Below are 71,560 nucleotides of genomic sequence, written 5' to 3'. Positions count from 1 at the left end.
GGTGCCCGCACACCCACTGCCCCCCTCGGCCCCGTGCGTCTATGGGCCCGGTGGCAGCACGGCCTCCAAGCGTGCGAGTGACACGGAGGGGGCTGTGGCCTGCCCCCACCCCTGGGGAGGCCGTCCCGGGATCCCTGCGCACCCAGTGGCCCCGTAGGACGTCCTGCGGTCCGGGTGGCTGTCCCGCTTTCCACGCGGAGGCTGGCCCGCAGGCACGACCCAACCACATCACTCAGCCTTCGGTGGGCGGCACGGGGACGGACGGGTCCTCGGGGAATCCTGGGCCACTCCACAGAGGCTGCGGAGGCAGACTGTGGTGGGGGAGGGGTTCTGACGGTGGCCCGAGGGCTGTCCCACCTCGACAAGCCAGGTGCATTGGTGGTGCCAGGTGCGGCCTGGGCAGTCGATGCGTGCCGCCAGAGCTCCTGCGAGGGTCCTGGAGTGCTTTGGGCGGGGTCAGAGCTCTGGGGTCCGAGTCCATTGTCTGCCTGGCCCCGGCCCCGGGCCCGGGCCCGGCCCGGCCCGGCCGTGTCTGCGGCTCAGTCCGCGGCTGTCTCCAGCAACCCCTGCAGAGCTGAGAGCTGGCCTGTGGCGGGGGACGAGGACCGCCTCTGGGGCCCACGTGCCCATAGCCACGCACGCACTGGCTTCCCTGGGCCGGCAGGCAGGGCCCGGGGCTCGACCACCTGCCGCGTTGGTGACCCTGCTGTGGTTTTCCTTCCCACCCCAGCGGGCCCGAACTCGAGCTGCCCCGGCTGGGGCAGTTCCCTGTCCCATGTGCAGCCATCGCGGGACCCCGTTGGCCGTGTCCTGCGGCCGGGCACGTGGCCGTGGCTTACCTCCAGGTCTGTGACAGCGCCTGGGGCCTCCGGCGGGAGGAATGCCACATCTTCCAGACCATAGACATGTTCGGTGAGTCCTCCCGGGGCACGGTGTCCCCGCTGAGCCACTGGGGCTCGTCCCTGGACAGCGCCAGTCTTCCTTCGCGGAGCCAGCCGCGAGGCTGAGTCCCGGGGCACAGGGCCGCCTGAAGCGGGGGGGCGGGTGGAGGGGGGGGCTGGCACACAGGGCCCAGGTCTTGTGAGACCCCATGGGTGGTGGGTGTGAAGCATATCCACGTTCACTGCGGTGTCCGGGTCGGGCCTGCCTCTGGGGTGTGGGTCACACTGGCCCTGCCTGACACGCAGCCTGCCAGGTCCCGCGGGGCACGTGGTTGCGGCCCCAGAGGCTATTCCAGGGCAGGGCCAGCGCCCACAAGCCTGCGCGCTTCACAGGCTGCCTAGGAAGAGGGGGCCACGCCAGCAGCCTTCAGCCTGCTTCCTTGCCAACCCGCAGACAGCCCCTGAAAGCCACAGCTCCCAGCTGTGGCAAGCAGACAAGTGGTCCCTGGCTTTCGCATCAGCTGGCGGAGCGCCGAGCGCCAGAGCGCTCTGGAACCACAGCTCTGCGTGCCCTGGGTGTTCCGTGTGCCGGGGGGAGGCCTGAGTCGCCGGCCTCGACGCCTCTCCCAGCGACCACGGCATTCTGGGAAGCCCGGCAGTTGAGAGACCCAGGGGTCCTGTGGGTGTTGGGTGTCCCCCGCCCAGCGACTGGCAGGGCGGGCAGGGAGAGTCCGCTGTCCCGCCTACGCTGCCCTTGGAATTGTGTGGGTCGGGGTTAGATTTCTGCTGTCGGCAGCCCAGGGCGGAGATGGGCGCCCCGGGACACTGAGCTGGGGTCCGGTGCGTGTGAAGGCTTCCTTAGGGCCCTGCCCCGTGAGGTGGGGCGGTTGAAGGGTGGTCCAGAGCCCCCATGGCAGGCGGGCGCCAGTCCAGGCCAGTGCCTGGAGACTCAGCGCCCTGCCTCCAGGCAAGCCTCGAGCCACCAAGACGACGGGCCGTCCTTTAGGGGGTGTGGACGTCCTGGCCTGTGCGTGGGTAAGCCTAGTCCTCAGTGGGGCCTTCCCTGTCTCATTCGATTCGCAGTCGGCCCGACGGCTCTGGATCGGGAGCGGCCTTCCCTAGGTCCTGCCCTGCCCAGGTAGGTCTCCCGACCCCGTGAAGGCCCCGCCCCGGGGCTGGGATCCCGGGCAGACTTCCCCGCTATCCCGGGAGGCCCAGGGCTGGGCCGCGTGGTGCCCGCACACCCACTGCCCCCCTCGGCCCCGTGTGTCTATGGGCCCGGTGGCAGCACGGCCTCCAAGCGTGCGAGTGACACGGAGGGGGCTGTGGCCTGCCCCCACCCCTGGGGAGGCCGTCCCGGGATCCGTGCGCACCCAGTGGCCCCGTAGGACGTCCTGCGGTCCGGGTGGCTGTCCCGCTTTCCACGCGGAGGCTGGCCCGCAGGCACGACCCAACCACATCACTCAGCCTTCGGTGGGCGGCACGGGGACGGACGGGTCCTCGGGGAATCCTGGGCCACTCCACAGAGGCTGCGGAGGCAGACTGTGGTGGGGGAGGGGTTCTGACGGTGGCCCGAGGGCTGTCCCACCTCGACAAGCCAGGTGCATTGGTGGTGCCAGGTGCGGCCTGGGCAGTCGATGCGTGCCGCCAGAGCTCCTGCGAGGGTCCTGGAGTGCTTTGGGCGGGGTCAGAGCTCTGGGGTCCGAGTCCATTGTCTGCCTGGCCCCGGCCCCGGGCCCGGGCCCGGCCCGGCCCGGCCGTGTCTGCGGCTCAGTCCGCGGCTGTCTCCAGCAACCCCTGCAGAGCTGAGAGCTGGCCTGTGGCGGGGGACGAGGACCGCCTCTGGGGCCCACGTGCCCATAGCCACGCACGCACTGGCTTCCCTGGGCCGGCAGGCAGGGCCCGGGGCTCGACCACCTGCCGCGTTGGTGACCCTGCTGTGGTTTTCCTTCCCACCCCAGCGGGCCCGAACTCGAGCTGCCCCGGCTGGGGCAGTTCCCTGTCCCATGTGCAGCCATCGCGGGACCCCGTTGGCCGTGTCCTGCGGCCGGGCACGTGGCCGTGGCTTACCTCCAGGTCTGTGACAGCGCCTGGGGCCTCCGGCGGGAGGAATGCCACATCTTCCAGACCATAGACATGTTCGGTGAGTCCTCCCGGGGCACGGTGTCCCCGCTGAGCCACTGGGGCTCGTCCCTGGACAGCGCCAGTCTTCCTTCGCGGAGCCAGCCGCGAGGCTGAGTCCCGGGGCACAGGGCCGCCTGAAGCGGGGGGCGGGTGGAGGGGGGGGCCGGCACACAGGGCCCGGGTCTTGTGAGACCCCATGGGTGGTGGGTGTGAAGCATATCCACGTTCACTGCGGTGTCCGGGTCGGGCCTGCCTCTGGGGTGTGGGTCACACTGTTTGGCCCTGCCTGACACGCAGCCTGCCAGGTCCCGCGGGGCACGTGGTTGCGGCCCCAGAGGCTATTCCAGGGCAGGGCCAGCGCCCGCAAGCCTGCGCGCTTCACAGGCTGCCTAGGAAGAGGGGGCCACGCCAGCAGCCTTCAGCCTGCTTCCTTGCCAACCCGCAGACAGCCCCTGAAAGCCGCAGCTCCCAGCTGTGGCAAGCAGACAAGTGGTCCCTGGCTTTCGCATCAGCTGGCGGAGCGCCGAGCGCCAGAGCGCTCTGGAACCACAGCTCTGCGTGCCCTGGGTGTTCCGTGTGCCGGGGGGAGGCCTGAGTCGCCGGCCTCGACGCCTCTCCCAGCGACCACGGCATTCTGGGAAGCCCGGCAGTTGAGAGACCCAGGGGTCCTGTGGGTGTTGGGTGTCCCCCGCCCAGCGACTGGCAGGGCGGGCAGGGAGAGTCCGCTGTCCCGCCTACGCTGCCCTTGGAATTGTGTGGGTCGGGGTTAGATTTCTGCTGTCGGCAGCCCAGGGTGGAGATGGGCGCCCCGGGACACTGAGCTGGGGTCCGGTGCGTGTGAAGGCTTCCTTAGGGCCCTGCCCCGTGAGGTGGGGCGGTTGAAAGGCGGTCCAGAGCCCCCATGGCAGGCGGGCGCCAGTCCAGGCCAGTGCCTGGAGACTCAGCGCCCTGCCTCCAGGCAAGCCTCGAGCCACCAAGACGACGGGCCGTCCTTTAGGGGGTGTGGACGTCCTGGCCTGTGCGTGGGTAAGCCTAGTCCTCAGTGGGGCCTTCCCTGTCTCATTCGATTCGCAGTCGGCCCGACGGCTCTGGATCGGGAGCGGCCTTCCCTAGGTCCTGCCCTGCCCAGGTAGGTCTCCCGACCCCGTGAAGGCCCCGCCCCGGGGCTGGGATCCCGGGCAGACTTCCCCGCTATCCCGGGAGGCCCAGGGCTGGGCCGCGTGGTGCCCGCACACCCACTGCCCCCCTCGGCCCCGTGCGTCTATGGGCCCGGTGGCAGCACGGCCTCCAAGCGTGCGAGTGACACGGAGGGGGCTGTGGCCTGCCCCCACCCCTGGGGAGGCCGTCCCGGGATCCCTGCGCACCCAGTGGCCCCGTAGGACGTCCTGCGGTCCGGGTGGCTGTCCCGCTTTCCACGCGGAGGCTGGCCCGCAGGCACGACCCAACCACATCACTCAGCCTTCGGTGGGCGGCACGGGGACGGACGGGTCCTCGGGGAATCCTGGGCCACTCCACAGAGGCTGCGGAGGCAGACTGTGGTGGGGGAGGGGTTCTGACGGTGGCCCGAGGGCTGTCCCACCTCGACAAGCCAGGTGCATTGGTGGTGCCAGGTGCGGCCTGGGCAGTCGATGCGTGCCGCCAGAGCTCCTGCGAGGGTCCTGGAGTGCTTTGGGCGGGGTCAGAGCTCTGGGGTCCGAGTCCATTGTCTGCCTGGCCCCGGCCCCGGGCCCGGGCCCGGCCCGGCCCGGCCGTGTCTGCGGCTCAGTCCGCGGCTGTCTCCAGCAACCCCTGCAGAGCTGAGAGCTGGCCTGTGGCGGGGGACGAGGACCGCCTCTGGGGCCCACGTGCCCATAGCCACGCACGCACTGGCTTCCCTGGGCCGGCAGGCAGGGCCCGGGGCTCGACCACCTGCCGCGTTGGTGACCCTGCTGTGGTTTTCCTTCCCACCCCAGCGGGCCCGAACTCGAGCTGCCCCGGCTGGGGCAGTTCCCTGTCCCATGTGCAGCCATCGCGGGACCCCGTTGGCCGTGTCTTGCGGCCGGGCACGTGGCCGTGGCTTACCTCCAGGTCTGTGACAGCGCCTGGGGCCTCCGGCGGGAGGAATGCCACATCGTCCAGACCATAGACATGTTCGGTGAGTCCTCCCGGGGCACGGTGTCCCCGCTGAGCCACTGGGGCTCGTCCCTGGACAGCGCCAGTCTTCCTTCGCGGAGCCAGCCGCGAGGCTGAGTCCCGGGGCACAGGGCCGCCTGAAGCGGGGGGCGGGTGGAGCGGGGGGGCCGGCACATAGGGCCCGGGTCTTGTGAGACCCCATGGGTGGTGGGTGTGAAGCATATCCACGTTCACTGCGGTGTCCGGGTCGGGCCTGCCTCTGGGGTGTGGGTCACACTGTTTGGCCCTGCCTGACACGCAGCCTGCCAGGTCCCGCGGGGCACGTGGTTGCGGCCCCAGAGGCTATTCCAGGGCAGGGCCAGCGCCCGCAAGCCTGCGCGCTTCACAGGCTGCCTAGGAAGAGGGGGCCACGCCAGCAGCCTTCAGCCTGCTTCCTTGCCAACCCGCAGACAGCCCCTGAAAGCCACAGCTCCCAGCTGTGGCAAGCAGACAAGTGGTCCCTGGCTTTCGCATCAGCTGGCGGAGCGCCGAGCGCCAGAGCGCTCTGGAACCACAGCTCTGCGTGCCCTGGGTGTTCCGTGTGCCGGGGGGAGGCCTGAGTCGCCGGCCTCGACGCCTCTCCCAGCGACCACGGCATTCTGGGAAGCCCGGCAGTTGAGAGACCCAGGGGTCCTGTGGGTGTTGGGTGTCCCCCGCCCAGCGACTGGCAGGGCGGGCAGGGAGAGTCCGCTGTCCCGCCTACGCTGCCCTTGGAATTGTGTGGGTCGGGGTTAGATTTCTGCTGTCGGCAGCCCAGGGTGGAGATGGGCGCCCCGGGACACTGAGCTGGGGTCCGGTGCGTGTGAAGGCTTCCTTAGGGCCCTGCCCCGTGAGGTGGGGCGGTTGAAAGGCGGTCCAGAGCCCCCATGGCAGGCGGGCGCCAGTCCAGGCCAGTGCCTGGAGACTCAGCGCCCTGCCTCCAGGCAAGCCTCGAGCCACCAAGACGACGGGCCGTCCTTTAGGGGGTGTGGACGTCCTGGCCTGTGCGTGGGTAAGCCTAGTCCTCAGTGGGGCCTTCCCTGTCTCATTCGATTCGCAGTCGGCCCGACGGCTCTGGATCGGGAGCGGCCTTCCCTAGGTCCTGCCCTGCCCAGGTAGGTCTCCCGACCCCGTGAAGGCCCCGCCCCGGGGCTGGGATCCCGGGCAGACTTCCCCGCTATCCCGGGAGGCCCAGGGCTGGGCCGCGTGGTGCCCGCACACCCACTGCCCCCCTCGGCCCCGTGTGTCTATGGGCCCGGTGGCAGCACGGCCTCCAAGCGTGCGAGTGACACGGAGGGGGCTGTGGCCTGCCCCCACCCCTGGGGAGGCCGTCCCGGGATCCGTGCGCACCCAGTGGCCCCGTAGGACGTCCTGCGGTCCGGGTGGCTGTCCCGCTTTCCACGCGGAGGCTGGCCCGCAGGCACGACCCAACCACATCACTCAGCCTTCGGTGGGCGGCACGGGGACGGACGGGTCCTCGGGGAATCCTGGGCCACTCCACAGAGGCTGCGGAGGCAGACTGTGGTGGGGGAGGGGTTCTGACGGTGGCCCGAGGGCTGTCCCACCTCGACAAGCCAGGTGCATTGGTGGTGCCAGGTGCGGCCTGGGCAGTCGATGCGTGCCGCCAGAGCTCCTGCGAGGGTCCTGGAGTGCTTTGGGCGGGGTCAGAGCTCTGGGGTCCGAGTCCATTGTCTGCCTGGCCCCGGCCCCGGGCCCGGGCCCGGCCCGGCCCGGCCGTGTCTGCGGCTCAGTCCGCGGCTGTCTCCAGCAACCCCTGCAGAGCTGAGAGCTGGCCTGTGGCGGGGGACGAGGACCGCCTCTGGGGCCCACGTGCCCATAGCCACGCACGCACTGGCTTCCCTGGGCCGGCAGGCAGGGCCCGGGGCTCGACCACCTGCCGCGTTGGTGACCCTGCTGTGGTTTTCCTTCCCACCCCAGCGGGCCCGAACTCGAGCTGCCCCGGCTGGGGCAGTTCCCTGTCCCATGTGCAGCCATCGCGGGACCCCGTTGGCCGTGTCCTGCGGCCGGGCACGTGGCCGTGGCTTACCTCCAGGTCTGTGACAGCGCCTGGGGCCTCCGGCGGGAGGAATGCCACATCTTCCAGACCATAGACATGTTCGGTGAGTCCTCCCGGGGCACGGTGTCCCCGCTGAGCCACTGGGGCTCGTCCCTGGACAGCGCCAGTCTTCCTTCGCGGAGCCAGCCGCGAGGCTGAGTCCCGGGGCACAGGGCCGCCTGAAGCGGGGGGGCGGGTGGAGGGGGGGGCCGGCACACAGGGCCCAGGTCTTGTGAGACCCCATGGGTGGTGGGTGTGAAGCATATCCACGTTCACTGCGGTGTCCGGGTCGGGCCTGCCTCTGGGGTGTGGGTCAACGGGCCCTGCCTGACACGCAGCCTGCCAGGTCCCGCGGGGCACGTGGTTGCGGCCCCAGAGGCTATTCCAGGGCAGGGCCAGCGCCCGCAAGCCTGCGCGCTTCACAGGCTGCCTAGGAAGAGGGGGCCACGCCAGCAGCCTTCAGCCTGCTTCCTTGCCAACCCGCAGACAGCCCCTGAAAGCCACAGCTCCCAGCTGTGGCAAGCAGACAAGTGGTCCCTGGCTTTCGCATCAGCTGGCGGAGCGCCGAGCGCCAGAGCGCTCTGGAACCACAGCTCTGCGTGCCCTGGGTGTTCCGTGTGCCGGGGGGAGGCCTGAGTCGCCGGCCTCGACGCCTCTCCCAGCGACCACGGCATTCTGGGAAGCCCGGCAGTTGAGAGACCCAGGGGTCCTGTGGGTGTTGGGTGTCCCCCGCCCAGCGACTGGCAGGGCGGGCAGGGAGAGTCCGCTGTCCCGCCTACGCTGCCCTTGGAATTGTGTGGGTCGGGGTTAGATTTCTGCTGTCGGCAGCCCAGGGCGGAGATGGGCGCCCCGGGACACTGAGCTGGGGTCCGGTGCGTGTGAAGGCTTCCTTAGGGCCCTGCCCCGTGAGGTGGGGCGGTTGAAGGGTGGTCCAGAGGCCCCATGGCAGGCGGGCGCCAGTCCAGGCCAGTGCCTGGAGACTCAGCGCCCTGCCTCCAGGCAAGCCTCGAGCCACCAAGACGACGGGCCGTCCTTTAGGGGGTGTGGACGTCCTGGCCTGTGCGTGGGTAAGCCTAGTCCTCAGTGGGGCCTTCCCTGTCTCATTCGATTCGCAGTCGGCCCGACGGCTCTGGATCGGGAGCGGCCTTCCCTAGGTCCTGCCCTGCCCAGGTAGGTCTCCCGACCCCGTGAAGGCCCCGCCCCGGGGCTGGGATCCCGGGCAGACTTCCCCGCTATCCCGGGAGGCCCAGGGCTGGGCCGCGTGGTGCCCGCACACCCACTGCCCCCCTCGGCCCCGTGCGTCTATGGGCCCGGTGGCAGCACGGCCTCCAAGCGTGCGAGTGACACGGAGGGGGCTGTGGCCTGCCCCCACCCCTGGGGAGGCCGTCCCGGGATCCCTGCGCACCCAGTGGCCCCGTAGGACGTCCTGCGGTCCGGGTGGCTGTCCCGCTTTCCACGCGGAGGCTGGCCCGCAGGCACGACCCAACCACATCACTCAGCCTTCGGTGGGCGGCACGGGGACGGACGGGTCCTCGGGGAATCCTGGGCCACTCCACAGAGGCTGCGGAGGCAGACTGTGGTGGGGGAGGGGTTCTGACGGTGGCCCGAGGGCTGTCCCACCTCGACAAGCCAGGTGCATTGGTGGTGCCAGGTGCGGCCTGGGCAGTCGATGCGTGCCGCCAGAGCTCCTGCGAGGGTCCTGGAGTGCTTTGGGCGGGGTCAGAGCTCTGGGGTCCGAGTCCATTGTCTGCCTGGCCCCGGCCCCGGGCCCGGGCCCGGCCCGGCCCGGCCGTGTCTGCGGCTCAGTCCGCGGCTGTCTCCAGCAACCCCTGCAGAGCTGAGAGCTGGCCTGTGGCGGGGGACGAGGACCGCCTCTGGGGCCCACGTGCCCATAGCCACGCACGCACTGGCTTCCCTGGGCCGGCAGGCAGGGCCCGGGGCTCGACCACCTGCCGCGTTGGTGACCCTGCTGTGGTTTTCCTTCCCACCCCAGCGGGCCCGAACTCGAGCTGCCCCGGCTGGGGCAGTTCCCTGTCCCATGTGCAGCCATCGCGGGACCCCGTTGGCCGTGTCCTGCGGCCGGGCACGTGGCCGTGGCTTACCTCCAGGTCTGTGACAGCGCCTGGGGCCTCCGGCGGGAGGAATGCCACATCTTCCAGACCATAGACATGTTCGGTGAGTCCTCCCGGGGCACGGTGTCCCCGCTGAGCCACTGGGGCTCGTCCCTGGACAGCGCCAGTCTTCCTTCGCGGAGCCAGCCGCGAGGCTGAGTCCCGGGGCACAGGGCCGCCTGAAGCGGGGGGGCGGGTGGAGGGGGGGGCTGGCACACAGGGCCCAGGTCTTGTGAGACCCCATGGGTGGTGGGTGTGAAGCATATCCACGTTCACTGCGGTGTCCGGGTCGGGCCTGCCTCTGGGGTGTGGGTCACACTGGCCCTGCCTGACACGCAGCCTGCCAGGTCCCGCGGGGCACGTGGTTGCGGCCCCAGAGGCTATTCCAGGGCAGGGCCAGCGCCCACAAGCCTGCGCGCTTCACAGGCTGCCTAGGAAGAGGGGGCCACGCCAGCAGCCTTCAGCCTGCTTCCTTGCCAACCCGCAGACAGCCCCTGAAAGCCACAGCTCCCAGCTGTGGCAAGCAGACAAGTGGTCCCTGGCTTTCGCATCAGCTGGCGGAGCGCCGAGCGCCAGAGCGCTCTGGAACCACAGCTCTGCGTGCCCTGGGTGTTCCGTGTGCCGGGGGGAGGCCTGAGTCGCCGGCCTCGACGCCTCTCCCAGCGACCACGGCATTCTGGGAAGCCCGGCAGTTGAGAGACCCAGGGGTCCTGTGGGTGTTGGGTGTCCCCCGCCCAGCGACTGGCAGGGCGGGCAGGGAGAGTCCGCTGTCCCGCCTACGCTGCCCTTGGAATTGTGTGGGTCGGGGTTAGATTTCTGCTGTCGGCAGCCCAGGGCGGAGATGGGCGCCCCGGGACACTGAGCTGGGGTCCGGTGCGTGTGAAGGCTTCCTTAGGGCCCTGCCCCGTGAGGTGGGGCGGTTGAAGGGTGGTCCAGAGCCCCCATGGCAGGCGGGCGCCAGTCCAGGCCAGTGCCTGGAGACTCAGCGCCCTGCCTCCAGGCAAGCCTCGAGCCACCAAGACGACGGGCCGTCCTTTAGGGGGTGTGGACGTCCTGGCCTGTGCGTGGGTAAGCCTAGTCCTCAGTGGGGCCTTCCCTGTCTCATTCGATTCGCAGTCGGCCCGACGGCTCTGGATCGGGAGCGGCCTTCCCTAGGTCCTGCCCTGCCCAGGTAGGTCTCCCGACCCCGTGAAGGCCCCGCCCCGGGGCTGGGATCCCGGGCAGACTTCCCCGCTATCCCGGGAGGCCCAGGGCTGGGCCGCGTGGTGCCCGCACACCCACTGCCCCCCTCGGCCCCGTGTGTCTATGGGCCCGGTGGCAGCACGGCCTCCAAGCGTGCGAGTGACACGGAGGGGGCTGTGGCCTGCCCCCACCCCTGGGGAGGCCGTCCCGGGATCCGTGCGCACCCAGTGGCCCCGTAGGACGTCCTGCGGTCCGGGTGGCTGTCCCGCTTTCCACGCGGAGGCTGGCCCGCAGGCACGACCCAACCACATCACTCAGCCTTCGGTGGGCGGCACGGGGACGGACGGGTCCTCGGGGAATCCTGGGCCACTCCACAGAGGCTGCGGAGGCAGACTGTGGTGGGGGAGGGGTTCTGACGGTGGCCCGAGGGCTGTCCCACCTCGACAAGCCAGGTGCATTGGTGGTGCCAGGTGCGGCCTGGGCAGTCGATGCGTGCCGCCAGAGCTCCTGCGAGGGTCCTGGAGTGCTTTGGGCGGGGTCAGAGCTCTGGGGTCCGAGTCCATTGTCTGCCTGGCCCCGGCCCCGGGCCCGGGCCCGGCCCGGCCCGGCCGTGTCTGCGGCTCAGTCCGCGGCTGTCTCCAGCAACCCCTGCAGAGCTGAGAGCTGGCCTGTGGCGGGGGACGAGGACCGCCTCTGGGGCCCACGTGCCCATAGCCACGCACGCACTGGCTTCCCTGGGCCGGCAGGCAGGGCCCGGGGCTCGACCACCTGCCGCGTTGGTGACCCTGCTGTGGTTTTCCTTCCCACCCCAGCGGGCCCGAACTCGAGCTGCCCCGGCTGGGGCAGTTCCCTGTCCCATGTGCAGCCATCGCGGGACCCCGTTGGCCGTGTCCTGCGGCCGGGCACGTGGCCGTGGCTTACCTCCAGGTCTGTGACAGCGCCTGGGGCCTCCGGCGGGAGGAATGCCACATCTTCCAGACCATAGACATGTTCGGTGAGTCCTCCCGGGGCACGGTGTCCCCGCTGAGCCACTGGGGCTCGTCCCTGGACAGCGCCAGTCTTCCTTCGCGGAGCCAGCCGCGAGGCTGAGTCCCGGGGCACAGGGCCGCCTGAAGCGGGGGGCGGGTGGAGGGGGGGGCCGGCACACAGGGCCCGGGTCTTGTGAGACCCCATGGGTGGTGGGTGTGAAGCATATCCACGTTCACTGCGGTGTCCGGGTCGGGCCTGCCTCTGGGGTGTGGGTCACACTGTTTGGCCCTGCCTGACACGCAGCCTGCCAGGTCCCGCGGGGCACGTGGTTGCGGCCCCAGAGGCTATTCCAGGGCAGGGCCAGCGCCCGCAAGCCTGCGCGCTTCACAGGCTGCCTAGGAAGAGGGGGCCACGCCAGCAGCCTTCAGCCTGCTTCCTTGCCAACCCGCAGACAGCCCCTGAAAGCCGCAGCTCCCAGCTGTGGCAAGCAGACAAGTGGTCCCTGGCTTTCGCATCAGCTGGCGGAGCGCCGAGCGCCAGAGCGCTCTGGAACCACAGCTCTGCGTGCCCTGGGTGTTCCGTGTGCCGGGGGGAGGCCTGAGTCGCCGGCCTCGACGCCTCTCCCAGCGACCACGGCATTCTGGGAAGCCCGGCAGTTGAGAGACCCAGGGGTCCTGTGGGTGTTGGGTGTCCCCCGCCCAGCGACTGGCAGGGCGGGCAGGGAGAGTCCGCTGTCCCGCCTACGCTGCCCTTGGAATTGTGTGGGTCGGGGTTAGATTTCTGCTGTCGGCAGCCCAGGGTGGAGATGGGCGCCCCGGGACACTGAGCTGGGGTCCGGTGCGTGTGAAGGCTTCCTTAGGGCCCTGCCCCGTGAGGTGGGGCGGTTGAAAGGCGGTCCAGAGCCCCCATGGCAGGCGGGCGCCAGTCCAGGCCAGTGCCTGGAGACTCAGCGCCCTGCCTCCAGGCAAGCCTCGAGCCACCAAGACGACGGGCCGTCCTTTAGGGGGTGTGGACGTCCTGGCCTGTGCGTGGGTAAGCCTAGTCCTCAGTGGGGCCTTCCCTGTCTCATTCGATTCGCAGTCGGCCCGACGGCTCTGGATCGGGAGCGGCCTTCCCTAGGTCCTGCCCTGCCCAGGTAGGTCTCCCGACCCCGTGAAGGCCCCGCCCCGGGGCTGGGATCCCGGGCAGACTTCCCCGCTATCCCGGGAGGCCCAGGGCTGGGCCGCGTGGTGCCCGCACACCCACTGCCCCCCTCGGCCCCGTGCGTCTATGGGCCCGGTGGCAGCACGGCCTCCAAGCGTGCGAGTGACACGGAGGGGGCTGTGGCCTGCCCCCACCCCTGGGGAGGCCGTCCCGGGATCCCTGCGCACCCAGTGGCCCCGTAGGACGTCCTGCGGTCCGGGTGGCTGTCCCGCTTTCCACGCGGAGGCTGGCCCGCAGGCACGACCCAACCACATCACTCAGCCTTCGGTGGGCGGCACGGGGACGGACGGGTCCTCGGGGAATCCTGGGCCACTCCACAGAGGCTGCGGAGGCAGACTGTGGTGGGGGAGGGGTTCTGACGGTGGCCCGAGGGCTGTCCCACCTCGACAAGCCAGGTGCATTGGTGGTGCCAGGTGCGGCCTGGGCAGTCGATGCGTGCCGCCAGAGCTCCTGCGAGGGTCCTGGAGTGCTTTGGGCGGGGTCAGAGCTCTGGGGTCCGAGTCCATTGTCTGCCTGGCCCCGGCCCCGGGCCCGGGCCCGGCCCGGCCCGGCCGTGTCTGCGGCTCAGTCCGCGGCTGTCTCCAGCAACCCCTGCAGAGCTGAGAGCTGGCCTGTGGCGGGGGACGAGGACCGCCTCTGGGGCCCACGTGCCCATAGCCACGCACGCACTGGCTTCCCTGGGCCGGCAGGCAGGGCCCGGGGCTCGACCACCTGCCGCGTTGGTGACCCTGCTGTGGTTTTCCTTCCCACCCCAGCGGGCCCGAACTCGAGCTGCCCCGGCTGGGGCAGTTCCCTGTCCCATGTGCAGCCATCGCGGGACCCCGTTGGCCGTGTCCTGCGGCCGGGCACGTGGCCGTGGCTTACCTCCAGGTCTGTGACAGCGCCTGGGGCCTCCGGCGGGAGGAATGCCACATCTTCCAGACCATAGACATGTTCGGTGAGTCCTCCCGGGGCACGGTGTCCCCGCTGAGCCACTGGGGCTCATCCCTGGACAGCGCCAGTCTTCCTTCGCGGAGCCAGCCGCGAGGCTGAGTCCCGGGGCACAGGGCCGCCTGAAGCGGGGGGGCGGGTGGAGGGGGGGGCCGGCACACAGGGCCCGGGTCTTGTGAGACCCCATGGGTGGTGGGTGTGAAGCATATCCACGTTCACTGCGGTGTCCGGGTCGGGCCTGCCTCTGGGGTGTGGGTCACACTGTTTGGCCCTGCCTGACACGCAGCCTGCCAGGTCCCGCGGGGCACGTGGTTGCGGCCCCAGAGGCTATTCCAGGGCAGGGCCAGCGCCCGCAAGCCTGCGCGCTTCACAGGCTGCCTAGGAAGAGGGGGCCACGCCAGCAGCCTTCAGCCTGCTTCCTTGCCAACCCGCAGACAGCCCCTGAAAGCCGCAGCTCCCAGCTGTGGCAAGCAGACAAGTGGTCCCTGGCTTTCGCATCAGCTGGCGGAGCGCCGAGCGCCAGAGCGCTCTGGAACCACAGCTCTGCGTGCCCTGGGTGTTCCGTGTGCCGGGGGGAGGCCTGAGTCGCCGGCCTCGACGCCTCTCCCAGCGACCACGGCATTCTGGGAAGCCCGGCAGTTGAGAGACCCAGGGGTCCTGTGGGTGTTGGGTGTCCCCCGCCCAGCGACTGGCAGGGCGGGCAGGGAGAGTCCGCTGTCCCGCCTACGCTGCCCTTGGAATTGTGTGGGTCGGGGTTAGATTTCTGCTGTCGGCAGCCCAGGGCGGAGATGGGCGCCCCGGGACACTGAGCTGGGGTCCGGTGCGTGTGAAGGCTTCCTTAGGGCCCTGCCCCGTGAGGTGGGGCGGTTGAAGGGCGGTCCAGAGCCCCCATGGCAGGCGGGCGCCAGTCCAGGCCAGTGCCTGGAGACTCAGCGCCCTGCCTCCAGGCAAGCCTCGAGCCACCAAGACGACGGGCCGTCCTTTAGGGGGTGTGGACGTCCTGGCCTGTGCGTGGGTAAGCCTAGTCCTCAGTGGGGCCTTCCCTGTCTCATTCGATTCGCAGTCGGCCCGACGGCTCTGGATCGGGAGCGGCCTTCCCTAGGTCCTGCCCTGCCCAGGTAGGTCTCCCGACCCCGTGAAGGCCCCGCCCCGGGGCTGGGATCCCGGGCAGACTTCCCCGCTATCCCGGGAGGCCCAGGGCTGGGCCGCGTGGTGCCCGCACACCCACTGCCCCCCTCGGCCCCGTGTGTCTATGGGCCCGGTGGCAGCACGGCCTCCAAGCGTGCGAGTGACACGGAGGGGGCTGTGGCCTGCCCCCACCCCTGGGGAGGCTGTCCCGGGATCCCTGCGCACCCAGTGGCCCCATAGGACGTCCTGCGGTCCGGGTGGCTGTCCCGCTTTCCACGCGGAGGCTGGCCCGCAGGCACGACCCAACCACATCACTCAGCCTTCGGTGGGCGGCACGGGGACGGACGGGTCCTCGGGGAATCCTGGGCCACTCCACAGAGGCTGCGGAGGCAGACTGTGGTGGGGGAGGGGTTCTGACGGTGGCCCGAGGGCTGTCCCACCTCGACAAGCCAGGTGCATTGGTGGTGCCAGGTGCGGCCTGGGCAGTCGATGCGTGCCGCCAGAGCTCCTGCGTGGGTCCTGGAGTGCTTTTGGGCGGGGTCAGAGCTCTGGGGTCCGAGTCCATTGTCTGCCCGGCCCCGGCCCCGGGCCCGGGCCCGGCCCGGCCCGGCCGTGTCTGCGGCTCAGTCCGCGGCTGTCTCCAGCAACCCCTGCAGAGCTGAGAGCTGGCCTGTGGCGGGGGACGAGGACCGCCTCTGGGGCCCACGTGCCCATAGCCACGCAGGCACTGGCTTCCCTGGGCCGTCAGGCAGGGCCCGGGTGTCGACCACCTGCCGCGTTGGTGACCCTGCTGTGGTTTTCCTTCCCACCCCAGCGGGCCTGAACTCGAGCTGCCCCGGCTGGGGCAGTTCCCTGTCCCATGTGCAGCCATCGCGGGACCCCGTTGGCCGTGTCCTGTGGCCGGGCACGTGGCCGTGGCTTACCTCCAGGTCTGTGACAGCGCCTGGGGCCTCCGGCGGGAGGAATGCCACATCTTCCAGACCATAGACATGTTCGGTGAGTCCTCCCGGGGCACGGTGTCCCCGCTGAGCCACTGGGGCTCGTCCCTGGACAGCGCCAGTCTTCCTTCGCGGAGCCAGCCGCGAGGCTGAGTCCCGAGACACAGGGCCGCCTGAAGGGGGGGGAGCGGGTGGAGGGAGGGGCGGTCTTGTGAGACCCCATGGGTGGTGGGTGTGAAGCATATCCACGTTCACTGCGGTGTCCGGGTCGGTCCTGCAGTCTGGGGTGTGGGTCACACAGTTTGGCCCTGCCTGACACGCAGCCTGCCAGGTCCCGCGGGGCACTTCGTTGCCATATCCATGTTCACTTTGGTTTCTGGCTTGGGCCGGCCCCCTGAGTTGGGACACAATGTTTGGCCCTGAGATACAGCCTGCCAGGTAGGCTCTTCCAGGGCAGCTGCCTGCAAGCCTGTGTGCTTCAGGTTGGCTAGGACGCAGGGTGCACTACAGCAGCCTTCCACCTGCTTCCTACACAACCTGGAGACACCCCCTGAAATCCGCAGCTCCCAGCTCTCGCATGTTCCTGAAGCTTTGGCCATGATGGTGAGTACTCCCATGGAAATGTGCTCCTTTGAGCCTCACAGTGTCTCTCTAGTTCATAGCCATGTGTCCACCCTGCTGCCGCTTGTCCTGAATCAGTATGGCAGAATGTGATGGGCTGAAGCAAGGCACCGTGCCTAATGGTGTGAGTCCCCAGCTTGTAGCGTCTGGAGTATCTCTCTGGTCAGTGCGGGTCTGCTGGTTGGTTCACCCCCTGGACTTTGAGTTATACCTGTATCCCCTGAGATCTCCACCATGAGTTCATTTCATGTCATGTCATCCTAAGCACCTCCTCCATTGAGAGTTGTGGAGTTGTGAGGCCCAAGGCCTCTCCTGTGTGACATTCATGCGTTGGTGTCTCTCACTTGGTTGATTCCTTGATTCTTAGGTCTTGCCTGGCTCCACTTGGCTGTGCTCTCAGGTCATGGTACCCAAGGCAGGTGGAGCAACATCACACTGGCCTCTGGGCCTCCCACCGGTGAGGCACCAGTGAGGTACCTGTCTGGACTGTGGTGTAGGAGCAAAGGACATATGTGCCAATTGCTGTCTCCCCTGAGATTCATGCCCTGATTGGCACTCCCTTCTGGCCATGGTCCCAGGTGTCCTCATCCACCTCTGGCTCCTAGAAATCCCTGAAGTAAACCACGTGGATGAGTAAGTTCATGAGTCCTCTAGAAAGCTTACCCAATCGTCAGTGTTCCACCACCCACCACCAGGCTCTGTATTTAAACCTTCGGCCTGAGAGGGCCTGCTGATGTAGAAGGTTTCTGGGTGGCTCCAGAAGTCCCAGTGGACCAGAGGCTCTATAGACTTGATGGCTCTGTTCAGTGGCAGTACACACACACAAAATGGTGTGTCACCGGCACCTGAACACCGGATGGGAGAGGACTGGATTTCGGCCTTGCCTCCCGGAGGCCACTGAAGCTACTGGTGGTTGTGACATGGGCGGGTGGGGGGTTCTTAAGGTAGTCTAAGGGTTTGCACACACCCAGGACAGAGTAAGTGTACGTGATATCCTGCCAAAACACAGAGAAACCAAGAGAGTGGGATCCCCTGGCTCCCAGGAAGGTAGACTAGCTGGTGTCTTTATGGTTTACCCTTTTGTGGTCCTTATTGTGGTAAAACAGGTTAAGCCACCACCTGCAACACTGGCATCCCATTGGGTATCAGTTTGTGTCCCAGCTGCTTCAACTTCAACTAATGGCCGCTCTCTCTCTCTCTAACTCTGCATTTCAAAAAATAAATAAATAAATAAATAAATAAATAAATCTTTAAAAAACAAAAAAACTGGATGGCGCCGTGGCTCAATAGGCTAATCCTCTGCTGTGGCACCAGCACACCAGGTTCTAGTCCCAGTCAGAGTGCCAGATTCTATCCCGGTTGCTCCTCTTACTGTCCAGCTCTCTTGCTGTGGCCCGGGAGTGCAGTAGAGGATGGCCCAAGTGCTTGGGCCCTGCATCTGCATGGGAAACCAGGAGAAGCACCTGGCTCCTGGTTTCGGATCAGCGCGGTGCACTGGCCGCAGCACGCTGGCCGCAACGGCCATTGGGGGGTGAACCAATGGAAAAGGAAGACCTTTGTCTCTCTCTCTCACTGTCCACTCTGCCTGTCAAAAAACAAACAAACAAAAAGACTTACCTTTTTTTGCCTCCCTTGATATTCCTGAGTCAGACACTCACTCTCCCAATGCATGTAAATTTACCTGTAGCATTCCAGTCAGACACTGTGTGACACAGTTACTTGTACTGGGATCTTAATGTGCCTTTTACTGTCTGATTTTTATTTGTAGTGTACCAGATGTACGAAGAGAAGGTAGCAGGTTATCTTGGTCCTAACAAACCCAAGTAAGTCTCCAACTTCTGTTACTGCTTACTTTGTTTCAACACTTGGGGAATCTAACTCCAGGGAGAAAACAGCATGTGTTGGGGTGACTCACCGTTACCCCTCAAGCCCATAGCCGAATGTTTGTAGGAACAAAGTTATTCCTTATCATGTGAGCGACCTGCAAGTTTCCATTGTTTTCCCCACTCTCTCCCTTGGATTAACTACAGGGCAAGCGCAGGTCAACCAGCCTACTCAGGGAGTTTGGTCAGTCCTGGCCACTGCCCTGCCACACTCAAGGCAGGGTGATCCCTTTCTGCCCTCAGCTTGTTGCCCGTGTGTATTTTTGCCTTCCACTGATAACACAAAATGAGATGGGACCTGACCTCGTCAGATGGTGGGCAACAGGCTGGGGTGAGAAACCTGGGGTGCTAAAGCACCTTCTCAGCAGGTGCATCTTTGTGACTGAAGCCTGCACACTTCATGCCTTCATTGGTTTCTCACATGACCAGTAGTAGGTTCTGTTTGGCTCATTAGTATCAGTGGAGAGGGTGCCAATGGTGGGTGGCACAGCCTTTTTCCTGAGTAGCTCACTGCCCCTGTCCCTCAGTCTCGGGCTCTGTCTGCACTCCCACTGTGAGGCTTCAGCTTGATCAAGCAGTGAGCCACTGGATGGGCTCCCTTTCCTTTGGTGACAGAACCTTTGCCCTGCTGTTTAAGCCAGGAAGGTCGTGGGAAGATTGCTCCTTTTGTTAATTTCTTATTCCCTTCCGCACCTCCAGGGTCTGTCTGAAGCTGCCCAAACCAGAACAGCCTGAGTTCCTGCTCAGCCCAGTGGCGTGTCCATATCCATCTTTAACCATGCCATCACTTGTGGATTGCACCTGCCGCACTGCTGGCAGTGACTGGGGTCGTGTGCAGGTGCCACACTTCTGCCTGTTTGTTTCTGCTAGTGAGTATTCCCAAGGAAATTTGGCCAAGTTCATAATGATCTCCCTGTGTGAAAACAGGACATGTACCCTACACAGTTCTCCCCTTGCCATTCAGTGTAGTTTTGCACACCGAGCCTAAGGCACATTGTGTTCAGGGAGTTGTACGATAGAGTTAAGGCACCATCATCATTTAGTCTGCAGCCATTGCTTCCTGTTTGTCCAAATTCATGTACACATCACCCAGTATTTACTCTCATGTCTGTACTTAAATCCCTCCTCTCCTTTCAGGTGGCACATTGAAGGCTTGTCCTCAGAAACACTTGAATGGAATACTAGGTTGTCACCTGTCAAAGGTGCCAGTCTCACATGCAGAGTTGTGGGTGAGACTACAGGGATACACCTGTCTTCAAGTCCCAGTGGATCCGCAATTAGCCTCTGGTAGCAATGAGGCCAGGCATAGTGATTCCTCCAGCACTTGCAGCTTTGCAGAAAACATCGATTCAAGAAACCAGTTGTTGCTCCACAAAGGTAAGAAAGAAAAGGCCACAGGAAGCTTCCATTGATACATGGATTTTCACTGTGTATGGGTGAAGGAGACAATTCAGACCCCGTCGTGTTCTCTGAGGGTCAAGTTGAAGTCTGCAGTGCTGTAACATGGTAAAGTGAGCCAATGCCTGATTTTAAGCATCCGCTCTGCCTCCAGGTCATCGGCTTCCCAAGTATTTTATGTTGAACTTGGCCAAGTTACTTATCACTGGCATTTATATCTCATCCCCCATTTCAGACTGTGCTGTTATTAAGCACCATAATTTCCAGAGTGACTGGCTAAGAATAGCTCAGTATCCTCTTTAGGTGTTTAGTGACTCGTCGTTTAATTTGCATATAGTTGAAGACTAACAAAGTGATCTTGTACTTTTGTTCCACGTGCAAATCAACCATGTTTGTAGTGTAACTTCCCAGGGACTGTCTTTGATAAGACAAGTGACTGACTTACTTTCCCTCCCTCCATCCCTCCCTCCCTCCCTTCCCTTTTCTGTCTCTCTCTCTATTTTTCCTTTCTCCCTCTGTTGCTCTTTTTTCTCCCTTCTATCTTCCTTCCCTCCCTCCCTTCTTTCCTTTCTCTCTTTCTCTCACTCTCACCCTCTCTTTCTCTTTCCTTCTTTCTCTTTCTCCTTTCATTCTTGCTTCCTCAACATTCCCTTCTAAGCCAATTTTCCTCTGTCAGACACTTTCAGCCACAAGGTGAGAGCCATATTCTTGTCAGTGTACATTCTAGGCCCTCACCTTGGTTTCCTGATTAATTCAACTTATTTTCTGGTCCCCTCTCTTTTTGAAATGAACAGGAGCCTTCATACATGAAGTGATCGGGCTCGTTTCTGACTCTTCCTGGAATTTATCAGCTCCGCTCATCTCCATAGCATGTCCCAGTTTCTTGCCCACAGTGATCCACTTCTGCTCAGATTTCCTTACAACTGAGCCTTGGACCCTCCTGCCCATCCTACCTGGATCCTGTCCATCCTTTTCCCTGCCTCTATGGTTGCCTGTGGCTTATGTCTGCTGCAGCCTACCTTCTAGAAAGGAGGGGACTGGTGTGCTCAGGAGGAGGAATATGTCTCATGTGACAGTGACCACCAGTTGACTCTTTGGGAGAGGGCTCCTGGCCAGTGCTCAGTGAGAGGCAGGCATACATACTCTCTGCCACATGTGCCATGATACCTTGTCCCTCCCAACTCCTCTTTACTTCCCCTGATCTTTTACTTCTCCTTGGATTCTCACAGTACCAGCACAGCTCACCCACTGGCTCAGTCACTCTCTTCCTGTTCACACTCAAGGTCACTCTCTTCCTGTTCACATTCAAGGGATAATTGGCTGAGCAATGGTAGGTTCGAGGCAAGACTTTGCAGTCTAGGGTGCTTTGAAAGGGCTTTGCAGATTTTGACACCAACCATACTGTGCTTTCTATCTGGTGCATAGCAGGTTGTGTTACTGACAACATATATTTCTCTCACTCTTCCTAAATCTTTTTTTTTTTTATTTCCAACCTATTGTGAAAGCTGTCAGAATGCAGGAGCCCAAATTTCCAAAACCCCAGTTAAGGTCATTTTTTGATATAGTATGTACACACACACATGACACTGCGAGTGCTTCAGGATGTTCATGGAATGCCATGGGTGTTGTGGCATAGTGGATAACTGCCCCTTTGGGCTGTCCATGTTCTTTGTCAGTGTACCTAGGTACAAATTTATCTTCTGTCTCTGATCCAGCTCCTTGCTACTGTGTACCCTGGGAGGCAGCATGTGATGACTCAGTTAGTTGGGTGCCTGCCCTGGATGTGGGAGGCTGAGATAATGTTCCTGGCTCCTAGGTTTGGCCTAGCCCATTCTTAGCTGTTGCAGATATTTGGGGAGTGAAAAAGTACATGGTTGATTCCTCCCTCTCACTCTGACATTCTGTGTAACTGTCACTCTTGAATTTTCATTGAAATGAAAATAAATGGGGCCGGTCTCGTGGCGTAGTTGGTGAATCCTCCACCTGCGGTGCCAGCATCCCATATGGATGCTGGTTCTAGTCCCATCTGCCCCTTTTCCAATCCAGCTCTCTGCTATGGCTTGGTAAAGCAAGATGGTCCAAGTGCTTGGGCCCTTGTACCCACATGATAAACTGGGAGCAACCATCTGGCTCCTGGCTTTAGACAGGCAAATCTCCAACCATTGCTGCCATCTGAGGAGTGAACCAATGGAAGGAAGACCTTTCTCTGTCTCTCCCTCTCACTGTCTGTAACTCTCCCTCTCAAATAAAAATAAATAAATACATCTTTTTTAAAAAGAAAAAGGAAATAAATGTTTAAAAAGATGTTCATGGAAAATGGAATTAAACATGAGTTCTGTATGTCACAGAAACTTTTTGAAATCCTTGCACTGTGTGGTCATAATATGCATTTCCATAAACTTTCTAAAGAACACTCCAAAATATATTTGTCCTTGTATGTTCCTGAATTCCATGATATATATCATATTATTTTCAGTAATGTTACATATAATATGCTCATATGAAGTGTATAATGATACATGTTTTTCATCTTCTCCAATTTTCCTTATAATTTTGCTCTTATGGGTTTTCCTATGACTTTTATATAACTCAATTTTTAGGTGACATCTCCATTCCTAGTAGCACAACCTCTGTCTAGTATGATTAGCCCTTGCTTTTGTCCTATGAATCTGAGAACTATTTGTTTTCATTTGCTCCAATTTTCTTAATTTTTTTTTGTCAAACAGCAGTAGGTTTGCCTATTGGCAATCTTATCCTGAAATCATTTCTAAGGAAGGCCAATGATAAGAAAATGCAAAAGCATCTCTATTGGCTTCCCTTGCCCCTTGGACTTTCTTGTCCAAGGTCACTTTGCTTATCCAGTGTCCACCTTGGTGGAAGTGTGTGTCAGAATAAGGTCATATTGGCTGGCGCTGCGGCTCACTAGACTAATCCTCTGCCTGCGGCGCCAGCACCCCAGATTCTAGTTCCGGATTGGGCACTGGATTCTGTCCCGTTTGCTCCTCTTCCAGTCCAGCTCTCTGCTGTGGCCCAGGAAGGCAGTGGAGAACGGCCCAAGTGCTTGGGCCCTGCACCCGCTTGGGAGACCAGGAGGAAGCACCTGGCTCCTGGCTTCAGATCGGCACAGTGCACTAGGGGGTGAACCAATGGAAGGAAGACCTTTCTCTCTCTCTCTCTCTCTCTCTCTCTCTCTCTCTCTCTGCCTAACTCTGCCTGTCAAAAAGAAAACAAAAGAATAAGGTCATATAACAGTGGATATTGTTGCCTGTGGTTTCATTTGCAGTGCCTGTTACTGATGGCTATCTTGCGAGCAATCCCAAGCAGGATAATACCATTGAGGGGTCAGCTACCAACAGCCATGCAAGCCAAGTCACTGCCCACCCTGTGGGCTCCGATGTCCTAAGAAAAGAGATGATCCAAAGAAAATGCCATTTTAGCAAATGGAGATTATCATACCGTATCCCTGGATTTCCACTTGAGGTGCAGAGGTAATCACGACTGTTATTCTTAGATGCATTTATTCTGTATTGCTCTCTCTATATATGAGTGCTTTACCTCATTTCCCTCCCCCCAATTTTTTCTTTCCCTGATTTGTTCTCTCCATCATCTGCAGTAACTTCTGTCTAGTCTTCCTTCTATTTTCCATTTGTAATGGCAGGGGAATGTGCCCTGGTTCTTGATTTCTTTCAATATAGAAATAGGGAAAGAGTCCAAGATGCAAAGTCGTAGTATTTTATTAGGCCAGTGAGAGAACAAAGGGAGGTGGGAGAAAGCTGCAGAGCTAGATGTCCAGTAGGGGAGTGTAATCGTGGGTCTCTAATAGGTACCCTAACTTCAGTTTCATCTGTGTCACTGGTGTGGCCACCAGGACATGGGTGTGGGAGTCACTGGGCTGTGATCTACCTGGGAAGGGGCTGTGGTAGGAGGGGTCCAGCCATTCCGTGCATTTTTTGAGCACTGAAGGCACATGACTGGTAGAGTCCTGGTGAGCATGCAAAATGGGAAGCATCATAAGTGGGGGAGAAGGGAAATTCACCAGCTTCCAGAGCATGCCTGTCCCTGCCTAAATCCTCCTATCATTACACATGGATTGCCAACCAGTCACTGTGATCTGCATCTCCTTGGCTGTACTCTAAGCTCTGCTCTTTCCCCATAGCTGCTGTCCTCATTATCCCACTCACAGACCTAGAGTCAAATTTGCCTTCAGATCCAGTGTTCAAGGGATTACCATGACCCAGTAGCCACACTTCAGGGACACACTCAAGCTACAATGAGGCAGACTTCATTAGATGGTACAATAAAGAGACATTGGTCAAAAGGTAAACTTAAGGGAGGGTGTTATGGCACATGCAGTCAAGCCACAGCTTGGGATGCCTGCATCCGTATTGGTGTGCTGCCTCAAACCCTGGCTACTGTACTTGCAATCTAGCTTCATAGTAATGGTTCTGGGAAATACATGGATGATGACCCACATATTTGGGTCCCTGCCACCTAGTTCTGCACTCCTAACTAGTGAATCAGTATATTTAAGTTCTTTCTCCCTCTGTTTCTATTCTTTCACTCTTTGTCTTTCCTTCTCTCTGTCACTTTGTCTTTCAAATAAACAAATGAATGTTTTAAAAAAGACAACCCTCTAATATTCACACAAAATATTATTTTCTAAATTAGACATAAGCACAGGGCTTCAAAAAATGTGTAGAGCAAGACAAGCTTAGACATTCTGACTTCTCCTACTAGTTTTGGGTCTGGTTTGCCGCAGTTTTTCTGGATCCTTGAGATGCATTGATAGCTCATTTGTTTGGTGCCTTTCTAATTTCTTGATGTAGGCACCTATTGCTATAGACTTTCCTCTTAACACTTTTTTGCTGTATCCCATAAGTTTTGATATGTTGTGTTGTTACCTTCATTTGCTTCCAAAAAGTTTTTGATTTCTCTTTTGATTTCTTCTATGACCCACTGTTCATTCAGGAGCATGTTGTTCAGTCTCCAGGTATTTGCATATGCTCTAGGAATTCCCGAGTTGCTAATTTCCAGCTTCATTCCATTGTGATCTGAGAAGATGCATTGTATGACTTGGATTCTTTTGAATTTGCTGAGACTTGTTTTATGGCCTCGTATGTGCTCAATCCTAGAGTTTCCATGCACTGCTGAGAAGAATGTACATTCTGCAAGTATAGGATTAAAGGTTCTGTAGATATCTGTTAAATCCATTTGGTCTGTAGTGTCGATTCAATCTGCTGTTTCCTTGTTGATTTTTCTGTCTGGTTGATCTGTCCATTACTGAAAGTGGAGTATTGAAGTCCCCCAATACTATTGTATTGGAGTCTAAGTCTCCCTTTAAGTTCCTTAACATATCTTTTAAATAACCCAGTGCCCTGTAATTAGGTGCATATAAGTTTATAATAGTTACATCTCCCTGTGGAATTGATGCCTTAATCATTATGTAGTGCCCCTCTTTGTCTCTCTTAACAGTTTTTGTGTTACAGTTTATTTTGTCTGATATTAAGATGGCTACACCAGCCCTTTTTTGGTTTCTGTTGGCGTGGAATATCTTTTTCCAACCTTTCACTTTCAGTCTGCATGCACTTTTGTTGGAAAGATGTGTTTCTTGTAAGCAGCAAATAGATGGGTTTCTTTTTTAATCCATTCAGCCAGTCTGTGTCTTTTAACTGGGGAGTTGAGGCCATTAACGTTCAGTGTGACTATTGATAAGTAGTGACTTTGCCCTGCCATTTTCCCAAAGATATTTCTAATATATACTTTGACTTTCTGTGATCTTTTACTGAGAAATTTTCTTCCTTTACCTTCTTTCGTATTGATGACCGTGTTTCTGTGTGTAACACATCTTTAAGCATCTTTTGCAGGGCTGGACAAGTGGTGACACATTCTTTCAATTTCTGTTTTCTGTGAAAGTTTTTTATTTCACCTTCATTCACAAATGAGAGCTTTGCAGGATATAATATCTAGGTTGGCAGATTCTCTCAGTACTTGGGTTTTTAATTTGTTCTATTGAATTCTTCATTTCATTTCAATTTCTTTTCAATATCTCAATTTCATGTTCTATTAAATTCCTCATTTCATTTTGATTCTTCAAGATTTCATTTTTACAAGAGAAATTTTCTGTCTTGTCCTTCATGGATTTCAGCAGTTCATGCATTTGTTTTAGATTACATCTCAATATTCTTATCATAAATTTTTTGTTCCATTTCTTGCATTTCTTCCATCTCATCATCTTCTTAATCTTGTATTGGAGTGTCATTTTCTTTCGGGAGCATCATGTTTTCTTCCTTTTTCTTGTTTCCTCGATTTTTCCGTTGTTGTTTGGCATTGTGGAAATATGCTTTGGTTTCTTCTTTTTTTTTCACTATGGTGGCTTTTCTTGTTATACTATGACTCTAGATTAAGTGGACTGTCTGTGGTTGGTGTGGCCAGAGAGCTCTGTTCAGTTCTTCAGGGTTAAGGGTGTGCTTAAGGTGACACACCCAGGTTTGGCGTGGTAAATCAATCTCCCTTTCCCCTACCTCTTTCTTTGTCTCTCTCTCTCTCTTTCTCTCTCTCTCTTTTTAATCAGAAGGGAAGTAATCAGCTGAACACTTCTCCTCGATGGCAATCAGTGCCTGAGCGCTATCCCCAGTGTATACAATATTCATCTGCTCTGTCCCAAGAACCACACAAAAGATCTGTGCAGTCCTCAGTGTAAGCTTAGAATCCCCTGCAATGTCTCTCACTGGGTAGCCAGGGCCTCCCGAGCTTGTGGCATCTCCCAACAAGACTACTCACATCTCAGCCAAACCATGAGTTCTCCCACACACCCCACACACCCTCCGTTGTGTTTTTTTTTTTTTTTTCACAGTCCTGGTTCATAAGTTCCACACATTCACTAGGTCTTAGTCTCTTGTTATTACTCCCCACCAGAGTCAGGTTTTTCCGCTTGGGTGGGCACAGCCCCAAGCTGGTGCAACTGTTATGTATGTCCAAAATGGCGCCTGCTGTATTGTCTCACTCGCTTTTGTAAGGTGTGTGGAGAGTGAATCGTGTCCATACCATCCCTTTTATTTTTTCTCTCTTCTAGTTAGGCTTGTGTACTTTCCCTCATGGGGCTACAAGCCTTGTTCCCTCTAGGTTCTTCCTGCTGCTTTTCCACCAGTGTCACGGGCTACTATGGTTTTGTCTCACCTCTCTTTCCAGCGCTAGTGCAGAGACAGCAGCTGGGGTCCCGAACCGTGGGAGTCCGTGCCCTCCACGTAGATCCACGGTGTCCCTCTAATTCCAGAAGACTTTCCTCTACTGTTTTTTCCCTATCTGTTCCCTAAGACTACACTGTCTCCACTTTTAATAAACTGTATTTTCCTGGACTTTCAGTGAGCTCCTTCCCTATTCCATCATCTTGGAACTTCCACCAACTTCTGTCTTTTTTATCTCTCAATGCCAATTTCAAATATTCAGGTAAAAATCTCGAAAATGAGTTATTTGACATTTTGTGATCTGATGGTTGTTTATAGCCCTTGTCTCTATTGTTAAGGAACATTGTTTTTTTTTTTTCTTCTTACTGTTTGTTGAACTCTTACTTAGTGTAGGATTAATTTTATGAGTATAAAGTAAACTGAAAGTAGATAATTGTAAATCTTGAGAGAGTGAATAAGAGAGGAAGGAGGAGGAAGTATAGGAGTGTGGACAGGGGGAAGGGTAGGATGGGAAGTCTCACCATGTTCCTAAATCTGTATATATGAAACGTATACACTTGAATAAATTAAAATAAAAAAGAGAATGAGTTAGTTATTGAACATGAGACCACAAAATAGAGCAGCTCATTGTAGTGAGTTAACTCGGGGCAAACCCATGAAGATCCAAGAAGATAAGCAAGGCCCAGGCCAATCTTTGCTCCAGTGATTCTAATTGAGAACGAGCCTCCTTGCCTTGGGCAAGTAAAGTGAGAAGGAGAGTGACCTCCCTCAGTCTGTCAGAGGGAAGATGAAAAACTTGAAGGCCAGGGGGGATGAAGTTCATGTTTAATAGATGGAAGGAAAGGAAAGGAATGGGATAAAGTAGGTGAGGACTGTTGAGCAGTTCTAAATGACGCTGTGCTTTTAGTAAACTCTGGGTACACTTTGAACTAGCTTGGATGCTTTGACCCAGTACCCTGGATTCTGTCTTCAATGGACAGGGAAAGGCCAACGTTCAATTTCCTGTCCTCTTGGTTAACTCCCTTGGAGTTTGACTTTATTCCTTTTTCTCCTGGACAAAACACTTGCCAGATTTCTCTCTAAGGCCTTATTCCTATTTCTATGTACTCAAGGTGACTCAACAGCCTCTTAAGACTATTGAAGCCTCCAGATTGAATTTTCTCCTCTCCATTCTTCAGATTTCTTTTTTTTTTTTTTTTTGACAGGCAGAGTGGACAGTGAGAGAGAGAGACAGAGAGAAAGGTCTTCCTTTGCCGTTGGTTCACCCTCCAATGGCCGCCGCGGCTGGCGCGCTGCGGCCGGCACACCGCGCTGATCCGATGGCAGGAGTCAGGAGCCAGGTGCTTTTCCTGGTCTCCCATGGGGTGCAGGGCCCAAGCACCTGGGCCATCCTCCACTGCACTCCCTGGCCACAGCAGAGAGCTGGCCTGGAAGAGGGGCAACCTGGACAGAATCCGGCGCCCCGACCGGGACTAGAACCCGGTGTGCCGGTGCCGCTAGGCGGAGGATTAGCCTAGTGAGCCGCGGCGCCGGCCCATTCTTCAGATTTCTAAAAAAGAGCTGGAGACAAGGATTAAGAACAATTCTTATGTCTTTAGTTACATCTCTTTTGTTAAAGGACAGACTGGACTTGGATGTTTCTGAGATTACCGTTGGCTCACACATCTACTCTATTCCCATAGTCACCTATTCTTCCCTCTGAAACACAGAATTATAATAGTTGAATTTACTGAAGGAGGTCCCTTCGCTTTCAACTGTCTTTCTGAATGTGCATGATTGGTGCTAGGAACATCTATCCTTAAGAGATGGGAAAAAGCATTGGCAAGACCATGGAGAAGGATTAGGAGGAAAATGGGTGTTATCACCAGCTTCTAGTTAGAAGAGTGCAGGACCAGGCCGGCGCCGTGGCTCACTTGGCTAATCCTCCACCTGCAGTGCCAGCACCCCTGGTTCTAGTCCCAGTTGGGGCGCCAGATTCTGTCCCGGTTGCTCCTCTTCCAGTCCAGCTATCTGCTGTGGCCCAGGAAGGCAGTGGAGGATGGCCCAAGTGCTTGGGCCCCGCACCCCATGGGAGACCAGGGCGGGTATGGAGGGGGAGCACCTGGCTCCTAGCTTCGGATCAGTGTAGCGCGCCGGTCATAGCAGCCATTTGGAGAATGAATCAACAGAAGGAAGACCTTTCTCTCTGTCTCTCTCTTTCTCTCACTGTCCAACTCTGCCTGTCCATAAAAAAAAAAAAAGTGTGCAGGACTCCCATATTATGCATCACAGGCTGGACTCTAAGTTTAGGGAGGCATTCTACCTTGTAGGTATCATTTTCCCACTTCAGTCAACCTGAAGCTCATCTTCTCCACATGTTTCTCTGTCTCTGGCTTCTGTGACTACTGGGCAATCCCTCCAGACTCAGCTATCAGCAAGACCTGACCTCTTATTGAATTTCTCTCTCTTTCTCTGTCTCCCTCTCAGATATCAGGAACTGCTGGAGCTACAGGGACCTGCACTGGCTACAATGAAAGGGTGCAAATAAAAGTAGCTTTCCTCATTAATGAGCAACATCTTGATAGAAAATCCAGTCATGTCCTACCCTATCCACTCAAGATTTGTTCTCCATCAGGATGGAAGACATTGTTTCAGTCTCATATTATTGTTACCACCTAAGGACACCTAGGCCTGAGACCTTAACTTGGGCACCTCTCAATTCTCACCACATAACCAACAAGATCTGGCAACATCCAGGAGTGAGTAACACGCTAAGTCAGACAAGTGTTGCCTCCAGCTAGAAGCAGAGTTTTTGCTGTTCAGCCTGAATTGAATGAAGAAGCATTTGTCAGACAACTACAGAATGCTGAGCATTGACCAACGGGTGTGGCTTTGACAGAAATTGTCAATGACAACAAAAAGAAGCGGTATTTTTTGCTTAAAGAGTACGTTACTGTATTCCTTTAGTCCTGTGGAAACAAAAGCATCTCCTCGCCTTGTTGTCACTGACAGTGGTGACATTACCTTGTTTTGGAGGGCATGTCAGTTTCTGGTCTCAGGAATTTGACAATTTCCTCATGATTCGCTTGGCCCTAAACATTACTCCCAAACAGTACTCCCTGTTACTTCACATCTGGAGGCAAAGCATGGACAGTTTGTCCATCAACATTACGGTCACACTAGGATTGGATATCAAGTTACAGTCATTTTGATATGTATCCAAAAGATACTTTACTCTTATATTATCAAAAACCGTAGAGACTGGCAATTGAAGAATGTATAGATACTCTATTCTCTATTGATTTTTCTGCAGAGATTTTGCCACCAATTACTCATCTCCGCCTGGATTGGTTCTTATATTCATTTGTGTACATTGGAAATCTTCTATTTTATTATTTCTATATACTAATATTTATTGAATTTCTGTAGTATAAGTGAACATCCCTTCTATTATTCCATACCAATAAATATTTTGTTTTGTTTGCTATCATTGTGGTCCTGGTAATTATTTAAATTAAGTATTACAGTCGCCAGCAGCGTGGCTCACTAGGCTAATCCTCCACCTGCAGCACCAGCACGCTGGGTTCTAGTCCCGGTCAGGGCGCTGGATTCTGTCCTGCTTGCTCCTCTTCCAGTCCAAGCTCTCTGCTTTGGCCTAGAAGGGCAGTGGAGGATGCCTCAAGTGCTTGGGCCCTGTACCCACATGGAAGACCAGGAGGAAGCACCTGGCTCCTGGCTTTGGATTGGCGCAGCATGCCAGCCATGGCAGCCATTTGAGGGCTGAACTGATGGAAAGGAAGACCTTTCTCTCTGTCTCTCTCTCTCTCACTGTCTAACTCTGCCTGTCAAAAAATAAAATAAAATAAAATAAAAGTATTACAATCAATCCATTACTAACAAGATTGCTTTTGGTGAATATGGAAATATGCTTATTTCACTATTTATGTGATATTATAAATTCTCCTCAAGAGTGTGCTCTACTTAAAATATTGGGAGTTTGTTATTATCTTACCTTTTTTTTTCAATAGAGAAGCACTTTTCCTTTGACATTAGAATGAGCTAACACATACATGTGAGCTACTGTTTAGATGCCTGTGTCACATCTCTCAGCATATTACAGCTGCTATAACAAAATACCACACTCTACTTAGCTTATGAGATACAGAAACTTACTTCTCGTAGTTCTGCATGCTGGAAGGTCTGTGGTATTTGATGAGGGCTCCTTTCCTGGTATAAATGGTTTCTTCGGTGTATATCCTCACATGATAGCAGGTCAAGGTAGCTCCTGGCAGCCTACATTTTAAGAGAACTAATGATATTCATGAGGGCTCTGCCCTGATGATTTGATGAACTCTCAAAAGATGCCACTCCTAATACTAAGACTTTAGAGGTTAGTATTTGCACCTATTCATATAAGAGTCCACACACACACTTGGATCATGCCACCCCCTCTCTGATCTGACGAGCCAGGGGGGAAGCAGAAGGAGGATAGAGAGATAGGATATGGAAATTGGGGAGGGATAAGGATGGTGAGGTAAATATCAAATATTTTCCTCCTTGGGCAAAAATGTCCTTTCTGACCTCCATCTCATTCAAATCTGTGATCACCCCTCACTCTGGTCTCCATCCCTCAGCCTTCTTTCTTTCCACAAAATAGCCATGCAGCCCTGCTGTCTTCCCCTGGTGCTGCAGACTCTGCATTTTTACTGATACTCTCCAAGTCCCAGTGCCTGAGGACTCTACCCTCCCACCCCAATTCTCCACAGACTCTTGTCTTCTGGTTTTAGAGGGCCCAAAGCACAAGAATGTCCCTGTGAAATGCACATACAGATGGAATGGTTGGATCCCTCTGCTAGCTGGAAGCCAGCTGTGCCAGCCAGTTCTTTCCTGAAGAGATGTGTGAAGACCACAAGATTGCATTAGATGTGCAGGATGTGTTTAGACACCACACTGATAATGTCCTTGTCACTGAACCCTGAATCTATTAATCCATCACATTATTGCAATTTATTTCAGTTTTTTTCATTATCATTGCCTAGAATGCATATCTGGCTTTACACATTTTTTTTTTTTTTTTTTTGACAGGCAGAGTGGACAGTGAGAGAGAGAGACAGAGAGAGAAAGGTCTTCCTTTTGCCGTTGGTTCACCCTCCAATGGCCGCCGCTGCAGCCGGCGCACCGCGCTGATCCTGGCAGGAGCCAGGAGCCAGGTGCTTTTCCTGGTCTCCCATGGGGTGCAGGGCCCAAGCACCTGGGCCATCCTCCACTGCACTCCCTGGCCATAGCAGAGAGCTGGCCTGGAAGAGGGGCAACCGGGACAGAATCCGGCGCCCCAACCGGGACTAGAACCCGGTGTGCCGGCGCCGCAAGGTGGAGGATTAGCCTATTGAGCCACGGCGCCGGCTGGCTTTACACATTTTTAACCCTAACCAAAAATGCTTGCACTGCTCTAACCCAGGAACCCAGAACTCCAGTCCTGGTGCAATCTATAGACATGCTTGCTCCTATGCCCAAACAATGAAGACCAATGGCCACATTGTGTCCAGGGGTCAAAACCTGGAAACAACCTAAATACCCACCATTACTAGGATGAAGAATCATGCTGTGGCATGTTATTAGCAATGAAAATGTCTGAATACTTGATAATTACTACACTCAACACTGTGAGAAAAAAACCATTGAGTGCACACAAGTGTAACAGCAAACTCCAATATTAAAACTACATTCTTTGCTGTGGACTCTGATTAGGACTCTGGTTACATATGAAAATTAAACAATACAAATGTAGAATTAGTTAGGTCAAACGAGCTCTATGGAAGCGTCCTCAAGGGCATTCTAGTTTGAGACTCAATTTGAGAAACTGGCCTAATCAATCCTAAGAGCAGGCATACAAAATATTGAAAGAGAGATACTACAATTTCCCACATACTTTTTACCTGATAAAAGCAAATGTAGTTTTTAAAAGAAATTTAAAACAATTACCCAGATAGAATCAAAAAGAGAAGATTCAACATTTTTAGACGTTGGTCTTCTGTTATTTGGATATTGAAGCCTTTCTGGTTTTTGTGCATTTTTTATCTTTCATTTTTTTATAAATATAAATTAAACATGGAACAGCCTCTAACACTCAGGTGGGAGAAGAGGATAGAGTTCCTGGCTCCTGGCTTTGGCCTCCCCCAGATCTAGCTGCTAGAGCCATTTTGTATTTGGGGAATGAATCAGTCTGTCTCTCTTTATATCTCTGTTCCATGACTTTCAAATAAATAAATCTGTCTTTTATAAAAGCCAAATTGATTTAAAATGTTCTAAAGTTACTGGCAGTAAGATGACTAGGTCTCTGAATGTCATAGTAATTCTCAATATTAGAATAACCGGTCCCACCAATACATATGATTCCCTTCTTTACATGGTAAAGAATGGTTATGGCTGGCGCTGCAGCTCACGTGGCTAATCTGCCACCTGTGGCGCCAGCACCCCGGGTTCTAGTCCCAGTTGGGGTGCCAGATTCTGTCCCGGTTGCTCCTCTTCCAGTCCAGCTCTCTGCTGTGGCCCGGGAGGGCAGTGGAAGATGGCCCAAGTGCTTGGGCCCTGCGCCCACATGGGAGACCAGGAGGAAGCACCTGGCTCCTGGCTTCGGATCGGTGCAGTGCTCCGGCCACAGCGCACTGGCCATAGTGGCCATTTGAGGGGAGAACCAACAGAAAGGAAGACCTTTCTCTCTGTCTCTCTCGCTCACTGTCTAACTCTGCCTGTCCAAAAAAAAAAAAAAAAAAAAAAAAGATTGATTGGCTATAAGAATAACTTGTCCAGAGGTTTAGTTACTTAAAATTTATACATCTAATATTCCATTCTTATCACAATTACTACTAGCTCCCAGATGAGGCTCCAGAACTATATTTCCTGATAACGAAAGTGAGAAGAAAGTGACTCTCTGAATATATGATTATATCAAGGACCAGGAGGTTCCAAGATGGCGGAATAGGGAGGGAGCTTACTGATCTAGTCCAGGAGTAGATAGTTTAATAAAAGTGGAGATAGTGTAGTTTCAGGGAAGAGTTACGGAAAAAAAACAGCAGATGAAACTCTTTCGTAATTAGAGGGACACAGTGGACCTACGTGGATGACATGGGTGCCCAGCAGCCGAGAGCATCTTCACCAGTGCTGGAAAGTGAGTTGAGATGAGACTGCAGTAGCCTGAGACACTGGTGGAAAAGTGGCAGGAAGAGCCTAGAGGGAACGAGGCTGAAGACCCCATGGGGGAAAGTACACCACCCTAACTAATGAGAGAAAAAATAAAAGGGATGGTACAGATACGATTGGTACAGATACAGATACTTTCTCCAGTCACCTTACAAAGGTATATGAGCCTGTAGAGTGGGCACCATTTTAGACATATGTAACAGCTGCGCCAGTTCTAGGCTGTGCCCAGCAATCAGCTGAGCAGAAAAACCTGACTCTCATGGGGAGTAATAACAGGAGACTAAGACCTAGTGACTGTGTGGAGCTTCTGAAATGGGACTGTGAAAAAAAAAACAAACTGAGGGTGTGTGGAGAACTCACAGTGAGGGTGAGACTTTGAGTAGTCTCGGTCGGAGTTGCCACAAGCTGGGGCAGCACTGGCTAGCCGGTGAGAGACATTGCTGTGGAATCTGACTTACACTGAGGACTGCACAGATCCTTTGTGTGGTCCTTGGGACAGAGCAGAGAAATATACCCACTGGGGCTAGCACTCAGGCACTGATCACCATCAAGGAGAAGAGCTCAGCTGAGCAGAATTACCTCCCTTCTGATTAAAAAGAGAGAGAGAGAGAGGGAGTTACCATGCCAAATCTGGGTGTCACCTTAGCCACACCCTTAACCCTGAAGAACTGAACAGAGCTCACTGGCTACACTCACCACAAGCCTCCAGAGATTCACTGAGAGCAGGCAATCCACTTACCTACAGAGTGTAGTACAACGAAAAAAGCTGCCACAGTAGAAAAAAAAAAGAAGAAACCAACGAGTATCCCCACAAATGCCGAACAACAAATGCAACAACTGAGGAAACAAGAATAAGGAAGACAACATGACACTCCCAAAAGAACATGACACTTCAATACAAGATTATGAAGATGATGAGGTAAAAGAAATGTAAGAAATAGAACTCAAAAAATTGATAAGAATATGTAGAAGTAATCAAAAACAAATGCATGAACTACTGAAATCCATGCAAGACATGACAGAAAATCTCTCTCGTGAAAATGAAATCTTAAGGAGGAATCAAAATGAAATGAGAAATTAATAGACCATGAAATTGAGATATTGAAATCAAAATGAAATGAAGAATTCAATAGAACAAATAAAAGACACATTTGAGAGCCTTAAAAACAGAATCAGTGAGGCAGAAGAGAGAATATTGGAGTTAGAAGACATAGCATAGGATAGTATACAGTGAAACCAAAGACAAGAAGAGGAAATTAGGAATCTAAGAAATATTGTTGGGAATCTACAGGATGCTATTAAAAAAAAACAACACTTGGGTTCTAGGAGTTCCTGAAGGCATGAGAGAGAGAAAGGATTAGAAGGCCTTTTTAGTGAGATACTAGCAGAAAACTAACCGGGTTTGGAGAAAGAAAGACGTCCAAGTACAGGAAGCACATAGAACTCCCAATAAACATGACCAGAAAAGATCCTAACCAGGACACATTGTAATCAAACTCACCACAGTGAAACATAAAGACAAGATTCTCAAATGTGCAAGAGAAATGCCAGATTACTCTCAGAGGATCTCCAATTAGACTCACAGCAGACTTCTCATAAGAAACCCTACACTCCCCCCTCTTGTCTCTCTTCTCTCTGCTCTCTCTCTTCTCTCCTTGCTAGCTCCTCTCCTATCTCTCTCTCTCTACACTCTCCTTCTCTCTTTTTCCCTCTTTGCCCCTTCCCTCCAGTCTGCTGGGTTTTCCCCAATAAACCCCTCCCTTAAAAAAAAAAAGAAACCCTACAGGCTAGGAGGGAATGGCAAGATATAACACAAGTACTAAGAGAAAAATCTGTCATCCCAGATATTATATCCTGCAAGGTTGGTTCAACATTTGTAAATCAATAAATGTGATACACCACATTAACAAACTGCTGAATAAAAAATATATTATTATCTCGATAGATGCAGAGAAAGCATTTGACAAAATGCAACACCCTTTCATGATGAAAACTCTTAGCAAATTGGGTATAGAAGAAACATTCCTCAACACAATCAAGGCAAATTATGACAAAGACATGGCCAACATCCTATTGAATGGGGAGAAGTTGAAAGTATTCCCACTGAGATCCAGTTCCAGACAGGGATGTCCACTCTCACCCTTGCTATTCAATATAGTACTGGACGTTTTAGCCAGAACCATTAGGCAAGAAAAAAAAATGAAAGGGATACAAATTGGGAAGGAAGAAGTCAAACTATCCCTATTTGCAGAAGGCATGTTAGTTGATCCAAAGAACTCCACTAAGAGATTATTGGAATTCATTGGTAAAGTAGCAGGATAAAAAATCAATACACAAAAATCAACAGCCTTTGTATACATAATGTCATGGCTGATAAAGAGCTGCTAAGATCAATCCCATTCACAATAGTTTCGAAAAAATGAAATATCTTGGAATAAACTTAACCAAAAAAGTCAAAGATCTCTATGATGATAATTATAAAATTTAAAGAAAGAAATAGAAGAAGATACAAAAAATGGAAAAATATTCCATGTTCATGGATTGGAAGAATCAATATCATCAAAATGTCCATCCATACAAAAGCAAATTACAGATTCAATGCGATACTATTCATAACACAAAGATATTATTCTCAGATCTAGAAAAAAAGATGCTGAAATTCATATAGAAGTACATGAGACCTCGAATAGATAAAGCAATCTTACAAAAAAAAAAAAAAAAACAGAGCTGGATGCATCACAATACAAGACTTCAAGATATATTATAGGGCAGTTATCCCATCAAACAGCATGGGACTGGTACAAAACCAGATGGATAGACCAATGGAACAGAATAGAAACACCAGAAATCAATCCAAACATCAACAACCAGCTTATATTTGATCGAGGAGCTAAAACCAACTCCTGGAGCAAAGTCTATTGAACAAATGGTGCTGGGAAAACTGGATCTCGACATGCAGAAGCATGAAGCAAGGCCACTACCTTACACCTTACACAAAAATCCACTCAACATGGATTAAAAAACTAAATCTATGACCTGACGCCATCAAATTATTAGAGAACATTGGAGCAACCCTGCAAGGTATTGCACAGGCAAAGACTTCTTGGAAAAGACCCCAGAGGCACAGACAGCCAAAGGCAAAATTAACAACTGAGATTGCATCAAATTGAGAGGTTTCTGTACTGCAAAAGAAACAGTCAGGAAAGTGAAGAGGCATCTGACAGAACAGAAGCAATATTTGCAAATTATGTAACTGATGAAGGATTAATATCCAGAATCTAAAAAGTGATCAAGAATCTTCAACAACAAGGCAAACAATCCACGTAAGAGATGGGCCAAGGACTGAAACAGACATTTATCAAAAGAGAAAATCCAAATGACCAACAGACACATGAAAAAATGTTCAGGGAGGAGAGAACTTCCACTTTGACTATGACCTTATCTAAATAAGATCGGAGTCGTCGAACTCAAAAGGCTTTCATAGCCTTGGCAACTCATGACAGGAGCCTAGGGTGATTACTGACGCCATAAGCAAGAGTGTCAATTTGTTAAGTCAACAACAGGAGTCATTGTGCACTTATTCCTCATGTAGGATGTCTGACCTTAATGTGTTGTTCAATGTGAATTAATGCTATAACTAGTACTCAAACAGTACTTTACACTTTGTGTTTCTGTGTGGGTGCAAACTGTTGAAATCTTTACTTAGTATATACTCAATTGATCTTCTGTATATAAAGATAATTGAAAATGAATTTTGTGAATGGGATGGGAGAGGGAGAGGGAAATACTGTGACAAAAACTGTCCTACATGAAGGATCTCTGTGAGTGAGACCCCAGTGAAGAAAGTGGTACTTTTCTCTGTAGGGAGGAGAGAATTTCCACTTTGCTTATGGATTTGTCTAAATATTGAAGGGGTTTGTGGATTCAAAAGGCTTCCATAGCCTACGCAGCTCATGTCAAGAGCCTTGGGTGATCACTGAAGTCATTCATAAGAGTGTTAGTTGTTAAATTAACAAGTCATTGTACACTAACTTCCCATGCAGGACCTCAAAGATTGTATTTTGAGAGCTAATAGTAAAATTTGTTCTCAAAGGTATACTACATTTTATTGTATTAAATAGAGGATATTCTTATGTCTCATAAGTTTTAGATAAGCCAAGTGCCGAACTTCATTATTTGTTTCCTTAGGCGCTTCCTCAGTTAATGATAAAACTTGTTTTCAGAGGTGGAGCCAAGATGGCGGAATAGTGAGGGCACGCGCCGATAGTCCGGGAAAAGATAGTTTAGTAAAAGTGGAGTTACTGTAGCCACAGGAAAAAGCTCAGGGAAAAAATTGCAGAGGAAACTCTTCTGGATCTAGTGGATGTGACACGGAGGACCTGCGGGGAGAGCAGGGTTGCCCACTGCGTGGAAGCCGAGCCACGGGACCCACACCACCGCAGAAGCCAAGCCGCAGAAGCCACGCTGCCACAGAAGCCGGGCCGCAGAAGGCACGCCACAAGTGTCTGCGCGCCAGCGCTGGAAGGGGAGGTGAGATAAAAACCTCGGTAACCCAAGACATTGGTGGGGAAAGGCAGAAAGAGCCTAGAGGGAATGAAAGCCCCACTGGGGAAAGTTCACCAGGTGGACTGGAGGAGAGAGAAAACAAACAAATAAGGGGAACCAGCATGGACATTAGCCTCTCTCTCCACTCACCTTACAAAGCCGAGCAAGACAAAGAGCAGGCGCCATTTTATGTATGTAAAGAGGTGCCGGCCATTAGCCAAGCAGCAAAACCTGACTCTGGTGGGGAGAAATAACAAGAGGTTAAGACTTAGTTAGTGAAAGTGAGGAGCTAATGAACTGAGACTGTGAAAATCTGAGGAGAGGGCAAGAGAACTCACCGAGTACACAAACTCGGTAACTTGGGCAAACTGGTGAGAGACTGTTGAGAAATTTGAGACCACACTGAGGGCTACATAAACTCTTTGTGTGGTCCCAGGGGTAACCAGACAAATACCCACAGGGGCCAGATTTCATACATCAGCTAACCTCAATTCCACTCAGCTGTGTGGAATTACTTCCCAACTGAGTCAGAAAAGAGAGAGAGAGAGAGCGTGCAAGTGGGAGAGTGAGTCACCTTTGGCACACCCTTAACCCTGAAGAACCAAACAGAGCTCTCTGGCCACACCCATCACAGCCTGTAATGATCCATCAAAAGCAGACAGTCCACTTAATCTAAAGTCACAGTATAACAAGAAGAAACCAAAGAATATCTCCAATATGCCAAACAACAAATGCAGAAACCGAGGTAACAAGAACAAGGAAAACACTATGACGCCCCCAAATGAAATAGACATCCCAATTCAAGATTATGAAGATGATGAGATAGAAGAAATGCAAGAAGCAGATCTCAAAAAAAATTGATAAGAACATTAAGAAGTTCTCAAAAACAAATTCTTGAACTACAGAAATCCTTAATGGACAAGATAGAAAATCTCTCTCGTGAAAATGAAATATTAAGGAGGAATCAAAATGAAATGAAACAACTAGTAGAACATGAAACTGTGATAGTGATCATAATGAAATGAAGAATTCAATTGATCAAATGACAAACACATTAGAGAGCCTTAAAAACAGAATGAGTGAAGCAGAAGAGGGAATATCAGATTTAGAAGACAGAGAACAGGAAAGTATACAGTCAAACCAAAGAAAAGAAGAGGAAATTAGAAATCTAAAAAATATTGTCGGGAATCTTCAGGATATTATTTAAAAAACCAACATTTGGGTTCTAGGAGTTCCTGAAGGCATGGAGAGGGAGAAAGGATTAGAAGGCCTTTTTAGTGAGATATTAGCAGAAAATTTCCCAGGTTTGGAGAAGAATGGAGACATCCTAGTACAGGAAGTCATAGAACTCCTAATAAACATGACCAAAAGAGATTCTCACCATGACACGTTGTAATTAAACTCACCGCAGTGAAACATAAAGAAAAGATCCTAAAATGTGCAAGAGAGAAACATAAGATTACTCTCAGAGGATCTCCAATCAGACTCACAGCTGACTTCTCATCAGAAACCCTACAAGCTAGGAGGAAATGGCAAGAGATAGCCCAGGTACTAAGAGAGAAAAACTGCCAGCCCAGAATATTATAACCTGCAAAGATCTCATTCGTGAACGAAGGTGAAATAAAGACCTTTCACAGCAAACAGAAATTGAAAGAATTTGTTGCCACTCGTCCAGCCCTACAAAAGATGCTTAAAGATGTGTTACACACAGAAACATGGTCATCAATATGAAAGAAGATAAACGAAGGAAACCTCACAGCAAAAGATCACAGGAAGTTCAAAACATACATTAGAAAATATCTTTGGCAAATGGCAGGGCAAAGTTACTACTTATCAATAGTCACATTGAACATTAATGGCCTGAACTGTCCAGTTGAAAGACACTGATTGGCTGACTGGGTTAAGGAACAAAAGCCATCTATTTGCTGCTTACAAGAAACACATCTTTCCAGCAAAGATGGATACAGACTGAAAGTGAAAGGCTGTAAAAAGATATACCATGCCAACAGCAATGAAAAAAGAGCGGGCATAGCCATCTTAATATCAGACAACATAAACTTTACCAAAAAAACTGTTAGGAGAGACAAAGAGGGGCACTATATAATGATCAAGGGATCAATTCAACAGGAAGATATAACGATTATCAATGTATATGCACCTAATTAAAGGGCACCAGTTTATTTAAAAGATCTGTTAAGGGACTTAAAGGGAGACTTAGACCCCAATACAATAGTAATGGGGGACTTCAATACTCCACTCTCAGAAATAGACAGATCAACAGGACAGAAGATCAACAAGGATACAGTAGATTTAAACGACACTATAGCCCAAATGGATCTAACAGATATATACAGAACTTTCAATCCTACAGCTAAAGATTTTACATTCTTCTCAGCAGTACATGGAACCTTCTCTAGGATTGACCACATACTAGGCCATAAAGCAAGTCTCAGCAAATTCAAAAGAATTAGAATCATATCATGCAGCTTCTCAGACCATAAAGGAATGAAGTTGGAAATTAGCAATTCAGGAATCCCTAGAGCATATGCAAACACTTGGAGATTGAATAACATGCTCCTGAATGAACAATAGGTCATAGAAGAAATTAAAAGAGAAATCGAAAATTTTCTGGAAGTAAATGAGGATAACAGCACAACATACCAAAACTTATGGGATACAGCAAAAGCAGTGTTAAGAGGAAAGTTTATAGCAATAGGTGCCTACATCAAGAAATTGGAAAGGCACCAAATAGATGAGCTTTCAATGCATCTCATGGATCTAGAAAACCTGCAGCAAACCAGAACCAAATCTAGTAGGAGAAGAGAAATAATTAAAATCAGAGAAGAAATCAACAGGATTTAATCAAAAAAATTACAAAAAATCAGCCAAACGAGGAGCTGTTTTTTTGAAAAAATAAACAAAATTGACACCCCATTGGCCCAACTAACTAAAAAAAGAAGAGAAAAGACCCAAATCAATAAAATCAGAGATGAAAAAGGAAACATAACAACAGACACCACAGAAATAAAAAGAATCATCAGAAATTACTACAAGGACTTGTATGCCAGCAAACAGGGAAACCTATCAGAAATGGATAGATTCCTGGACTCGTGCAACCTACCTAACTTGAACCAGGAAGACATAGAAAACCTAAACAGACCCATAACTGAGACAGAAATTGAAACAGTAATAAAAGCCCTCCCAACAGAGAAAAGCCCAGGTCCAGATGGATTCACTGCTGAATTCTACCAGACATTTAAAGAAGAACTGACTTAAATTCTTCTCAAACTATTCAGAACAATCGAAAAAGAGGGAATCCTCCCAAATTCTTTCTATGAAGCCAGAATCACCTTAATTCCTATGCCAGAAAAAGATGCAGCATTGAAAGAGAATTACAAACCAATATCCCTGATGAACATTGATGCGAAAATCCTCAAGAAAATTCTGGCCAATAGAATGCAACAACACATCAGAAAAATCATCTACCCAGACCAAGTGGGATTTATCCCTGGTATGCAGGGATGGTTCAATGTGTGCAAAATAATCAATGTGATACACCACATTTAAAAGACTGCAGAAGTAAAACCATATGATTATCTCAATAGATGCCAAGAAGGCATTTGATAAAATACAACACCCTTTCATGATGAAAACTCTAAGCAAACTGGGTATGGAAGGAACATTCCTCAATACAATCAAAGCAATATATGAAAAACCCATGGCCAATATCCTATTGAATGGGGAAAAGTTGGAAGCATTTCCACTGAGATCTGGTACCAGACAGGGATGCCCACTCTCACCACTGCTGTTCAATATAGTGCTGGAAGTTTTAGCCAGAGCTACTAGGCAAGAAAAAGAAATTAAAGGGATACAAATTGGGAAGGAAGAACTCAAACTATCCCTCTTTGCAGATGATATGATTCTTTATTTAGGGGATCCAAAGAACTCTACTAAGAGACCATTGGAACTCATAGAAGAGTTTGGCAAAGTAGCAGGATATAAAATCAATGCACAAAAATCAACAGCCTTCTAAGATCAATCCCATTCACAATAGCTACAAAAACAATCAAATACCTTGGAATAAACTTAACCAAGGACGTTAAAGATCTCTACGATGAAAATTACAAAACCTTAAAGAAAGAAATAGAAGAGGATACCAAAAAATGGAAAAATATTCCATGCTCATGGATTGAAAGAATCAATATCATCAAAACGTCCATTCTCCCAAAAGCAATTTATACATTCAATGCAATACCAATCAAGATACCGAAGACCTTCTTCTCAGTTCTGGAAAAATGATGCTGAAATTCATATGGAGACACAGGAGACCTCGAATAGCTAAAGCAATCTTGTACAACAAAAACGAAGCTGGAGGCATCACAATACCAGATTTCAGGACATACTACAGGGCAGTTGTAATCAAAACAAAATGGTATTGGTACAGAAACAGATGGATAGACCAATGGAACAGAATTGAAACATCAGAAATCAATCCAAACATCTACAGCCAACTCATATTTGATCAAGGGTCCAAAACCAATCCCTGGAGTAAGGACAGTCTATTCGATAAATGGTGCTGGGAAAATTGGATTTCCACGTGCAGAAGCATGAAGCAAGACCCCTACCTTTCACCTTACACAAAAATCCACTCAACATGGACTAAAGACTTAAATCTACGACCTGACACCGTCAAATTATTAGAGAGCATTGGAAAAACCCTGCAAGATATAGGTACCGGCAATGACTTCTTGGAAAACACCCCAGAAGCACAGGCAGTCAAAGCCAAAATTAACATTTGGGATTGCATCAAATTGAGAAGTTTCTGTACTGCAAAAGAAACAGTCAGGAAAGTGAAGAGACAACCGACAGAATTGGAAAATATATTTGCAAACTATGCAACAGATAAAGGGTTAATAAACAGAATCTACAAAGAAATCAAGAAACTCCACAACATCAAAACAAACAACCCACTTAAGAGATGGGCCAAGGACCTCAATAGACATTTTTCAAAAGAGGAAATCCAAATGGCCAACAGGCACATGAAAAAATGTTCAAGATCACTAGCAATCAGGGAAATGCAAATCAAAACCACAATGAGGTTTCACCTCACCCCAGTTAGAATGGCTCACATTCAGAAATCTACCAACAATAGATGCTGGAGAGGATATGGGGAAAAAGGGACACTAACCCACTGTTGGTGGGAATGCAAACTGGTTAAGCCACTATAGAAGTCAGTCTGGAGATTCCTCAGAAACCTGAATATAACCCTACCATTCAACCCAGCCATCCCACTCCTTGGAATTTACCCAAAGGAAATTCAATTGGCAAACAAAAAAGCTGTCTGCACCTTAATGTTTATTGCAGCTCAATTCACAATAGCTAAGACCTGGAACCAACCCAAATGCCCATCAACAGTAGACTGGATAAAGAAATTATGGGACATGTACTCTATAGAATACTATACAGCAGTCAAAAACAATGAAACCCAGTCATTTGCAACAAGATGGAGGAGTCTGGAAAACATCATGCTGAGTGAACTAAGCCAGTCCCAAAGAGACAAATATTATATGGTCTCCCTGATTGGCAACAACTAACTGAGCACCAAAGGGGAAACCTGTTGACGTGAATTGGACACTATGAGAAACAGTGACTTGATCAGCTCTTGTCCTGACTGTTGATGTACAATGTAATACTTTATACATGTTAGTATTTTTTTTGTTCTAGTACTATTGGTTGAACTCTATAATTAACACACAATTATTCTTAGGTGTTTAAATTTTAACTGAAAAGTGATCCCTGTTAGGAATTTGGAAAACATTATGCTGAGTGAAATAAGTCAGTCCCAAAGGGACAAATATCATATGTTCTCCCTGATCAGTGACAACTAACCAAGCACCAAAAAGGAAACTGGTTAAAGTGAAATGAACACTATGAAAAACGGTGACTTGATCAGCCCTTGCCCTGACTGTTGATGAACAACTTAATACATTATCCCTCTTAGTATTTTTTTGTTTGTTCTACTTAATACTTTTGGTTGAATACTGTAATCAATACACAGTTATTCTTAAGTGTTGAAATTTAACTGAAAAGTGATTGCTGGTAAATATAAGAATAGGAATAAGAGAGGGAAGAGATGTGCAATTTGGGACATGCTCAAGCTGACTTGCCCCAAACAGTAGAGTTAGAAACATACCAGGGGATTCCAATTCAATCCCATGAAGGCAGCATGTACCAATGCCATCTCACTAGTCCAAGTGATCAATTTCTGTTCACAATTGATCATAATGATAGGACTAAGAGCCAAAGAGATTACATAAATAAGACTAGTGTCTGCAAATATTAACTGATAGAATCAAAAAGGGAGAGAATGATGCAACATGGGAAGTGAGATACACAGCAGACTCATAGAATGGCAGATGTCCTAAACAGCACTCTGGCCTCTGAATCAGCCCTTAAGGCATGTGAATCTGGCTGAAAAGCCCATGAGAGTATTTCAGGCATGGAAAGCCAAGACACTCTAGCAAAAAAAAAAAAATGACCTAAATGAAAGATCTCCATGAGTGAGATCCCAGTGGAAAGAACAGGTCATCAAAGAAGAAGGTACCTTTCTCTGAAGGGAGGAGAGAACTTTCATTCTGACTACGACCTTGCCTAAATATGATCAGAGTCGGTGAACTCAAAAGGCTTCCATAGCCTTGACAACTATGACAAGAGCCTAGGGTGATTACTGATGCCATAAACAAGAGTGTCAATTTGTTAAGTCAACAACAGGAGTCACTGTGCACTTACTCCTCATGTAGGATCTCTGTCCTTAACGTGCTATACAGTGTGATTTAATGCTATAACTAGTACTCAAACAGTATTTTTCACTTTGTGTTTCTGTGTGGGTGCAAACTGTTGAAATCTTTACTTAATGTAGGCTAAACTGATCTTCTGTATATAAAGAGAATTGAAAATGAATCTTGATGTCAATGGAAGGGGAGAGGGAGCGGGAAAGGGGAGGGTTGCTGTTGGGAGGGAAGTTATGAGGGGGAAGCCATTGTACTCCATAAGCTGTACTTCGGAAATTTATATTCATTAAATAAAAGTTAAAAAAAAATTAAAAAACTTGTTTTCAAAACAAAAAGTGTATTATCACAAAAAATAAAGAAAAATAAGAAAGGAAGAAGGGTGGGAAAGAGGGAGGGATGAAGGGAGGAAGGCAGGATGTGGTGAGATGTGTCATTATGTTCTTAAAATTGTATGTATGGGGCCGGCGCCACAGCTCACTAGGCTAATCCTCCACCTAGCGGCGCCGGCACACCGGGTTCTAGTCCCGGTTGGGGCGCCAGATTCTGTCCCGGTTGCCCCTCTTCCAGGCCAGCTCTCTGCTGTGGCCAGGGAGTGCAGTGGAGGATGGCCCAGGTGCTTGGGCCCTGCACCCCATGGGAGACCAGGAAAAAGCACCTGGCTCCTGGCTCCTGCTATCGGATCAGCGCGGTGCGCCGGCCACAGCGCGCTGGCCACGGCGGCCATTGGAGGGTGAACCAACGGCAAAGGAAGACCTTTCTCTCTGTCTCTCTCTCTCACTGTCCACTCTGCCTGTCAAAAAAAAAATAAAAATAAAAAAATAAAAAAAACAAAATTGTATGTATGAAATACGTACAATTTGTTCAATTATATAAATTAAAAAATTAAATAAAATAAGATGGCTTAATGAAGGACAACCTGGTGGGGAAAAATAACAGAAAACTTCTCTAATTGGAGGGAAAAAAAGAAGACCAATACAGGAAGCACACAGAACTAATAGATATGACCAGAATACTTCTTCATCATGGTACATTGTAGTCAAACTTTCCACAGCAAAACCTAAAGAAAAGATTCTAAAATGTGCACAAAAGAAATGTCAGATTGCTTTCAGAGATCTCCAATGAGACTCACAGCTGACTTCTCATCAGAAATCCTACAGACTAGGAGAGAGTGGCAAGATATAGTCTAAGTCTTAAGAGACAAAAAGTGTCAACCCAGAACTCTGTACTCTGCAAAGCTCTCAATAATGAATGAAGGCAAAATAAAGACCTTCCACAACAAATAGAAATTGAAAGAATTTGTCACCATTCATCCAGCCTAAAAAAGATGCTTAAGGATGTGCTACACACAGAAACACAGAAATGTAGTCATCACGATGAAAGAACGGGAAGGCAGAAAATCTCCTAGTAAAAGTACAAAGGAAATCCGAAGCCAACAATAGAAATATTTTTGGGAAAATGGCAGGGCCAAGTCATTACTTATCAATAGTCACCTTGAATGTAAATGGCCTAAATTCTCCAATTAAATGATACAAACTGGCTGAATGTGTTTTAAAAAAACAATAAGACTCATCTATTTCTGCCTACAAGAAACACACCTCACCAACAAAGAAATATGAAGCCTGGAAGTGAAAGGAAAGAAAAGAGTATTTCATGCAAATGGAAAGCAAAAATGAACATGTATAGCCAACCTAAAATCAGACCAAAAAAGGCTTTAACACAAAAAAAATTTAAAAGAGACAAGAAATGCACTATGTGATGATTAAAGGATCAGTTCAATAGGAAGATGTGACTATCATAAATGTATATGCACCCAATTAAGGGCACTTGGCTATTTAAAAGAAATGTCAATGGCTTGGGCTCCTTCATCTGCTTGGGAGACCAGGAGGAAGCACCTGGCTCCTGGCTTTGGATTGGCACAGCTCCAACCATAACGGCTATTTGGGGGGTGAACCAACAGAAGGAAGACCTTTCTCTCTGTCTCTCTAACTCTGTTAAATAAATTTTTAAAAAATGTTTAAATAAAAGAGTTTTGAGAAAGTATGCAAACATAAAGAGACTGAATAACATATTACTGAATGAACAGTGGGTCATAGAAGCAATCAAGAGAAATCAAAAATTTTCTGAAAATGACAATACATCATATCAAAACGTGAGACAACAAAAAGCAGTGTTAAGAAGGACATTTGGCTGGCCCCGCTGCTCAATAGGCTAATCCTCTGCCTGCGGCGCCGGCACTCCAGGTTCTAGTCCCGGTTGGGGCGCCAGACTCTGTCCCGGTTGCCCCTCTTCCAGGCCAGCTCTCTGCTGTGGCCAGGGAGTGCAGTGGAGGATGGCCCAAGTGCTTGGGCCCTGCACCTCATGGGAGACCAGGATAAGTACCTGGCTCCTGCCATCGGATCAGCGCGGTGCGCCGGCCGCAGCGCGCCAGGCATGGCGGCCATTGGAGGGTGAACCAATGGGAAAGGAAGACCTTTCTCTCTGTCTCTCTCTCTCTCACTGTCCACTCTGCCTGTCAAAAAATAAAAAAAAAGAATTACAATAATGAGCTATATGCCCCACAAATTGGAAAGCTAGAATTGGATAGATTCTTGGACACATACAACCAACCAAATTTGAGCAATGAAGACATAGAAAATGTAAACAGACCAATAACCAAGATGGAAATTGAATCAGTAATAAAGACCCTCCCAACAAAGAAACGCCCAGGAACAAATGGCTTCACTGCTGAATTCTACCAGACATTTAAAGATCTAATTCCAATTCTATTCAAACTATTTGACAAAATTGAAAGGTAGGGAATCCTCCCAAACTCCTTCCATGAAGCCAGCATCACCTTAAATCCTAAACCAGAACAAGATACAATAGAGAAAGTGAACTATAGACCAATATCTCTGAAGAACATAGATGTAAAAATCCCAGCAAAATACTAGGTAATCTAATCCAACAACATATCGGAAAGATCTTTCACCCAGACCAAGTGGAATTTATCCCTGGTATGCAAGGATGGTTCAACATTCACAAATCAGTGAAGGAGAGAGATTCCAAGATGGCAGATTAGGAAACAACATGATGCTCCAGACTAGGAATAAACAGTGAAAGAAATCAGTGTAGGAAGTGTACTCTCAGGGCAGAACTGGAGAGAAAACTTCACTGGAAATCCTAAAAGAAGAAGAGGAATGCCATGGACCTGCATGGAGGGTGCAGACATACAGCATGAACATGGGCACAACACATGACTGCAATGGCTGAGAGCTGGAGCAGGTGGCAGCTTGGAAACAGAGTTGGTGAAACCAGCCTGCAGCAACTCATGGTGGTATAGCTAGAGAGAGTATGTGGTGTGAGTCTGGACTAGTGCCCTGGGGGCTAGCAATTCCAACAGTTTCCTGTGGCCCCAGTGGAAGTAGAGGGTACACATTTGTCTCACTCCTACTTCCCACAAAAGTGCCCACTGGCCAGCTGAAAAAGGGCAGAAGCCATGTTGGGTTTGGGGACCAGCGCTGTTGCTTAGTGGGTAAAGCCACCACCTGCAGTGCTGACATCCCATATGGGTGCCAGTTTGAATACCAGCTGCTCCACTTCTGATCCAGCCTTTGCAATGGCCTGGGAAAGCAGTAGAAGATGGCCCATGTCCTTGGGCACCTGCACACATGTCGCAGACCTGGAAGAAATTCCTGGCTTCACATCAGCCTAGCTCCAAACGTTGCAGCCATCTGGGGAGTGAACTATCAGATGGAAGACCTCTTTCTCTCTCTCTCTCTGCCTCTCTGTAACTCTGCTTTTCAAATAAATAAGTAAATAAATCTTAAAAAATATTAACAGAGGACATGGCATTGTGTCATAGCCAATAAAGCTGCTGCCTGTGACAATGGCATCCCACATGAATGTGTTTGAGTCCTGGTTGCTCCACTTCCATCCAGTTCCCTGCAAGTGGCCTGGGGAAAGCAACAGAAGGTGGCCCAAGTGTTTGGGCCCCAGCCACCCACGTGGGAGACTTAGATGAAGTCCTGCCTCCTGGCTTCAGCCTGGCCTAGCCCTGGCTATTTCAGCCATCTGGGGAGTGAAGCATCAGATGGAAAATCTCTCTCTCTCTCTCTCTCTTCCTCTGCCTCTCTGTAACTCTGATTTTCAAATAAATAAATAGATAAATAAATCTTAAAAGAGTAACAGAGGAGCTGGTATTGTGCCATATCCAATAAAGCCGCTGCCTGTGACACTAGCATCCCATGTGAGTGCCAGTTTGAGTCCTGGCTGCTCCACTTCCAATCCAGTTCCCTGCAAGTGGCCTGGGGAAAGCAACAGAAAGTGGCCCAAGTGCTTGGACCCCAGCCACCCACGTGGGAGACCTAGATGAAGTCCTGCTATTTCATCCATCTTGCAAGTGAACCTACAGACAGGAGATCTCTCTCTCTCTCTCTCTCTCTCTCTCTCTCTCTCTCTCTCTCCCTCCCTCCCTCCCTCCCTCCCTCCCTCGCTCTGGTTTTCAAGTAAATAAATATTTAAAAAAAGAAGTAACAGAAAAAAGAATGTCATGTCCTAGTGCAGTATTGTGGCAGGAACTTGAATGCTTAATTCTTTCCAACATAACTAGACATAACAGAGCAATGAGAGTGATCTTACAGGCCCAGCAATGCTGCTTATTACTGAGTGAGCTTGAGCAAGCCATTCACCTCCCTGGGCCTCAGTTCCTCATCTGTAAAATAGGATGACAGTCTGCCACGGTTGAAATTCAGACAATGCCAGGAAACAGAATAAACAAACAGTAATTAAACTTTTTCCACACTATTAAACCAGTTTAATCTATAAGTGAAACAATTTAGAATAATGTTAAGTGAAAAGGAGAAAATGCCTACGCGAGCTTCTCTGCAAACGATTAACTTCTGCTCCAAAGGCTGCACCCAGGTTAGGTCTTCTAAGCTTCTCACAGGTGAGAATTTCCCTTCCTCACCTCTCAGGAACTCGGGTGCATGGTGTGGTGTGGGCAGGGAAAGGAATAACACCGGGACTATTGGAAATTTGGGGATGAGCTCTTTGGGAACTCGGAGTCCAACACTGATCTGGCCTTAGGGACCCTCTGTGAGGAACATGCCAGTTTGGGTAAGAAAATAACAAAATAGCAGCTGTACTGCAGCCAGAGCTCTGCGTCAGGAAGCACACCCACCTTGTGCCTCAGGCTCAGAGCCGTTTCCTGATTCTTGATGCCATTCCCAGAAGTGACCTCAGGGTGGCACTGCTTCATTTTCAACGGTGGACCCTCTTGCCGTGCCACCAGGCTGGGAAACTAGCCGGTGCTCTCCAGCTAAACTCTGCTACAGGCTGAGGAGTGACAAAACAAAACAGAACAGAACAAAAAGAGACTCAGAGGGCACCATGAAGTAAAATTGTAATTCATCAGCCCCTGTTCCCTGCATTCCACAGCCCTCTGTTCATCAAGGACCCCAGGACTAGGACTAGGTCCCCACTTCTACATTTTAGGTCCAACAATATTTGTCCCACTCTGGGCAAAAGTACAAATGGAGGCTCATGTAGTCTATATATAAGTATTTTTAAGTTACTAAATCAAGGTAATAAACTGCTAATTGTTGCCCATCATTGAGATTTTATCGACGTTGAAGGCCCAGTACAGACATTTCACTCTACACACAATTCTTAACCCAGTACCAAAAATCAAAAAGGCCATGAATTGTCATTTTTTAAAGTTATCCCAGTGACTTTGCAGCTTCAAATTTGGAGGCAACTCTTCTTTAAGACTGTATCAATTCCTAGTATCTTCAAATGTTGATACACCTTACAGAAATCCCAATTCACAATGTAATATCATGTACACAACATACTCAAATTTTTAATATTTCACAGCACATTAACAAAATTATTAGAAAAACTAGACAGCCACAACCAAAGATGTTACAGAGTGCACACAGTCTGACAAGGCAACCAGCAGTGGTTTTCTGTAGGAAACAATTCTACTAAACATGGGAGTCAAAGTAACTGAAAATATCTAAGACAGATTAAATGCACAACTTTGACTCCAAATTTCCATTTAGTATTTGTTGTATTATAGGATATAACAACTATCCCCCACACATATGGAATATTAAGCTGACACCCAAGATAGTCAAAGCCTCCCATAATAGTAGCAAAAAAAAAAAAAAACAGCAAATGATTTCAATTACTTTTAAAAATTTAAACTTAAAAATAGAATGGGGTGGGCTTTCCTGCTTCTTAAAAGTGTTTCTAGAACTACTAAAAAGTTTGCTTTTACAAAATAGTTGATAAAACATTCCTCTGGGGCTGGTGTTTGAGATGTAGCAGGTAATGCCATCACCTGTGATACTGGCATCCCATATGGGCACTGGTTTCAGTACAAGCTCACTCCACTTCCCACTCAACTCCTTGCCAATGCAACTGGGAGAGCAGCACATGGCCCAAGTACTTGGGCCCCTGCCAACCCATGTGGGAGACCCAGAGGCTCCTGGTTCCTGGGTTAAGACAGGCCAACCCCTGGCCATTGTAACCTTTTGGAGAATGAACAAACAAATGAAATATTCTCTCCCTCTCTCTCTCTTCCTCTCTCTCTCATTTTGCCTTTCAAATAAATAATCTCTATAATGGTAAAAAAAAAAAACCGTCTGGATTTTAAAAGAAGGAGGACAGGGACCATTGATGGACATGGGTGTGATATTAAACCAGACTTGGCTTCTTTCTCTCTGACTTCATCAGAGGCTGGACTCCCTCCTTTCAGTTTTCTGCAGACCAATCTTTAGTTCCTTGGTTAGCCACCTGGGCCCCTTTTCCCTTGGCTCTTCTCTTCCCTTTTGTTTGCACTTTTTTGCCCAACATCCTTCCCGGCTGCTTTTGGGGCTTTGTTTCAGCTTTTGCAGGAGCAGATTGAGCAGACAACCTCGTTGATCTCCTCGTGGGCCCTTCCTTCACCTCCCCTTTCAGGATCTTGGCCACAGGGAGGGCACAGGCCAGGTGCCTGTGGCCCACAGTGTGCCAAGAGCCTTCACGACTCCGGGCTGCCTGGCCACTGCCCTCAACTGTTAATGCTAAACAAAGTACGTTCCACTCTTCTACCTTGTTGTACACAGCTTCATAACCACCCAAAAGGTCTGGTGGAGGTTTTGGATGTTGAGACTCTTTGGAGATCTACTTCTGGCCCTTGGCCCACCCCCATCCTCTCAGATTAAACCGAGTCTCCCATGGGTGCATGTGGATTGGCCACGTTCCAAACACACCCGCATTCCCCAGGACCCTGGAAACAGCCACCCTCAGTCACTCCTGGACCTGGTATGTGAATACGGATCATGAAGTCCACCTTTGGGAACAGAGACCCAGAGAAGATGCACTTGCAGGCTCTGGAAGAGGATTTGCTGACTTTAGGCAGAAATTCTGGAGTCCTGATACCTGGAGCACAGTCCAGAGTGGACTAGACCTTGAATGAGTTCTAATGTTTGGAGTCCTTTACCTGTAGGAAGGCACATGGACTAAGTGGGTACAAAAGAGGTGTTTCACTTGCTCTGGATCCTGGAAATTGGGCTGGAGAGATAGAATATTCTGAACCCCCTCCACCACTCTGGATTGTCCCTAGACCCCTCGGCTTCTGAAAATCTGGGGTGGGGGAGGCTACGTCCCCTCTCAGTTCCTTTTTCTTCTGCAGAGGCCTCTTGGTCCAATGACCGGCACCAGGAAGGAGCTTCCCCCTTGGGCAAGACCACCGTAGCTGCCCCATAGACTTTCTCTCTCAGATCTCAACAAAATCCCATTGAAAACAGCTACCAAGAACCCAGTGTTCAGTAGAGGCCCACAGCGGAGGAGGAGTGTCCTTTCACAAGTACAGAGTGCTATTTCTCTTGCAAAGGACAGATAATTCCAGCCTAATGCAACCCTTCCTCTGCCCAGTCTCTAGCTGATGGGAAAGCAGTCTCCTGAAGCAGTTCCAGTGAGAGATAAGGGCTCTCTGCCTGGAGTGAATAATTCATGAACACTCAGGATGGGGCACTCGGACAACCGCCAAGCTCTGTGCTCAGGGGACACAGCAAGAAATTCGAAAAGCCTAATGGAAATTTCCTCTCCTCTCTTCCACCTCCCACCCTGCTTCTGTTCCCTGTTTGGGGCCCCCTTCTCTGCTATGCCTGATCATAACTCCTCACCAATGCTCCTATGCCAGGACATTCAGGAGGGGGCAGCTGGCCTCCCCGAACAGCCACATGGCAACCACCCAGCATTCTCAACAAAATGCACGTTGTTGCTAGTCAAGCTGGCATGATCCTGCACACCTGCCTCCCAAGACATGGAAGAAATCCAAACTGCCTATTGTTTGTCCTTGGGAGGACACCTACAGATTACTTCCTATTTCAATTTCCTGACCAAGAAATCTGACCAAAATTCCTATGGATGGTCTGATCGTCCCAACTCACAACTGGGAAAGAGGCCCTGAATTTCTTGTCATCACTCTGGGCAGACTGGGGATTGGATGGACTTAAACAGAAGAAAAACATATAGCTCTACTGCAGGGATGGGCTTGAGAAGTCTGACTGATGAGCTGATGATATATGAGGCCCTTCAATAGGTGCATGGAAATTGGAATTAAAAGGTAAGTTTATTTTGGTTCCAAAATATATTTTGAAATCAATGTATACAAGGGATCTTCAAAAACTTCGTGGAAAATAAATATTATGAAAACAAAACTATGCATGGATCTCAGCATTTTTGTACCAGAATAAAGTTATCTTAATATCATTTTCCATCTATCATTTTGAAATACCCTCATACAAAAAGCATGATAATCACAGGTGTCATTCCAGAGAGGATGAGTGCCAGGGCAGGGGCTGATCTCCAGAAATGAGGGAGCAAGGTGTCTGTCACAAACAAAGGCCAACAGGCTCCCTGTCATGCCACTGTCCCACACCAAGGCCAAGTGAGGCCCTAAAAGGAACACAACATCCTCTGTGACCTTGGGGGCCCAGTACCGCAATGCCTCAGCTTTTGGTCCCTGTTCCTTTCAGATACCTGCACAGCCTTTTGTACCAAAAGAGGGACTTGGGTTCAAAGGCTTCTCACAGAAAAGCTTGCTCTTCTACCTAATCCCCTAGAATCACCCAATACAAAGGACTTCTTCACCTGTTTCCTCCAGACCAGCACTTCACCAGAAAGAGCTTAGGTATCAAAAAACTAAAGATTTATCTGCCCTGTGCTGTATCCCAAAAGAACACTACACAAAAAGACAAAGGACAGGTCAAGTCCTCAATGGACTGCCTTGATATAGATGCAAGTCTAACACTCAAGACTTGGGTACTAAGTCCAAGTACAATTTGATTGTTTCTTCTTTGATGCATGCAAACTTTTTCCCCACCAGATGATGAAAGTGATTTGTACTCACTATGGAACACCTGAAAAGTTCAGAACAAAGACAAGGGGCAGGAGAGGATTCAAATCTCACTACCCAGAGGCCAATCATTAATATTTTGGCATATTCATTTTTTGTTTCATATCTTTTGTTATTTATTTTGAAATCAGGATGATGGTGATTTAACAGCTGAAGACTGAAGCCCTCTGGAGGTGTCTTCACCCACACATCCGATGGTTTGGCCAGGACACCAGCTGGGCTGAGCCAGATACCTGCACATGGTCTCTGCATGAGGTCTCTCCACATGGGCAAGTTTGAGCTTCCTCAAATGGGCTGGTGGTTGGGATCTAAGAGAAGCCATCCCAAGAAGGCAAAGAGCAAGTTATTTCTGATCAAGGCTCAGAAATCAAAGCAACATGTAGCACCATGCTACATTGGGCAACGCTGCCACTCCGTTTGCACAGGTTCAAGTCATGGAGTTTCTAGAAGAGCTTATAGACAGGAGATTTTGTTGAATCCATCTTGGGAAAACACATCTGCCATGTTTTTTTCTAATTCTTGCACAAAGAGTAATACATGAATAGTTTATAATTCTGTTGTGTCTCCCTGACCAAAGGTAACCACTCTCCTGGTTTGTCTGATTCATGCTCTTGTTTTTTAATATGTAATTTTGCCACTTCAAGCTTGTCCCTAATTAGTATATTGTTTAGAGATTCCTGCCTGCAAAATTTCTAAAAATTGAATCATAAAAAGATAGTCTTGGGGCATACCCAATGGATAAAGGAAGAACAGACACAGGATAGTCTCAATAAACACTCCACTTAGGAAGGAAATACGGGAGACATAGTAGTTACCAGTCTATGGAAATCTTGAAATTGCACTGGGCTCACATTACAAGGAACCCCTATCCTGACAGTAGGGAGTGTTCCTTGATTAGCTTCAGGCCATTGTCCTTCATGGCTGTTTTTTTATGTTTTAATTTATTTTTTATTTATGTAAAGAGGAGAGAAAGAGAATCTTCCAAACTCTGGTTCAGTACCCAGATAGCCGCATTGGCTATGCACCATGCCAAAGCCAGAAGCCTAGAGTTTCCTCCAGGTCACCTGATGTTGGTGCATGGGTCCAAGCACTTGGGCAATCCTCCAATGCTTTCCCAGGCACGTTAGCAGGGTCTCAAGCTGGCACCCATATGGGATGCAGGCATCACAGGCAGAGCCTTAGCCTGCTAAGCCATGATGTTGGCCCCTTTATGGCTCTTCACTCAGCCCTGGGGAAAGTCCTTCCTTTTCTATTTTCTTCTAATGAGAATGTAATTAATCCTTCCTGAGGAGTGAGGGCATTTTTCCACTTGCTTCCTGAATATTAAAAGTATTCACGGGGCTGGCATTATGGGGGTAAAGCCACTGTATGCAGAGCCAGCATCCCATATGGGTGCCCGTTTGCATCCATTTGGGGAGAGAATGAGTGAACCAGAGTATGGAAGATCTCTCTGTCTCTACCTAATTCTGCCTTTCAAATAAATAAAATAAAATGTTAACAAACAAAAATTCATTGACTCTTTAGATGAGAGTCCCTCACTACTGGAGAACTCACCCCACTGCTCACCCCATTGAAGACAAAGTTGGCCATGTGGGACGTTTATGGCCAATGGAATGTGAGCATAAATGGAATATGTCTCTTCCAAGTAGAAGCTTTATGTACAGTGACCAGCTCTCTCAGTTCTCCCAGTTGATTTTAACATTGAAGTTTAGCTCCCAGGAGGGCCTCAGTCCTGGGTAAACTGGAATAGTTTGTCACCCTGGATTTAAGAGTCATTATGTGCCCGACCATTTTCATTTTTCCTTTTCCATGGGACCAAGGGACCAAGAAAGTCCTACTTGCATTGTAGGCTAAATGGGGTTTAAAAATCCCTATTCCAGGCTCTTGCCTCTTATCTAGAGAGGCATTTTAAGAACAGGCACAAATACAACTTCCAAAATGATGAAGTTTGTTAAAAAGGTGAGGAAGTCACACACACACACACACACACACACACACACGTGGGCCCTATCAGGAACAGAGTGGGCAGGGAAGAGAAAAGATAGGAAAGTGAGAGGCGAGAGGAGAGTGGGGAGTCTAGAGAGGAGAGAGGAGATATGGGAGAAAGGGGAGAGGGGAGACAGGACATGGGACAGAAGAGGAGAAGGAGAGAACTTCAATACCCTGCTCCTCCATGTCTGTGAGAACAGGCCCCTCCTGGATGCCAGCATCTTAGGAGTTTGGAAAGGGGTATGGTTACATGGCACAGCCCCCAGGTCAGGAGTGGTGCATCCTGCTGAGGGGATCATATGATTGACAGGTGGGAATATAGTATTATATGAAGAGGGAGAGGTGTGGCTTCCAGCTCTAATCTAGCTACCTGCCTTATCCCATATTAGTGGAAGCCTTTCCTGAGCTTTGGTCACAGAATGAAGAGGAGACATGGCTGACTTCTATGCACTTGTAATGCAAACAAGAAATATGTCTTTGGGGTGAAGCCAAGCCCCTGCTCTTAACGCCCTTGATTCAGACTTTTTCAGGCTCCAGTATCTCTGTCTTGCCTTGCAGCTCCTCTGTAAAGAGTAACTCATTGAATTAATGGAGTGACACAAAAGTAAATCTAGAGCCAAGACCCTGAGTCACGGAAACACAGATCGCCCCTCTAGCTAACATCTGAATGCCAGCCTCTGTTCTGAGAGCTTTGCAGGGACCCACAGGTTCTGAGCAAATGCCCAGTCCACCCTCAGACACAGACCAGACCCCACTTTGCCATTTCAAAGGAAACACACCAGCTCCATATCACTGACCTATCAAGGGAGGCCACACATACTGTGGACGAACCAGAGGTCCACACATAAGCTGATTAAGCATGGCTCAGCCCCTACTTTAAACTATGATTCACTGTCTCTAATCCCTCCAGAGTCGAGATTGAGCCACAGCTGCCTGACTCCTTACTCTGCTCGTTGCAAATGAACTTTCTTCCATGGCACTGCCAGTAATTGGCTTGCTGTGCATGGTGAGCAGCCCAGTTTTGGGGCTTCTATAACAATTCCCCAAACTGTTTTGGGGAGTTCTATAATAGTTGTGATGAAGTCACTTTCTGAGTTACCCAGAACAAAGGAGTCCACTCAGAAAATTCCCTCCTCTACAGTGAGCAGCAGTGTGGAATGGAGTGATCCCACAATTAATCTATTATCAGATTTACGGGAAAATTTCAAAAAGGGACCTCGGAGTGTCCTGAGACCTAGTTAATTAGAAATTTGGGTAGGATACCTGAGTAAACTAGTTAAAACAAAACAAAAAAAATCAATTTGTTGATTTGCTTATCGGCCTAAGGCAGTGCTGCTCAAACCTTCATCCACATGGGATGCATTTTCTGGGGTGTTGCCACAACAAACCCGATTCAGCAGGCCTGAGTGTCACCTGAGGTCTTGCATTTCTAACATCATGCTGCTGATGCTACACAGTTGTGGATCACACTGAAAAGCAAGGCCTCAGGGCAGTAGTTCTCAAGCATGAGACACCTGGAAGGCTTGTGAAATCCAATTGCTGGGCCCTATCCCAGAGGTGAAGACTTAGTAGGTAAGCTACACTCTTATTGTTAGTGAAGTTCCTCAGTATTTCTGAAGCTGCTACTCTAAGGACAACACTGAGAGAACAATGGTGCTAGGAGAAGGAATATGGGCTTTGGAACCAGTAGAGCTGAGTTAAGTTCCATCCCAGCAAATTCCTTACTTTGGTTCTCCACTCTCTACATTAGAATCCCCTGAAGAACTTAATCCAGATCACAATGATCTTTCCAGATCAAATTAAGAAAAACTCGAGTAAGACCCAGGTCAGCTGTTTTAGCAAATTCCTCAGGTACCCTAATGTGTAGCCTGGTGGTAAACCACTGAAATACTTTGGGCCAATCTTCCTACCCGAAAATGAAGATTTTCTGAGGATTAAGTAAAACGAAAATGGGAAGAATCTGGCGTGAGGCAGGCACCGAGTGTGCTGCTGTTTCTCCTGTGCTTTTTCATCCTTCCTCTCCACCGTGGAGGACGAGGTGCCCTTGGCCTGTACAACACCCACCCACCTAAAGAAAAAGAAAAGCACCTCATAGCTTTTGCCATTTTCTTCTGGATCACTGCGTCCTCTGACCAGCATCTGAAGTCTCTTTCCCACTAGCTCCTCCTCCTCTGTCTTTTATTTTATTTTTTAATTTTTTTAATTTTCTATTTAGTTAATATAAAATTTCCAAAGTAGAGTTAATGGATTACAATGGCTTCCCCCACCATAATTTCCCTCCCACTCACACCCCTCTTATCTCCCGCTCCCTCTCCCATTCCATTCACATAAAGATTCATTTTCAATTATCTTTATATGCAGAAGATTGATTTAGTAGATATTAAGTAAAGATTTCATCAGTTACAACCCACACAAAAACACAAAGTGTAAACTACTGTTTCAGTACTAGTTATAGCATTACTTCACATTGGACAACACACTAAGGACAGATCCCACATGAGAAGTAAGTACACAGTGACTCCTGTTGTTAACTTAAAAAATTGACACTCTTGTTAAAGGCCTCAGTAATCTCCCTAGGCTCTAGTCATGAGTTGCCAAGGCTATGGAAGCCTTTTGAGTTTGCTGACTTTGATCTTATTCCAACAGGCTCATAGTCAAAGAGGAAGTTCTCTCCTCCCTTCAGAGAAAGGTACCTCCTTCTTTGATGGAGCCCCGTTCTTTCCACTGGGATCTCACTCGCAGAGATCTTTCATTTAGGTCTTCTTCTTCTTTTTTTCCAGAATGTCTTGGCTTTCCATCAACATCTATCCTTGAAAGAAATGTACAATGGGGGAGAAGGGTTATTGGCACTTACATACTGGAAAAATACCTTGGTAGTCATTGCGATGAACCATTGTGTTGTGTAGATAGATCATGAAGTTGATGATGATGATGATGATTATAGATAGATAACAATGAGATAATAGAAAGAGGTATTTTAATTCATAGTTTTCTCATATAATCTTTGTCACAGTGAATGAAACAGAAATGTAAACAATAATTTCTTTGAATTGACTTTGTTTAATCAGATCTCCATGTTTCAGAATTATGTTTATGAAATGGATTTTCTATTTACTTCCTTGGCCACTTCCTAAATTCTAACTATACTCAGATATGAAGTAGGATAAAGAGACATTAAGCTACCATGGCACAATTATTACCATGATGGCTTCTGGGCATATTTATTTCCCTTGTAGAACATAATCCTGGTGATCAGGGTACCTACTGGGCTTCTCTGTGTACCTGCCACATACTCAGAACTTGAGTGATAAACCCTGCAGAGATGTTCTCTGTGCTCACCGACATGCGGACTTGAGCCATTCTCCTTGGACAATGAGAAAGCATTGGGATCCACTGGGCTCCATTTTGAGGTATCAGGAAAATGCAGAGATCATCTATATGAGTACATCATGAATACTTTAAACAATTACCACAATCTTACTGGTTTAAGAAAGCACAAGATTTCATTGCAAATGCTCAGATTTCATTTTTTATCACTGAGTTTGGAAAATTCTTTATATATTACATATACCAGTCCTCTGATCACTAGGTGATTTGTAAATATCATCTCAAGCTGAACATATTATTTTTTCATTCTATGTCAAATTTACTTCACATAATAAAAATATTCATTTTTTATGAAATACAAAAAAGAAACCACACTTTTTTCCCTCTTGAAGTTCCAAAATGAGTCTTACAGGGCTATAGCAAGATATTGGTAGAACCAGTTCCATTTTGTGGCTCCTTAGAAGGAACAACCACCTGGTGCAAGGGTTGCGGAGATCATCAAGCTGAAAAATACCCTATCAGCATCCAAAATATCTGAAACTGAAACTCTGTGCCTGCCTGGAATTAGAACCCCTAATTTACTTCCAGACATTGGGCTTGAGACAATGGTATTTGCTAGCTATGAGTTCTTAGGCATCATTTCTTGCTCACAGTTCAGCCAAAATCATGCTCTACTGGTCCCCCAAAATCAAGAAGGCCCAGTTTTGTGAAAACTGAGATTATGATGTTTAAGTATTGAAGAGGATCATAAACTCTGGATCATCAGAAGAGAGAAAGTCTTTAAGCATGTGTGATGCAATTTCATAATTTCAGCTACACTGGAGTGCCTGAACCATTGGTATTCTTGGTCCCCCATTTTGAACTTCATGGCTTTGACTTCCCCCATCTGGAGGAGAACCAAGCAGATGATATCCTTGCTCACAGCTCGTAACTTTTGTATTCCTGTTGCATATTTTGAAGCTGTCATTGAGATAAGCATAAAATGCTTCCAAGATCAGATATGGCTCCAATTCCTAAATTTGGTGAATTCAGCATCCACCCTTTTTGATTGTTTGATTTCTCAGAACAGTAGAAGGGTTTGAAGTTTTATTGAGGCCATCTTGGTTTGTCAGCATGATGAGTATATTGAAGAGATTTCTCAGAATATGGGTACCTCTATGTATCTGATCAAGAACTACACCACTTCTTCAGTTTTGTGTCATGAAAGAGGGCAGTAGAGCTGCAATACCATGACATGGTTAGACTCCTTCTACTTGGTGCAAGAGATACCTGTATATACTTCCATTTTTAAAAATCTAATTGATATGTTTGAATTTCCTTGATACAGCAATTGATGATGCTAAAATTAGCTTGCAGAAAAGATTTTAAAACCTGAAGTCTAAGGATAAAGTAGGAGTTTGGCATTATGCCAGCGTATATTACGAATAGGTTCCAGGTTATGTGTTTTCAGGATCCAGGGCCTTAAACATAACCTATCAGGTTGATCTTTTTTACTATGGAAAGAATGTCTGCTCAGCAGATAGGATAGAACTCCACATTGACACCTCACTCTTGTGCATGGGTGATTTCAGTTTTTCCTATATTACCTCATCTATTTTGTTGTACCATAAACATAATACTGTTATTTTCCATGAATCTCCATGTCTTAAGTAATATGTTGTTGCAAAACTTCCTGACGAGACAAACATTTTGGTTAAAAAGAAAGACGGTTGTGTCTGGTGTTTTTTTGTGAATTATTTTCCCATATCCCAATCATCATCCTAATAGTTTCCTTCCCATTACAGTACATGATGTACAGTTTGAGGACAGGGTATCTAGTGGGGTTAGCCAGCAAGAAGGAAGGGAATCTTAAAGGAGAATGAGAATATAGGATGTCATGGTTCCAGATACGTTTGGGAAAAAAGAGTGAAATTAAATCAAATTGTCATCTATAATTCTGGACATTTCTCAACACAGGACAGAGAGACCAGTAACAGGGCATAGTAAGAGGTAAATGATATTAGATTCATGACAAGTTCAGAAGGAGAATGTAAATCAAAGAAGGTGTTGAACTGGGATGAAAGAGAAAAGTATAGTGTTTCTTTCCAATCCAAGCTATTTACTTCAAAGCTTGTAAGCAGAACTTAGTAAGCAGTAACTGTAACTTTCTCAAGCAATGGCAGTTCCTATTCCTGCTATCACAGGAATGGTCCATGAAACATTCCCTCTCTTCTTTTCCTCATCACTGGTGTATGTTGAGAACTATACAGTAATCTGCGCAAAAGGTTGGCAGTAAGTTAGATCTATTGTCACTCCAGAGCCTCTCCCTAGGTAAGAGAGGACATGAGTATGGCCACAATAAATTTGGCCCCTTTCTGCTCCCTCCTTTCTACTGCTCCCTCCTTTCTCCCTCCCTCCTACTGGAAAGGACTCCAGTAGGACAGAAGGGCATGCATTGGAGAGATCCAAATCACCGTATTTGCTATTTTATATTTAACAGTTATGATAGGCTTATCATCCCTCCATTTTCTACTTGGAAAATGGAGAAGCAAAAAGGGGTATAGTTACTTGGCAAGGACCCCAATCATAGCCAGCCCCCTCCAGCTGTCAGCCACATCCCAGTTACCTTCACCACATACTCTGCAATTCACCTGACCAGGGACATATTCTGTGGATCTGCCTTCAACACAAATTGTGGTAGCAGAGGGTCAGGGTATCTCAGGCAACCTGACTGGTTGATCCTACCTGCCTCAGCCCCATTCAAATATCTGTCACAACAGTTGGAATGAGGTCAGACCAAAAATTCTATATCTTCTCAGAGATACATCAAGCAGGTTTTTATCACGGGACTCTCAACTTTCACTTGGGAGGGGACTCCAAAGGTCCACCTCTGGTTGGCCCATTGACATGGGAAATCAGGGGCTTCCCTGGGTATGAAGGGACCATATTTTTCTTTGTCCATTACATGAAAGTATTTGAGATCTGGACAGATACAACCCACTGAGAATCTCTTAAGTCCTTAAATAATTCTCCTCATCTACCATCATATTGTGTCACTGACACCTGAGACCCAGGTAAGAATCTTATAATTTTGATGGATAGTGGGTGTGGAAGGGCAATATGAGCTATTAAAAGCAAACATATGTATCTCCCTCCAGGAATGTTCCTTGTATCCAATGTTGGATACAATGCTGACAACCTGGCCTGTGCACTTACTCTGTCATTTCCATCCTTGATGCAGGCAGGTTACCACCTTCTCATGGAGGTACAATACACACAGAAAAACAGCAAGGGACAAGATTTCTAAGCAATTACTCAGTTATTTTGTGGAATAAGGGAAGTCTTTACTACTATATCTATGCAACAGCCTGCAGGATGGATCAGCATGGAGACCAGAGACCTGAGAATGCTGTAAAATCCCCACTTCAAAGGCCAGCTAACATGACTACATATAATTAGCAGTGTCCATGAATTCTAAAGATCTACTGAGTAACCATGATCAAATCCATCTCACTTCCTCTAGTCCCAGACAGTACATTACAAGGATTTTTCAAGTATATTTTTACTAAAATTTAAAAGCTTACATCTGGCCCAGTGCTTCTTGCAGCCTCACTCCTTCTTCTTCACTGCAAACCCCTTTCTTTATCTCCTAGCCTCTACTCTACCTTGATGATAAGATTTCTGTTAAGTGCACTGCCCTTCACACAGACTTACAAATTTTTGGAAGCTGTTCCTCTTAAGAGAAGAGAATGATGCATTTAAGGGGAATGGGAAAGCATGTGGGTTCAAATTCCTTTCATGGGAGAATGCATGGGATACAAACTACTCACATGAGTTTCCAACTGCATTGCTTTAATTCCTAAGGGCCACATAAGACTACAGAGGGGAGTTCTCAAGTTGATCACTTCAGCCTATCCCAACTTTAAGTGAACCGTTTATTCGGACCATAAAGAGTTCAATTGGACAATGTGTTCTATTTCTTTGTGATTAAGTACTCAATTTGCAAGTACTCAATTTGTAAATGATCTGTGCCTTCTAGTCAAGAAGTAGTGAGGCTGTATCCTTGGCATGAGATCCTAGGCCATCTCAGAGACTGCCCTCACCAGCCTATTCCTGGTCCCTGATAGTTCCCAGGATTGCATAGGAGGGAATGTTCAGGCTGTTTTGGGAGGTCTCTGGTGCACCCCAGTTGTCCCATGTAGAGAACATCCATATTAAGACCTCTTCCCATGTCTTCTTCAGATGATTAATTTGGGTTCTCTGTGGAGCAGAGAGGTGATGTAGAGAAAGGGCAAATTCCTGAGGATCAATTACTCCTAGGTAGGGAAAGGAATAAATCATGAAGTGAGTCCTGCCTGCTCCAGGCTTAGCCCAGTAACCTGACATCCTCCACCTGCATTGTACAGATGTCCAGAGAGTCTGAGGAGAGCACAGAGAGTACACAGTAAGCAACACTAACAAGTAGGAGAATTTGGGTTTATCTTAAGCAATGAGCATAAGTTGGAATGTAGCACCCACTTTGAGACATACGAGTGAAGGTCAACATGCCTGTCCCTAACAGGAAGTGACCCAGGATAGGCCATCTCAAGCTAGAATGATAGAAAGTGTGGGCAGTAAGGGACACCTAGCAGGTTCCATGTGACCAGATGCCCCAAATCGAAGATATGGTGCTGGGGGCAGGTAAAGTGAACAGAGGCAGGGGAGGGCTTTTCACTCCTTACATTTTGTGTAGTCCAGGTCTCTCGGTTTGACCCCTCTAAAGATAGACAGGTCAAAACATCTCTAAAACTCTGTGTCCCTGCTACCACTGGCTGAAGTGATCCAGCAAGGTTGAGTGGGTTTTAGTCAAAAGACTAACAATAGATGCTGGAAAGGATGGGGGAAAAGGGACACTAACCCACTGTTAGTGGGAATTCAAACTGGTTAAGCCACTATGGAAGTCAGTCTGGAGATTCCTCAGAAACCTAAATATAACCCTACCATTCAACCCAGCCATCCCACTCCTTGCAATTTACCCAAAGGAAATGAAATTGGCAAACAAAAAAGCTGTCTGCACATTAATGTTTATTGCAGCTCAATTCACAATAGCTAAGACCTGGAACCAACCCAAATGCCCATCAACAGTAGACTGGATAAAGAAATTATGGGACATGTACTCTATAGAATACTATACAGCAGTCAAAAACAATGAAACCCAGTCATTTGCAACAAGATGGAGGAATTTGGAACACATTATGCTGAGTGAATTAAGCCAGTCCCAAAGGGAAAAATATCGTATGTTCTCCCTGATCGGCAACAACTAACTGAACACCAAAGGGGGAACTTGTTCACGTGAATTGGACACTATGAGAAACAGTGACTTCATCAACTCTTGTCCTGACTGTTGATGTACAATATAATACTTTATCCATTTTAGTATATTTTTGTTCTAGTACTATTGGTTGAACTCTATAATTAACACACAATTCTCCTTAGGTGCATAGATTTTAACTGAAAAGTGATCCCTGTTAGGAATTTGGAAAACATTATGCTGAGTGAAATAAGCCAGTCCCAAAGGGACAAATACCATATGTTCTCCCTGATCGGTGACAACAACCTGAGCACCAAAAAGGAAACCTGTTGAAGTGAAATGAACAATATGAGAAACGGTGACTTGATCAGCCCTTGCCCTGACTGTTGATGAACAACTTAATACGTTATCCCTCTTAGTATTTAGTATTAAGTATTCTACTTAATACTTTGGGTGAATACTGTAATCAATACACAATTATTCTTAAGTGCTGAAACTTAACTGAAAAGTGATCACTGTTAAATATAAGAGTGGGAATAAGAGAGGGAAGAGATGTGCAATTCGGGACATGCTCAAGCTGACTTACCTCAAACAGTAGAGTTAGAAACATACCAGGGGATTCCAATTCAATCCCATCAAGCTGGCATGTACCAATGCCATCTCACTAGTCCCAGTGATCAATTTCTGTTCACAATTGACCATAATGATAGGACTAAGAGTCAAAGGGAGCACATAAACAAGAATAGTGTCTGCAAATACTAGCTGATAGAATAAAAAAGGGAGAGAATGATGCAACATGGGAAGTGAGATACTCAGCAGACACATAGAATGGCAGATGTCCTAAACAGCACTCTGGCCTCAGAATCAGCACTTAAGGCACGCGGATCTGGCTGAAAAGCCCATGAGAGTATTTCAGGCATGGAAAGCCAAGACACTCTAGCAAAAAAAAAATGACCTAAATGAAAGATCTCTGCAAGTGAGATCCCAGTGGAAAGAACGTGTCATCAAAGAAGGAGGTACCTTTCTCTGAAGGGAGGAGAGAACTTCCACTTTGACTACGACCTTGCCTAAATATGATCAGAGTTGGTGAACTCAAAAGGCTTCCACAGCTTTGGCACCTCATGACAAGAGCCTAGGGTGATTACTGATGCCACAAACAAGAGTGTCAGTTGGTTAAGTCAACAACAGGAGTCACTGTGCACTTACTCCTCATGTAGGATCTCTGTCCTTAACGTGCTGTACAGTGTGATTTAATGCTATAACGAGTACTCAAACAGTATTTTTCACTTTGTATTTATATGTGGGTGCAAACTGTTGAAATCTTTACTTAATGTATGCTAAACTGATCTTCTGTATATAAAGAGAATTGAAAATGAATCTTGATGTGAATGGAAGGGGCGAGGGAGCGGGAAAGGGGAGGGTTGCGAGTGGGAGGGAAGTTATGGGGGGGAAGCCATTGTAATCCATAAGCTGTACTTTGGAAATTCATATTCATTAAATAAAAATAAAAAAAAAGACTGAAAGAGAGAATCTTCCATCTGCTGGTTCACTCTTCAAATGGCTACAATGGCCAGAGCAGGCATAATCTGAAGCTAGGATCCAGGGGCTTCTTCCAAGTCCCTCATATTGGTGCAGGGGATCAAGTATTTAGGCAATCTTCTGCTACCTTCCCAAGACATGAACTTGTGCTCCTATTGCACATTCGCACCACAGACGGTGGCTTTACCCACTATGCCACAGAACCCTTCCTGAGAATTGTTTTTCTTTCCCCCTGAAACTTAGGTGTCTAATGTTATCCTTTTCAATTAGATATCTACTTTTCCTGTGTTCATTTATTGTAAAGGCTGTTGTTTTTATACTACAATCTACCATTTCATACCCTTGCTAAAAAAATCACCATAAAAGTTTCCATTGACTATTAAAATTTATTCTATTGGTCTGCTTGAATTTAGCCTTAATACCAGTAACTCAGGTTTGATAGCTGTTATTTTGTAATAAAAATGTGTACCTATTTAAATCCCAAGATTTAGTTATGCCTTTTAAATGAAAGGGATACAAATTGTAAAGGATCAAGTCAAATTATCACTGTAAATGACGTGATCCTATACATAGGGAAACTAAAAGACTCCACTAAGAGACTACTGGAACCCATGAGAAAATCTGATAATGTTGAAGAATATGCAATGCATTGGAATTGTGTGCATATATATTTACTACAATCACATCTTCCTGTTGAACTGATTCCTTAGTCAATATATAATGTTCTCCTTTGTCACTTTTAACAGTTTCTGTGTTAAATTCTATTTTGTCTGATATGGTGTGGATACACCTCCTTGTTTTTGCTTTCCATTAGCACAGAATACATATTTCTATCCTTTCACTTTCAGCAGCCAGGACTAGAACCAGCAGGCATATGGGAAGCCAGCACTGAAGGAGGAGGCTTAGCTCATTACACCACAGCACCAGCCCCCAGTCTGAATCTTTTAAGAATTAGGCAATTTCAACCAAGATGATTATTAATAATTAATGACTAGCTCCTATCATTTTCCATAAACATTTCCATTTTTGTTTTGGATTTCCTTTGCACTTTTACTCGGAGACTTTCTGCCTTCACATTCTTTCATAATGATGACTATAATACTCTGTTTCTGAGTGTAGCATATCCTTAAGCATCATTTTTAAGACCCTTGTAAGGACAAGTGGTGACAAATTCCTTCAATTTCTGTTTGTTTTGGAGGGCTCTATTTTACCTTCATTTATAAGTGAGAAACTTGCAGGGTATAGTATTTGGGGTTGACAGTTTCTTTCTTTTAGAAGCTGTACAGCATCTCTCCATTCTCTCCTAGCCTGTAGGGTTTCTGATGAGAAGTCAGCTGTTAGTCTAATTGGGGATCCTCTGAAGGTAACCTGGAATTTCTGTCATGAACACTTTAGAATCTTGTCTCCATATTTTGATGTTGAAATATGACTATGTTTTGTGATCAGATAATTCCGATCATGTCTATTAGGGGTTCGGTGTACTTCCTGTATAGGATGCCTCATCTTTCTCTAAATTAAGAGATGTTTTCTACTATTATTTCACTGAAAAGGCCTTCCAATCTATTCTCTTTTTCAATGCCTTCAGGAACTCCTAACATGTATGTTTGTTCATTTAATACTTTCGCATAAATGTCAAACATTATTTTCAGTTCTTTTTTTCTAATTTTTTGTCTGACTGAGTTATTTTCAAGGATTTGTTTTCTAGCACAGATATTCTTTCTTCTAACTCATGAAGTCTCTTGTTGAGGCTTCTGGAATATTTTCTAGTTGACATATTGAATTAATCATTTCTAATATTTCCATTTAATTTGTCTTCAATATCTCTCTTGGCAAAATTTTTTATTCATATTGTGTATTTATTTATTTATCTCAAAAATTTGTTCCTTCATGTTCTGAGTAATCTTATCATTCTTTTGAATTCATTTTTCTGGCATTTCATTAATATCTTCATCTTCATATTATAATAGTTAAGCGTTCTGTGCTCCTTTTGAAGAGTCATATTGTCTTCTTGTTCTTGTTTCTAGAATTTCTGTGTTTATTTGTGTGCATTTGTGGAGACACTTAAAGTTTTTCTCCTCTAATGGATTTTTTCTTTGAACTATAGCTCTGTGACTGAGTGGAGCATTTGTTCCTTCCGTGGATATCCAGAGGCATGTGATGGGTGGGGCCACAGAGCTCTGACAAGTGCTCAAGTATTGGGTGAGATTACAGAGTGGCATATAAATCAGGCAAGGTAGATCTCCTCTATTGTCAGTTGAGAGGTAGGGTAGGTAGATCATCTCTTAAGGCATAGTATAGCCTCTCCTCCTCTATTCCATGGTGATAAGTGCCTGTGGTTATCCCATAGTAGCTATAGTCCACAGCTATACAGATGCATGAACTGCACAAAGGATCTATGGAGTCCTCAGTTTGAGCATGGAACCCTCTGCCATGACCCTCTCCAGGCAGTAGAGGAGCTCTGAGCCTCTGAGTCAAGGCTTAATGATTGCCCAGAGACCCAGATGCACCCCATGCCCTTTCAGGTAGTAACAGAATTCCCACAGTCATAGCATGCAAGGCTCCTATGGTCACAGGGTGCTGGGGATCTACTCTGTCCTGTCCTATCCAAGAAGAAAATAAGGGCATCCCCAAAGCCAGATGCATGTGAGTGCTCCACCTTTCAGTTAGGACAACACAACCTGTAATAGCATGGGGGGGAGGATGTGAGTGCCTCATAGCCCTAAGTGGGTGCACCACTCCCTGCTAAACCTCTAGACCAGACTCAGAGTCAACAGGGAACACAGATTGATCCCTCTGATAAAATTGTCTAGTCCCATGTGTAGGATCTGTTACAAACTCTTCTGGGTTTATGGTGATGATTTCTCCCTTCTGGTCATAGGGAATCTTTGTGGAGTGATGCTTTCCTTTCATAAAGTAATATGGATACCCTACCCACCTTAGGAACAAAGTCAGTGTGGTACACAAGGTTCTTTCTCAGGTAATATTGTAAATATAGATGCTGTTACAGTCTGAAATTGCTTTCAGAACCTGGTATCTCTTCCAGCTCCCAGCTGCAAGAGTTATGTGTGGTGTTTATGTTCACTGTTGCATGTGTTTGCTGTTCACAGTGCTCCATGGCATATCTGTCCTTTCTGTGGAATTTCCACTGCAAACACCTCTCAACCTCTGCCCAGGAATGCACGTCCTTTGCTTTACTTCTGCTATCTTCTCCTTTTCAAAATCAGCAAGTCTTTTCCCTATTCAGCCATATTGAAATCACCTTGTTTTTCTTGCACAAAAGAAATGCCAGACAGTCACTGGATTTGATTCAGACAATGAAAGTAGGTCTTCTATATGCTCAATAGATATATCTTCACCTGAACAGTTTTTCAGGGTCTTCATTTAGATGATGAATTCAAGGCATTCAAGGATTCACTATTTTGTACTCAGCTCACTTGTGAAAGGTTGATGTCTCCATATGAATGTGGTGATTCCCTAAGTAAGATTTGTTGGTCCTCCAATATACTCTTTACATTTTTTTTTAAATTATGCCATGTGAAATTAAAGCTAGTTCTTTTTTGTAATGTGGAGAATTTAATTTCATTTTCTTGAGCAGTTCCCTCAGTAAATATCTCATTATTTAGTAGACTGGAAAAAATGGAAATTATTTTCTTGTTCCTAAACTTACAGATGAAGCCTAGAATCATTCACTACTCCATATGTTTTTGGTTATAGGTTTTCACATTAGATTTTCAGGTGATCTCATGAGCTTCTTGGAGTCTTATCACTAATGTATAAGAATATGTCTACTGGTTTTCTTTAACTCTTAAAATTATCATTTTGCTCCTTCATTTAAATATTTTGCATTACCTCAATTGTCTTTGATAGTATGAAGTGTTAAATTTGAAAAACAAAATCAAATACTTGATTATAATAATGTATAATAATTTTTATATTTTACTGGGTCCAGTGTGTTAGTATTTGTAAAGGTTACTATTTGTTTTCATGTGGAATATTGGTCCATTGTCTTCTTTTTCTGTAATGCTTTTTAAAATATATTTATTTATTTGAAAATTGAGAGAAAGAGATAGAATATGAATCTTCCACTTACTTATTCACTCTCTACAATGGACTGTGCTGGTTAAGACAAGATGTAGAGCCTGGAATTTCATCTGTGTCTCTCATGTAAATTTCAGGGGCCCAAGTACTTTAGATGTCATTCACTACATTCTAGGTACGTTAAAAAGGGCTGGGTCTGAATCAGAGAAGCAAGAACATGAACTCGCACTCTGATATGGGATGCCAGCCTTACAAACTTTATCTTAACTGGCTGCACAACAAAGTAACTTGTGATGCTTTTGTCCAGCTTTGGTATCATGGTAATATTGACCAAGTACAATGAATTAGGAAGTCTAAACCGTTTTATTTCTGGATACTTTTTTGCAAAAAATGGCTATTTAGTTTTCATTAAATGTGAAAATTCATCATTTAGATATTTGACTTTGGAATTTTGGAGGGAAATATTTTAACTAATATTTAATTGTTAATTGACTATAAATTCTTTCCTAAGTGTATTTTCTTCCCCATGTACTCTATTTCTTCAGAAAAAGAAAACCCACCCTTTTACTCATGTGTTTTATAGGCACAGAAATAGAGACTGTGAAATAGAGTGAGAGGCAAGCTCCCATGTACTGGTTAACTCCTCAGTTTCCTGAAATGGCTGTGAGGTCCTGAGCTGAGAACTCAATGCAGGTGGAACCATAACTGAGGAGTTAGAAGCCGCAGCAAGAATTAATCCCAAGTAACCCAAAAAAGGAAA

The 71,560-nt window shown here is 48.6% G+C and overlaps 1 protein-coding gene across 6 annotated transcripts; it reads left to right on the top strand.

The window, feature by feature from the left end:
- The first annotated feature begins 15,558 nt into the window (after nucleotides 1-15,558).
- On the top strand, nucleotides 15,559-30,204 carry LOC138844723 (NBPF family member NBPF4-like). 6 transcript variants are annotated; one of them, XM_089309502.1, is made up of 7 exons: nucleotides 15,689-15,710; nucleotides 16,641-16,730; nucleotides 18,042-18,096; nucleotides 18,856-19,025; nucleotides 19,294-19,533; nucleotides 22,838-23,042; nucleotides 29,205-30,204. In XM_089309502.1, exons 1-7 carry the CDS (start codon nucleotides 15,704-15,706, stop codon nucleotides 29,263-29,265), a joined length of 828 nt encoding a protein of 275 aa, XP_089165628.1. In that variant the 5' UTR covers nucleotides 15,689-15,703; the 3' UTR covers nucleotides 29,266-30,204. The 6 variants fall into 6 exon arrangements, 3 of the variants coding, with proteins under 3 accessions (XP_089165630.1, XP_089165628.1, XP_089165629.1); XR_016217604.1 differs by lacking the exon at nucleotides 15,689-15,710 and adding an exon at nucleotides 16,383-16,397; XM_089309503.1 differs by lacking the exon at nucleotides 22,838-23,042.
- Nucleotides 30,205-71,560: the final 41,356 nt, after the last annotated feature.

Source organism: Oryctolagus cuniculus, chromosome 12, assembly GCF_051225735.1.
Source record: "Oryctolagus cuniculus isolate XC-2025 breed Fujian yellow rabbit chromosome 12, ASM5122573v1, whole genome shotgun sequence".
Classification (NCBI taxonomy): Eukaryota; Metazoa; Chordata; class Mammalia; order Lagomorpha; family Leporidae; genus Oryctolagus; species Oryctolagus cuniculus.
This window is presented reverse-complemented; position numbering and strand designations above follow the sequence as displayed.

Excerpts from the sequence above, each read along its gene's own strand:
- LOC138844723 (XM_089309502.1), top strand. Across the intron at positions 16,731-18,041 it reads GGCCTCTGGGCCTCCCACCG|TGTACCAGATGTACGAAGAG; the intron begins GTGAGGCACCAG and ends TTTTATTTGTAG. Across the intron at positions 18,097-18,855 it reads CTTGGTCCTAACAAACCCAA|GGTCTGTCTGAAGCTGCCCA; the intron begins GTAAGTCTCCAA and ends CCGCACCTCCAG.